The 56,193-nt window shown below is 44.4% G+C and overlaps 2 protein-coding genes across 4 annotated transcripts; both read left to right on the top strand.

The window, feature by feature from the left end:
- The first annotated feature begins 8,287 nt into the window (after positions 1-8,287).
- On the top strand, positions 8,288-28,548 carry LOC124670154 (sacsin). 2 transcript variants are annotated; one of them, XM_047206656.1, is made up of 13 exons: positions 8,288-8,751; positions 10,006-10,735; positions 11,446-17,429; positions 17,670-19,165; positions 19,420-19,683; positions 20,606-20,823; positions 21,632-21,903; positions 22,065-25,083; positions 25,155-25,287; positions 26,185-26,705; positions 26,812-27,723; positions 27,800-27,973; positions 28,324-28,548. In XM_047206656.1, the coding sequence occupies exons 1-13, from the start codon at positions 8,405-8,407 to the stop codon at positions 28,519-28,521; spliced, it is 14,268 nt and encodes a 4,755-aa protein (XP_047062612.1). In that variant the 5' UTR covers positions 8,288-8,404; the 3' UTR covers positions 28,522-28,548. The 2 variants fall into 2 exon arrangements, with proteins under 2 accessions (XP_047062612.1, XP_047062613.1); XM_047206657.1 differs by lacking the exon at positions 8,288-8,751 and having other exon boundaries at positions 10,553-10,735; positions 11,451-17,429.
- A 412-nt stretch (positions 28,549-28,960) lies between these two features.
- On the top strand, positions 28,961-31,040 carry LOC124670155 (chaperone protein dnaJ C76, chloroplastic-like). Of its 2 annotated transcripts, XM_047206660.1 has the most exons (4): positions 28,961-29,361; positions 29,401-29,895; positions 29,981-30,158; positions 30,279-31,040. In XM_047206660.1, the coding sequence occupies exons 1-4, from the start codon at positions 29,261-29,263 to the stop codon at positions 30,918-30,920; spliced, it is 1,416 nt and encodes a 471-aa protein (XP_047062616.1). In that variant the 5' UTR covers positions 28,961-29,260; the 3' UTR covers positions 30,921-31,040. The 2 variants fall into 2 exon arrangements, with proteins under 2 accessions (XP_047062616.1, XP_047062615.1); XM_047206659.1 differs by having other exon boundaries at positions 28,961-29,895.
- Positions 31,041-56,193: the final 25,153 nt, after the last annotated feature.

The following is a 56,193-nucleotide window of genomic DNA, read 5'->3' on the forward strand; positions in this document are numbered from 1 at the left end:
AATGGTAGTGGAGCAAGAAATGGTAATACTTCAATTGAAAGTACTTTCAAAAAAATTATGCATGCTCAAATTGAACAAAATAGTGCCCTTACAAAGCTTACTGAAAATCATATCTCTATGTTAGGGAATTTATCTAACCAGACTGTTTCTCTTAAGATCGATGTTCAAGTTCTACAGGAAAGGACAAAGAACATTGAGACACAACTAGGGAAGATAGCTGAAAGCCAAACTATAATACTCGCAAGATTGCAGGTAACCAGAATCAAACCCCGATGATGATCTCAAGATGATGAGGATCGAAAGAGAAAGAGGATCACTTGAAGAATTGGACTATAGCAATGCTCCAACACCATAGTACTCCATAGAAGATCTAGTAAAGATGATCACGGTAAAACATCCTAGAGTCGATGAAGGTAATGGTGTAAAATATCATCAATTTATTCATGAAGTAGCATGCAAAGTTCGTGACATAGAACAACAATATAAGAAGGCAGCTAAAAAACTTCCAGCTAAGCTTGATGATATATTTGAGACCACTATTAAGATTCATATTGGAACAAATGAGGTGGGTGCACTTTGTAATCTTGGTGCAAACGTCTCCACAATTTCAAAAATCTTATTTGATAAGTTAGGAATGGGTCCATTTAAATCTCATGTTCACTTAGCTGATTCAAACTATAGATAAGCTGTAGAGATTAAAGATAATATTGTAGTAGAAATTAAAGGATGTCCTGCTCTTATTGATCTTGTTATTGTGGACATGCCTGAAGATCCTATAGCTCATATAATCCTAGCTAGGAAGCCCATTTCTTAGAACTATTAAAGCTCTAACCAATTTACATAAAGGAAATGAAAGAATTGGACTACCATCCAAAGACCCATTTGTAGGTTTAAACGCGAGAAAAAGTTGCGTATTTCACAGCCATGAATTGCCAAACCAGAAAACAACATAGAGGCCAAACCAAAACAAGAACATTCAGCCCAAAACATTTGTCGATGCAGGGTGCGTTGGGTTTGTTTCATATTTGGGCCCAACATCAATTTTACCACATGGGCCGGCATAGAGAATTCTCTATATACATCCCGTCTCAAAGATCTTTCATGTTTTCTTCTGCAAATTTGTCGCATCAAAGTTTTGTTGATCTTCTAGAACTTGACTTGTGCAAGCAAAAAATTGTGCAGCCATTGAATCTAAAAAAACACAAACTGAAGAACTAAAATTGAAACACAAATTCACATATTCTACGATTTCATTCAGTGAGCAATCAAGTTGGAATGCTTATTCAAATCCATCATTTTCTACAATTTCATTTAGGGACCAAACTAAACTTAGCACTAACAAACCCACTAACAATACCGCACAACTATTTCTGCCGCAAATAAAAGAAAAACATACAACGATATACAATAGTAAAATGCTCCAGCCATCATGTTGGACTACTTTTTCAAATCCATCATTTTCTTGAGCTGCTTATTTATCTTCCTCAATTCCCCTTTCAGTTCATCATCCCCAATCTGCTCAACGGCTCTGCCCAAACTATGCACTGCCCCCAAATCGGGTCCCAAATCTCTGCACATAATGACACCGGGCGTAAACATCCCCTCCTTTTCAAGCCTACGAATGTATGCATCAATCCACTCGAAATGGCCGCAATGATTCAGATTCTGCAAATTTCCCAAATTTTAACATGAACCCTAGATCCAAAATTAAAAGGGGAAAACACAATCGGAAAAAAAATCAGAGAAAAAGGTTGCGACAGATAAGAGATCTAACCTGCCCCGGCTGTGGTAAGCTCTCACATTTCACGAAATCGCACCCAGTGTTGCCATTTTTCTCCGTCACACACGGCAACCGCTTCATAGGCTCAACTCGTGGGCAGTCAGGACAGCGGGTCAGCGGCACTGCACCGTATCGAGGCCAGGGTGGGTGGGATGCTGCGTACGAGGTGGAGCTATGTATCTCTTGCCAGACGGTGACGTCGTTGAGTTGCCGGAAAAGAAGAAGAAAATGTAGGGGACGAGATGGCAAGCAATGGCACGGGCTCGCCGCTCGGGCTCCGTCTCCACCAAAGGTGAGTTGCACGAGTGGTGTGGGGTCCATGCTAAGTTAGATAAGTGGTCGGTCCCACGCTAAGTTGGATAAGTTGTAGGTCCCATATAAACTAATGGCCAGTTCTAAGCCTAACAAACGCATATCGTATGAGCTATTTTCACTAGCAAAAACATCGTATGAGAGATATTTGTGCCAACGACGTCGCATTCCGGACCATTCCTCTCAACTGTGTCGCACATGAGCTATTCACCCGTCTCTATCCCCTCGTCATGCAGATCGTACAATAGAAATATAATCATAACACGATACCAAGATTAATATAATCATGTAACAGAGATTGTAGATATACAGTAGAATGAATAACATATTTGTCATATAAGACTATAAGAGTTCTCGGTAACACAGATACAAGTAAAGCAGTAGGAAATAAGCTCGATGCATGTTTGCCTCCGTGCATGCATTTTTTTTTTTTTTTGGCTTAGCTACAATCTGCAAGGAGGACAAACGAGGTTTATTGTCATCCGACAACCAAATTAAGATACAATGCAAGCGCGGCAGCAACTTGCCGAGATTAATTAAAACGCATAATTGAAGTAAAAGAAAGAGATTAAAACGCATCATTGTGCTAGTAGTACCCAAATGAATCATCCGTAATGAGCTTCAGCGCCTCCTCGAGTTCTTTCACAACGCGCGATATGGACCGCCGGTTATCCCCGTCCCTGCACAAACAGCTTGCCGCCGTCTTCGCAACCAGCTCCAGCGCCTGGCGCTGTCCCTGAGTGGGCTTCGACGTGGGGCGCCTGTCAAGCACATCGTCCAGCTTCCCGGCCTGAATGCTCGGTAGCGCCCATGAAACCAGCGTCGCATTGTTAGCTCGCACCGGCGGCTGCCCCGTCAGCACCTCGAGCATCACCACGCCGAGGCTGTACACGTCGGTCGCCGGTTTGAGGCGGCGTGTTGTGTCGTACTCCGGGTCGCCGTACCCTTCCGTCTGGACAATGTCCACGGCCTCGGACGGCACGCCCAGCTCCTGGCGGACCGACGCGCCGAATCCGGCCACGCGCGGCGTCAAGCTCCGGTCAAGGAGGATATTGGCCGAAGTGACGTTGCCGTGGATGACATCCTCGCCGTGCAGGTATTCGATGGCGCGCGCCGCGCCGAGGAGCACCTTGACGCGCTTTATCCAGGACGGTGGCGCCTCGTTGTTGTTCAGGTGATATCTGAGCGTGCCCTTGTCGACGTGCTCGTAGACGAGGATGCGGTGTTCCCCCTCCGCGCACGAGCCCACGAGGCGGACGACGTGCTCATGGCTGAGCGGCTGGAGAAGGGCGAGCTCCACGCCGAAAGTGTCCTCCGCGCGTCGCAGCCCGTCCTCGAGGCGCTTGACGGCCACCTTACGGCCGTCGTCGAGCGTGCCCTCGTACACACTTCCGGAAACGCCTTGGCCGATCAGGCTGGCGAAGTTGTTGGTGGCCGCCCTGATCTGCGCCAGCGTGTACTGCTCAGCCTCCTCGTGATACCACGCGGCGCAGAGGTTGAGGAAGAAGTCGATAATCCTGGTGACCTCACTCAATATCATCTCAACATCCTCCCGATGCCTCGCGTAGAGGTTGTGGAAGAAGTCGATAATCCAGTGGACAACCCTCAAAATCGTCTGGACGTGGCCAGCCAGTTCCTGGCCATTCGCCATGATCCCGCGCGCTGCAGCCACAAGCTGGAAGAGCATGGAGATGACCGCCAAACACAGCGACAACCACGGCGCCAACTTCGCCGCGGCCGCTAGCCCCGTAATAATAACTAACACCACGCCGGCGAAAACTAACGCCGCCATGCCAGGCTAGGATTCTGCGCTGCGGCGGCGGAATGGCTTTGGGTTTGGATCACCTGAACGCTAGCTGCTGCTGCTGCTGCTGCTGCTGCATGCAAAATGCTATTCGAGACTTTCCCTTTTGTATAGTGTTGCGCCAAGTGCCAAGCCGTGTTTATTAGGCGGCAACCGTAGGTTCGCGGAGATCTGCGTCCGCACCGCCTAACCATTGACCGCAATCATTGCGTAGGTTTCAATTTAATACATACTCCTTAGATTTTAAAATAGGTACAACTTTATTAAAATTCGCCAACGAGCTCGAGTCCCTTTCCTCTCTATTCCCTTTTCGGATTGAAACGTTTTCTTCCTTTTCCCCGTTCAGTCATCCTTCTCCAACTACCGGACTCCGTGGCTGCTAACGCCATTTCCAAGTTCTGCAATCAGAAATTGTTGATGATGCTCTATCCTTTTGCCCCCTTTCTGCTTATTCTTGTCTATTTTAATCTTTGTGAAATTGTTAAAAACAATGTCAAAAAAGCATAAAAACAATGGAAAGTGCACTACTATGTTTGTTTGAAGAATGCTATTGACAAGCAGAAGTAGCTGAAGAAACTGCAGAGAATATGCCTATACATTTGTTTGAGAGTTGGGGTTTCACATCCTGAAGAATCTCGTGCATGGATCTCCTGAAACTAACAAAGGACTAGATGGTCTGAAACTATTTCAAAACATGTGGTATGTACATATTTTATGGATATTTACTACCTACTATTTTATGGATTTTTACTGCTCTGCTTAGTCTGAGTGAATTTCTCAAAATGCACCAAAGTACAAACAAATAATGTAAAATGCACTGCTATTTTTCTTTGAGGAATCTTATAGATAAGCAGAAATAACTGAATGTGATATTCTTGACTTATCTGAAGAAACTGTAGATAATATATGCCTAGCACTAGTAGCGCCATTTATTAGCTTGTTTATGTACGTCTGAACCTGCTGTGGGCTGTGGATGCGTATGATTTCTGCATTTAGAAAATTGTTGACAATACTCCCTTTTGCCCTTTTTCTGCCTATTCTTGTTGTTTTTTCCCTGAGTTAAATTGTTTAAAATGCAAAAAAAACTATCGAAAATTCAATTCCGCTCCCGGGTCATACGCTCCCTCTACCACAAAAATGTATTTCTAGTGTCAATTTTTTTTGAAAAATATTATACATGTACATCTCCATAATATATGTGTTCGTCAAGTTTCACGAAAAATCTATATTTTTTGTGGTCTATGTAAAAAAGAGAAAATTTGTTTTGTTAAAGGCATTATTTCTAGCACCGAATTTTATCTTTTTTACACACGCCACGAGACAAGTCGAATTTTCATGAAACAGTTTTGTTGGCGCGCAACACGTGAAGATATACGTGTGGATTTTTAGTTTCAGTTTTTTTACATTTCAAAATATGTGTATGGTGCATTTCAAAATAAAGGGAGCATATGCTCCCATGAGCGAAAATACCACTCCCCAAAACTATACAAAATAATGTGAAATGTGTGATATGTTTCCTTGCAGAAGTTAGAGGTCTCAAGAATGTAAAATAGCAGAACTAACTAAATGTCATATTTCTCTTTGACTTATCTGATGAAACTGTCGTGAATATATAAGGGCCGTGAGCGAGTCCAAAGGGACTCGGAGACGAGCGTGTTATGCCCGGGAAAGCAGTGGCCTCTTAAGGTTGGCGAATCAGAGACAAGACGTGCGTCTGAGGGAAAAAGCGGCCTCTTAGGGTAACTCGAGTCGGGAGTGGACGTCATCGCGGCAGCGATGATGGACTCAAAGACGAGTCGTGAGCGAGCCGGAAGGGATGTAGGCGCGGGAGCGACGACGGACATGAGGACGAGCACATGCCGCCCGGGAAATCAGCCTAACAGGTGCTTCGGTCACATCGTGGCCCTCTATTTCCCCGAGACAGAAAGTTACCGTTTCGGCAAAATCATCTCCTTCCCGGCCTCCCGACACCGTTGGCCCCATGGTGGGCGCCAAGTGTCATTGCGTATTCGACGGTACTCCGGTGAGGGGAGCCTCATGGAGGAGAGAGATGGGGAGCGATTGGGCGAGGAGTCACCGGGACGGGGTCACACGAGTTACCCAGCTTCATACCTCGCAACGGCACAAGATACTACGTGCTACTAGTGTGCAGTTGCAATGAGAGGTGTTGTTCTGCCCTAGGGGCTCACATGATCCATCCTATAAAGGTTTCAGGGTTACAAAGGTAAAGATCCTACGGATACGACTAAGCCTAGACTACGTTAAGCATTCTTTGTCGTGCACGTCACGGATCTGACCGAGATTTTCCATGGGCCGAATCCGACAACTCATCTCTGGACCGGATCCCTCCTTCGCTAGTTTCCGGCAAGTGCCTCCCGGTCGGGCCATGGGCCTCACCACCATCTTTCGGCCATCCGGGCTTACCAGAATCAAGAGCCTATCGTGGTATACCTAGTTAGCATATCCACAACAATTTGCATGGCAGGGCCAGTATAGCGGCCATGCCGATGGATGTACAGGAAGTGGCATCGCAAAATTTGTGAATTTGGCACTCTTTCTTTGGTATGGCCGATTCCCACAGTGACATCAATGTGCTCAATTGCTCTCGGGTGTTCAACCGGCTTATGGAAGGCACTGCTCCAAAGGTGAGCTATGCGATCAATGGCAATGCATATGATAAGCCATATTATCTTGTTGATGACATTTATCCTGACTAAGCCACACTAGTAAAGACAATCCGTATCCCCAAACAGAAAAAGGAAAGAGATTTACCAAGGTGCAAGAGGCTTGCAAGAAAGATATGGAGCATGCATTTTAGTGTGCTCCAAGCTCGGTGGGCTACAGTTCGTCACCTAACTAGAACATGGTCTCTTCAGACCATGCATGAAACGATGACCTGTTGTGTGATCATGCACAACATGATTGTCGAGATAGAGCGTCCCAATGCCCGCAATGAAAATAGATGGGAGTTTCAGGGTGAGTTTGTTGAGCCAAACCATGTGACATGTACCTATGACAGGTACCTGGGAGGAGTTTCTACATCTGAACATTAAAGTCTCTGATCGAGAGGGGATATTCCGCAACTAGTTGCGCCCGTACCCCATTTTTGTTGTGACACTTCTAAGTTTCCAAAAAATGCAAACTAAAATTCTAGACATACATTGTGTTGTATCTTGTGCATCTGTGAAGTTCCATCCAAAAATATGTCAAAATGTGTTCTACACAAAAAGAACAAATGATCTATAAATAGTACGTGACACTATTTACGTACGTCTTCTCTTTTTTACACATGTCACATTTTGACATATTTTTGGATGAAACTTCACAGATGCACAAGACACAACACAATGTATGTCTAGAATTTTAGTTTGCATTTTTTGGAAACTTAGAAGTGTCACAACAAAAAATGGGGTGCGGGCGCAACTAGTTGCAAATGAGAGTTTCTCGTCTCTGATAGCAACATTCTGAAACGTCTATGGAAGAATTTGACTAGCTATTAGTGGGCATTATACCTGGGCATAGTTCCGGCCGGCCAGGCCGGGCCTAACAAAGCCCGACGCAAAAAACCCAGGCCCAGGCCTGACCTGGCTCGACCGTCGGGCCTAGAATTTCGGCCCAAGCCTGGCCCATCACAACAAATACCCATCGGGCTTCAGGCTGGGCCTCTTCCTTATTTGGCACATTTCTCAAGGCCAGGCCTGGCCCAGCGCAACCATCAGGCCTAAATCTTCGTCCTAGGTCCATCCCACAGGCATGCTCGGGCTGGTCCAAGCCCAGAAATTTCGGGTCAGTCCGGGCCGGGCTTCCCATGGCCAGGTATAGTGGGCATTGATTGGACATTAATAGATTGATGAATAGCCAATCTCATCTACTTTTATTTGTTAAATTGTGAACTATGCTCTATACATTTTAATGCTTGATGCACGTAGATTTTCGTGTTTATTTGGTTGCGGTAATATAGTATTTTAAAACCTCTATTTTTGTTGTTTTCTATGGCTAAATTTGCTTGATATATTGTACATATTCGGTGCAAATAATCCTAAACCTGCAGTATCGTCGCACACAATGCGTCGGGTCGCTTGGAGCACCCGAGATGCAAACGGACAATGATGATCAATGACCATTTCCACATCCGCGATCCGTGGCTCGACGTAAATGCGGCGCTCTATTATTTTTACGTTCGAAATACGTCGAGCCGCTAGAGGCGTCCCTACGCCGGAGCGTGGGTCCTGCCGACCAGCCGGCAGCAGCTAGGCGGGCCGGCGGCGACCGGGCCACTGGCTTCCCCTCCAAGAAAAGAGAAGCAAATGCCGGCGACGAGTCACAAGTCAAAATCTCTCCAAGCAAGCCACCAAACCAACCAACCAACCAAGCAAACCTCACCACGGCGCAAACAAAACACAGGAGGAGCACGCCCAAATCGGCAAACCCAAATCCCCATCAATCCCATCCCCAAACCCTAGCCCCAATGCCCCGCTAGCTCCGTCCCGATCGCCGGACCGCGCGCCATGGATCCGGGCGGCGGCGGGGGCACGATGCTGCTCGAGGACTTCGGGCAGCGGGTGGACCTGACGCGCCGCATCCGCGAGGTGCTGGCCAACTACCCGGAGGGCACCACCGCGCTGCGCGAGCTCATCCAGAACGCGGACGACGCCGGCGCCTCCCGCGTCCGCCTCTGCCTCGACCGCCGCGCCCACGGCTCCCGCTCCCTGCTCGCCCCGGCGCTCGCCCAGTGGCAGGGCCCGGCGCTGCTGGCGCACAACGACGCCGTCTTCACCGACGACGACTTCGCCAGCATCTCGCGCATCGGGGACAGCAAGAAGGTCTCCCAGGCATGGAAGACCGGACGCTTCGGGTACGCTTCCTCCCCAACTCTCCCACTAGTTAGTCAATGCCAAGCTTGCGTCGAGCTGTAATTTGCAATCTAAGCTTCATGACTACTGAAATTGCACTGGCGTCTGTATTCCCTGTTCATTTCTGTTTTATGTTCCGATGCCATGATTTGTTTGCTGGGCATGATCGTTGATGGTTTATACAGGTACGTAGCAGCAGTCTCAGCAAGGATAGTTAGTTTGATTATGACCCTGCAGACCCTTACTTATTTAATGATCGAGTACAGCTTGAGTTCCGCTGTTGCCATTCCTTTCACAATGCTATGCGCATTTCTATACACATGAATGATAATGCCGTTACTTACTTGCTATTCTAGTAATTTGCAATCTGAGCTTCCCGACCACTGGAATTGCGCTGGCGTCTGTACCGTGTTCATTTTCAAAGTGGTGTGCCATCTGTGGTGCTGCTGGTTTGTGTTTTGATGCCATGACTGCTGCGATGTGTTTGATGGGCATGATCACGGATGATTTTAGAAGGGAATGCATTGATTTGCTTTATGAGGATAGCGACGTTTACCCTGCAGATGTTCCTTAATTGTATGACGGAGTTCAGTTTGAGTTCTGTCCGTTTCATCCATTTTTGCAATGTTTGCCTTTCTATCTGAGGGATGATATTGCTCATTATTCCAGGTCTAGAACTCAGGGCCACTCGTTTAGCAAGTTGTTACTATATCTGAAAAGTTCCCCAAGCATGTTATTGTATTCTAGGACTCGTGTTAATGTCCCCATGATTTATGCTTCTGGTACGCGTCCTCCCCAACTCTCTCCCACTAGTAGTCAATGCCAAGCTTGCTTCGAGCTGTAATTTGCAATCTAAGCTTCGTGACTACTGAAACTGCGCTGGCGTTCTGTGTTCCCTGTTCATTCCTGTTTTATGTTCCGATGCCATGATTGCTGCAGTGCTTTGTTTGCTGGGCAGGATCATTCATGATTTATATAGGAATGTAGCAGCAGTCTCAGCAAGGATAGTTCGTTCGATTATGACCCTGGAGACCTTCCTTATTTAATCATCGAGTACCGCCGTTGCATTTCTACTACACACATGGATGATAATGCTGTTACTAACTTACTATTCTAGTTCCACAACTCATTGCCATATGTTTACTAAGTCGGTACTATCTGGAAAGCTTAGGAAGCGAGTTATTTGTATTTTGCGACCTGTAGCTGTTTTCTCAATGTTTCACCCCTGTAACTCCCCATGGCTTACGTTTCTGCAGGGTTGGTTTCAACTCGGTGTACCACTTGACCGACTTGCCATCGTTCGTGAGCGGCAAGTACGTCGTCATGTTCGATCCCCAGGGCGCGTACCTTCCGAACGTGTCAGCGGCAAATCCTGGGAAGCGCATAGACTATGTCAGCTCTACAGCAGTTGCATTGTACAGTGATCAGCTCTCGCCCTATCGAGCATTCGGCTGCGACATGAAGGCGCCATTTCAAGGAACCTTGTTTCGTTTTCCTTTGAGGAATGCTGACCAAGCATCCTCCAGTCGGTTATCAAGACAGGTGTACACGGAAGACGACGTCTTGTTTCTCTTTGCTCAGCTGTACGAGGAAGCTGTATACAATTTGCTTTTTCTTAAGAATGTCCTCGCGCTTGAAATGTACGTGTGGGAGTCTGATATGATTGAGCCAAAGCTACTATACTCTTGCTCCTTACGGTCAAAGGATGATAATCTGTCGTGGCATCGCCAAGCTCTAATCAGGTTCTCTGGCACTTCTGATGAATCCCTTGAGCAAAACATAGATTCCTTTGCTATGGATTTTGTATCGGAGGCATTCCTGGGAGACAAGTTTGAGAAAAAGAGCCATACCTATTTTATTGTACAGGGAATGGCATCCGCATTAAGTAAAATAGGCATTTTCGCAACTGGTGCTGCCAAGGAATATGATCTTCATCTACTGCCTTGGGCTTCTGTTGCTGCTTGCATCTCCAAATTGGGGCCTGAGGTAATGGACGAATTCAGTTTCAGTTTGCTAACCTAGACTAGATATACATATACTCCCGTTACTATCTTGGATTTGTTCTTTGTTCAGTTTATGAACCACTGGCATTATTTTTTTACTTTTGGGCATGCTTTCTGCTTTTGGTTTGTGATTATAGTATCTGTCATTCATACATGTCAACAGTTATTTGTTTTGGTTGTTCATGGAATGGAACTCATGATCGGTTGTGTGGACTGTAAAGCTTGTTTGTTTTCATCTGATTTTGCACTTAAACTAGCGACATGGGTATGTGACTAGATCACACAGATTTGTAGGTAATTGTTTTGGTCTATTAGCTATGGCTAATGCAATGACCATTGTTTAATGGTTATTCTCTTTGGTGGCAACGGCTGGGCCCTGCCTGTTGTTTTCTGCTGTTGCTTAATTAAAAATCACATCAACAACAGTGCTCTTGTCTAAAAGAGGGGTTCTGTGTAGTGTCATTCCTTTTGGTTTAAGTTCACGGAATCCTTTTAGCTTAAAAACTTCAATGGTGAGTCATAGTTTCTAGAACTACAAATTATTTGTTTGATTTATGTTGCAGAATGAACATCATGGCCTGGCACAATAGCACTTTTTTTTTTCTATGACATGGCACATTATTTCAGTGTTTTGATTTTCGTTTGTTAGCGTTTGCTGTTTTTATGCTTTATGGTAATTACTGAATTTTACAGGATAGTCATCTCAGACAAGGTCATGCATTCTGTTTTCTTCCTTTGCCAGTAAGGACAGGGTTATCTGTGCATGTAAATGGTTATTTTGAAGTTTCGTCCAATCGGCGTGACATTTGGTACGGAGCTGACATGGACAGGGGTGGTAAGCTTCGCTCTGATTGGAACAGGCTATTGCTAGAAGATGTTCTTGCTCCATTGTTCAGAGAACTGTTGCTGGCGTTGCGGACACTTTCAGACTCCACAATATTGTATTATTCCTTATGGCCAACTGGTGTATACGAGGAACCCTGGAGTATTCTTGTGGAACAAATATACAAAGTTATCTACAGCTCTCCAGTTTTGCACTCAGAGATCAAAGGTGGGACATGGATATCACCGGCTGAGGCTTTGCTTCATGATGAGGGGTTCTTGAGAAGCAATGATCTTAGTGAAGCTCTTGTGTTGTTAGGCATGCCTGTTGTTCGTGTACCAAGTGAAATTGTTAATATGTTTTCGAAATTCTATGTGAAGTCTCTAAAACGGGTCACTCCTGCTACAGTGAGACATTACCTCCGAGATTTTGTAAAACTTGGTATGTTAGGAAAATCTCATAAGCTAATATTACTGGAATATTGCCTTAATGATCTGGATAGTGCTGATATTGGTAAATGCATGAATGGCCTCCCACTGATTCCACTAGCAAATAAGCAGTATGGGATGTTTTCTGATATTTCACAAGAGAACCACTATTATGTCTGCAGTAAGACAGAATATGAGCTTCTTTCTGCGCTTGGTGACAGAATAATTGACCGAAGTATCACCCCCGTGCTACTAGAAAAGTTGCATCAGATAGCCAAAAGTTCCCAGGTAAACATTTCACTGATTGATGGTCCAATCTTTCTTCAGTTCTTCCCCAGGCTATTTCCTCCTGGATGGAAGTGTAGAAACCAAGTTCCTTGGGGTCAATTATCGGGTGGATCATCTCCTACGGCAGACTGGTTTAAACTCTTTTGGCAGTATATTGGGGAACACTCGTATGATCTTGATTTGTTTACTGACTGGCCTATACTGCCTTCGACTTCTGGACACCTTTACAGAGCATCTACAGTATCAAAGTTAATTGAAACAGAGTCGCTATCTAGTTTGATGAAGGAACTCTTGGCCAAGTTAGGTTGCAAGATACTAGACACCAAGTATTTAAGTGCATATCAACAACTGGCTCATTACGTGTATAAAGGCGATGCTACTGGAGTTATCCATTCAATCTTTGGGATTGTTTCACTAGAGGGAGTAGATTTGCATGCGCTGTTTCAACACATCACACCTGGTGAGAAAAATGAGCTGTACCAGTTTCTTCTGGATCCAAAATGGTACTTAGGAGTCTGCCTTTCTGATACGAACATAAAGTTATGCAAAGAGTTGCCCATCTTCAGAGTATTTGATGGAGGATCTCCCAGTTCTTATGGCTTCTCCGATTTGTCCCATTCAAGAAAGTATATGCCACCTCTTGGTGTTCCTGAGCACCTACTCAACTCTGATTTCCTGTTCTGTATATCCCCAAGCAATGAAGATATCATAATGAGGTACTATGGTGTTGAGCGCATGTCAAAATCAATCTTCTACCAGAGGTATGTTCTGAACAAGTTAGATCAGTTGCAAACAGAGGTTCGTGATTCAGTTCTACTGACCATCTTACAAGATCTGCCCCAGCTGTCCTTGGAGGATCCAAGGTTTAAGGAAGGCTTGAAAGTCCTTAGATTCGTCCCAACTATTAATGGGACCTTGAGAAGTCCTCAATCTCTTTATGATCCTCGGGTGGAAGAACTCTATGCTCTTCTGCAGGAATCAGACTGCTTTCCCAGTGGCTTATTTGAAAACCCAGAAGTTCTTGATATGTTGCTCTGTTTGGGTCTTAGAACCTCTGTTTCTACTGATACTATAATAGAAAGTGCCCGACAAATTGATTCGCTTGTGCACAAAGATCAGGAGAAGGCTCATTCAAGGGGTAAAGTGCTTCTTTCATATCTTGAAATTCATGCTCAAAAGTGGCATGTACATAAGGCACTTGATGTCCGGAAGAGGTTAAATATGCTTGTGAAAGTTACTACTGCGCTGAGGCCTCGTGATACTTCTGGGGGATTTGATCTAGATAAGTTCTGGAGTGACTTGAGAATGATTTGTTGGTGTCCTGTGTTGGTCACTGCACCAAGCCCAACGCTGCCATGGCCTTCAGTATCCTCCATGATAGCTCCACCTAAGCAAGTAAGGCTGCAGGAGGATATGTGGATCGTTTCTGCCAGCTCGCGTATACTTGATGGTGAATGCACTTCCTCAGCTTTGTCTTACAGCTTAGGATGGTCATCTCCTCCTTCTGGAAGTGTAATCGCGGCTCAGTTGCTTGAGCTTGGTAAGAACAATGAAATTGTGACCGATCAAGTCCTTCGGCAAGAATTAGCTTTGGTGATGCCTAAGATTTATTCGTTACTGACTAATTTGATTGGTTCTGATGAAATGGATATTGTCAAAGTCGTTCTTGAGGGCTGCAGATGGATTTGGGTGGGTGATGGATTTGCGAAAGTTGAGGAAGTTGTTCTTAGTGGCCACCTCCACCTTGCACCATACATTCGTGTCATTCCAATTGATTTAGCAGTTTTCAAGGATTTGTTCTTGGATCTTGGCATAAAGGAGCACCTTAGCCCTGTGGATTATGCTAGTATTCTGACCAGAATGGCCACAAGGAAAGCCACAGCTTCCCTAGAAGCTGAAGAACTAAGAACAGCTGTCTTGGTGGTGCAGCATCTAGCTGAGTTCCGGTTTCAGGATCAGCAAACACAGATATATTTACCTGATTCTTCGGCTAGGCTCTGTCTATCTTCTGAACTAGTATTTAATGATGCCCCTTGGCTTCTTGACTCTGGTCATGACATCATTGGTAATGCATCGAGCATTGCTTTCAGCTCAAAGAAGTATGTTCACAACTTTGTGCATGGTAATATTTCTAATGATGTGGCAGAAAGGCTCGGTGTTCGCTCTCTTCGCCGTCTCTTGCTTGCTGAGAGTTCCGATTCAATGAATTTGAGTTTATCAGGGGTTGCAGAGGCTTTTGGACAACATGAAGATTTGACTACAAGACTCAAGCATATTGTGGAGATGTATGCAGATGGTCCTGGGATTCTCTTTGAGCTGGTACAGAATGCGGAAGATGCTAAAGCTTCTGAGGTTGTGTTTCTATTGGATAAAACCCAGTATGGTACTTCATCAATTCTTTCACCTGAAATGGCTGAATGGCAGGGGCCTGCTCTCTACTGCTTTAACGATTCAGTTTTTAGTCCACAAGATCTTTATTCCATTTCACGAATCGGTCAAGACAGCAAACTTGAGAAGCCTTTTGCTATAGGAAGGTTTGGTCTTGGCTTCAATTGTGTCTATCACTTCACTGACATGCCTGGATTTGTTTCTGGCGAGAATATTGTCATGTTTGATCCACATGCATGTTATTTACCAGGAATATCCCCTTCTCATCCAGGTTTAAGGATAAAATTTGTAGGACGGCGGATCTTAGAACAGTTCCCTGATCAGTTCACACCATTCTTACACTTTGGTTGTGACCTGGAACAGCCATTTCCAGGTACACTTTTCCGGTTTCCTCTCAGGAATGAAGCCGCTGCTTGTAGAAGTCAAATAAAGCGTGAACAATATGCAACCCATGATGTAGAGATGCTTTTCTCTTCATTCTCTGAAGTTGTATCTGAGGCTCTACTTTTTCTCCGCAATGTTAAAAAGATAACTTTGTATGTCAAGGAACATGACTCCCAGGAGATGCGACTTGTTCATTGTGCCTCGAAGCATAACAGTTGTGAGGTGTCCAAAGAGCCACATGCACTTAATACGATGCTTGCATATGTAAATGGAAATCAATCAGCAGGAATGGATAGAAATACTTTCTTCAATAAGTTGAATAAGACAAAAGACAGTGATTTACCCTGGAGTTGTCAAAAGGTTGCTATTCTTGAGCAAAGCCCTACTGCGCACTTTGTGCATTCATGGATCTTAACCGAGTGTATAGGTGGGGGTCATGCTAGAAAGTTGTCAACTGCCTCCGATAGTAAGTCTCATTTCTTTGTTCCCTGGGCATCTGTTGCTGCATATCTGCATTCTGTGAGTGTGGACGATACCAAAGAACTGTCTGGTGAAGCTGAAGTCAACCGTGACGATTTTGTTCTCAAGCATTTAGCTCTTCGATCTTCTCAGGGAAGGAATTTATTTGAGGGTCGGGCCTTTTGCTTTCTTCCTCTACCAATTAATACTAGCATACCAGTGCATGTAAATGCTTATTTTGAACTATCTTCAAATCGGAGGGATATCTGGATAGGAAATGACATGGCCGGAGGAGGAAGAGTGCGATCTGAATGGAATCTTGCACTGCTTGAAGATGTTGCTGCTCCTGCTTATGGGCACCTCCTTGCAGCCATGGCAGAAGAGCTTGGTCCCTCTGACCTGTTTCTCTCATTTTGGCCTACTGCTGTAAGTGTGGAGCCGTGGTCTTCCATGGTGAGGAAGCTGTATGTATCGATTGCAGAACTTGGACTTCATGTTTTGTATACAAAAGCTCGAGGTGGCCATTGGGTGTCAACAAGGCAAGCTATTTTCCCTGATTTCAGTTTCTCAAAGGCAACCGAGCTGGCGGAAGTTCTCTCGCAAGCTGGTTTGCCTTTGGTATCTGTATCCAAGCCAATAGTAGACAGTTTCAGGAATGCATATCCATCAGTTCATCTCCTGAATCCTCATTTGCTAAGGAATTTGTTGATCCGACGGAAGCGTGGGTTCAGAAGCAGAGAAGAGGCCATAGTTGCCCTGGAGTATTGCCTGAGTGATATCGATGATCCTTCCCTTTCTGATAAATTGCATGGATTGGCTCTTCTTCCTTTGGTAAATGGATCATTCACAACATTTAATAACCGAGGGGAGGGTGAAAGAGTATTCTTTACTTCACAAATGGAATTTGACTTTCTTAAGGATTCCATACCACATCTTGTTATTGATAACTCTTTACCAGATGGTGTTTTGAAGCAGTTGTTTGACATAGCTTCTTCTGCACGCTCAAACATTTACTTATTTACTTGCAGTATCCTCGTTGAGCTGTTGCCCAGAATTTTGCCGCCTGAATGGCAGCACGCCAAGCAGGTATCTTGGTTTCCTGAACAGCAAGGCCAGCCAAGCGTGGAATGGATGATGTCACTTTGGAATTTCTTGCTTCATTCATGTGAAGATCTTTCAATATTTGCAAAATGGCCCATACTACCGCTTGCAGATGGCAAGCTTATGCAACTTGGTAGTGCTTCAAATGTAATAAGAGATGATGGCTGGAGTGAAAATATGCACTCATTGCTTCAGAAACTGGGCTGTTTCTTTCTGAGACCTGATCTGCAGATAGAGCATCCACAGTTAGCTAATTATGTTCAGGAATCCACTGCAGCTGGTGTTCTTAATGCTCTGCATTCTGTTGCTTCTAATGTCCAGGATATTAAAGAACTGTTCCAGAATACTTCATTGGCAGAAACACATGAGCTCCGCAGTTTTATTTTCCAGTCAAAGTGGTTTTCAGGAAATCAGATAAATACATCACATATGAATACAATCAGGAACCTCCCTATATTTGAATCTTATAAATCTAGGGAGCTTGTTAGTTTGACAACTCCTAGAAAGTGGCTTAAACCTGATGGTGTACATGAAGATCTGTTGAATGGAAGCTTTATAAGAACCGAGTCTGAAAAGGAAAAGTCGATTTTAGTGTCATACTTTGGTATCAGGGAACCTGAAAAGGCTGAATTTTACAAGGACCATGTGCTTCCTCGGATGTCAGAGTTTCTATCACAGCCAGCTGTTCTTTCAGCAATTGTTCGTGATGTGAAGCTGTTGATAGAAAACAATAGTTCTGTGAGAGATCTATTGTCTGAAATCCCTTTTGTCTTAACAGCTAGTGGAGCATGGCTACATCCTTCCAGGTCTCTCTCTCTCTCTCTCTCTCTCTCTCATGTGAAAATGTTACTCCAATTGCTAGTGGAGCATTTAGGTTGGTAGACCTTATTTTTGATTTTCTTGTATGCTCCAATTGCTTTTTTTATTTGCGATTCCACTAGGATGAGGTGTCAATAACCTAAACATTGATTTTGATTTCTTCTCTTTTGTCCTTCATTTACTCTCTGGACTTCAGTATAAATAAGGTAACACTTGTAATTCTTCAGGCTTTATGATCCTGGTGTGCCAGAGTTCCATAAGTTACTGCACAAAGAAACCTTCTTTCCTTCAGAAAAGTTCATGGCAACTGAAATGATTGAATTATTGGCAAGTTTTGGACTGAAAAGAAAAATGGGATTTAGTACTTTGCTTGACATTGCAAGGTCAGTCTCACTGGTGCACAATTCAGGACAGGATGATGATGCATTTGTGCGTGGACAGATGCTACTTACATATCTTAATGTGCTTGAATGGAAGACGTCAAACATGGAGGACAAGGAGGACAAGGATACCTTCAATGAGGATGGTGCTGTGGAAGCTTCTAAAACTGATGGAAATTTGGAGGCAGAAAATAAAGAGGATAGGTGTGACCCAGACCTAACTATTATGTCTTTGTTCTCAAACTTTGATCTTGACCTACCAGAGCATGAGTTTTGGTCAGAGCTGAAAAACATTTCTTGGTGTCCTGTCCATGTTGCACCGTTACTCAAAGGAATTCCATGGTTCATATCCGAAGATAATGTAGCAACCCCAGTCATTACAAGGCCGAGATCACAAATGTGGCTTGTTTCATCAAAAATGCGGATACTGAGTGCTGATTCTTGTTCCATGTATCTGCAAAGAAAACTTGGTTGGTTAGACACACCAAATTTGAACATTTTGTTGTCACAATTAGTTGAGCTTTCCAAGTCTTATGATGAACTGAAGATGTTTTCTGAAGACACAGCCATTGATGCAGTCCTACAAAAGGAGATCAAACTAATCTACTCGAAATTACAAGATATTGTTGACAGTGGTGATGCCAACATTCTAAAAAAGAATCTGGATGGAATTCCATGGGTTTATATAGGGGACAGGTTTGTGCCTCCAGATGCACTTGCATTTGAATCACCTGTAAAATATCATCCTTATCTCTATGCAGTTCCGTCTGAACTGTCGGAATATAAAAGTTTACTCTTGAAGTTGGGTGTGAGGCAGACATTTGATGCAATAGATTATCTTAATGTGCTTCGTCGCTTACAAGGTGATGCCAAAGGAGAGCAATTGTCTGCAGAGCAACTGAGTTTTGTTCATTGTGTTTTAGAAGCATTTGTGGATTGTTATCCTGACAGTCAAGCAGCTGATGCTGTACTGAATTCGTTGGTGATTCCAGATTCATTTGGTGTCCTGACACCTTCGAGAAATCTTATCTATAATGATGCACCCTGGATGGATACGGATCCTAGTTCAAAGCATTTTGTGCATCATACTATTGGTAATGATCTGGCTAATAGATTAGGGGTACGATCTCTTCGCGGATCTTCGTTACTGGATGATGAGCTAATGAGGGATTTGCCATGCATGGAATATGCTAAAATAAGCGAGTTGCTGGCTCTGTATGGTGAGAGTGATTTCCTTTTGTTTGACCTTATAGAGCTTGCTGACTCTTGCAATGCAAAGAAAGTGCACCTAATATATGATAAACGAGATCATCCGAAGCAGTCCTTATTGCAGCAAAATCTAGGTATGCTAGAAACCGTCTCTCTGTCCATTTATTTCAATGATACTCCTGCCCTGAAAAGTATGTCTCAACTTTTTCTAAATCCAGATGTATCTATACATTAATCTGAGACATCCTTTTTGGGACGGAGGGAGTATTTTTCTTTACTCCAAAAAACAGTCTGCTATCAGTAGTTATTATTTTGTTTTTTCTGCTTACCTGAATGTTGACCCATTTAATGTATGCTTAATGATTGTTTTCCCCCCAAAAAACTGTAGGTGACCTTCAGGGTTCTTCATTGACAGTGGTCTTTGAAGGAACCATGATAAGCCGAGAAGAAGTTTGCAGCCTCCAACTTCCTCCTCCTTGGAAACTGAGGGGAAACATTCTTAACTATGGTTTGGGACTTCTTAGCAGCTATTTTGTATGTGATGCCTTGACTATTCTATCTGCTGGTTATTTCTACGTTTTCGATCCTTTGGGCTTGACTGGTGGTGCGACCTCCACTGCCACCTCATCTGCCAAATTCTTCTCTTTGATAGGTACAGTTATTACCTCAATTACATTCACTGAATTCATCTGTATAATTATTTTTCACATTCTCGTTGGTTAGGAATTGTTAGGGCATATTCAAATGTCCAAAGTAAGGTCTGAGCCAAGGCAAATGTGGCCTGCTTATATAAGATCCTTACAAAACCTTGGAGTCACTTTTTTTACCACAATGGATACACTTTTCTGCCAGTAGAAACTGTTAGGCTTTTTCATCACTTAATCACAGCTATAAGCAATATGGACTTTGTCGTGGAAATATCTTGTGACTTGAAAAGTATAATCACTGGCTTATGCTTCATTCAAAATGTTCAGGATTATTGGTCTAAACATAAGCATTGCACATTGAGAATAATTTGTGTCACAATTTGCTTAAAGTCTTCAAACTTGTGGTACTTTCCAACTGCTGAGTCTGATCAAGATGTTAATCATTAGATTGACCATTTTTTTCTATGTATACTTGCAAATTGCAGGGACCACCAGCTTAAATTTGGATAAAGATATACTATCCTAGGTTATATATTTGGTTTTTTTTACATGATCCAAAATTAGACAAGAAACGGAAAATAAGCTAAAAGAAATAAGTTTCACCATCTGATGATCTGCACCAAATTCCCTTTGGGCAGAGGGCTCTGTCGAGGGTCAAAACTTAATGAACTCATTAATCCATTAAATTTGTTTTGAATCCACATTGAGATGCATATTATTCCATGTCTGCTGGATGTATTATTTATGCCACTGCAATAGTTCATCAATTGAACTGTTGTATTACTGTTACCCAAATTGTATGCACATGTTAATTTCATTGTTTATTCGTTGTTGCCTATATTAGTATATTTTGGAGGAAGTCCTCGTTTAGTATCTGCTCATGTTTTTATAGTTTGGATGAAGCCCTTAACACTGCTGGCTTTTCAGGAAATGACTTGGTTGAGAGGTTTCGCGATCAATTCATCCCAATGCGTGTTACACAGGAGGCGTCATTATCTTCTGCAAACTCCACGGTTATTCGGATGCCTTTATCATCAAAATGCCTAAAAGAACTTGAGGCAGGTTGTAACAGAGTACAGCAGATTTTTGATCGATTTATACAGAATCCATCTAGTACTCTCCTGTCCCTGCGGTCAGTCATTCAGGTAAGGTTTATTCGTGGATAGCTTTCACATTAAATTAGAACCATAATACTTTCTGTACATTCCATTAAGTCTTTCCGCTGCATGTGTTACATCTTGCTCTACTATCGACTTCCATATCATGTGACCACATCAATTTACTTTAAACCGCAAATAAGACACTTTCATTTACATTACACTGTTCATTCCTTTAAGATGAAGTTTCACGTTGTTTGTAGTTTGTTTGATTAAGAGCCTATCTTATATTTCAATATCGACATTTATTTCTTCCAATATTATTAGCAAGTACTTCCTTTATTTGATTTTTGGCATATTGTTAATTGGTATTACCCTTCTCTTCTGTTTTATTAAATTCTGTTGGGATAATTTGGGTCTGCTATTCTATTTTACTAGATTTATTCAGTGTATAATGTGAACTTGTTACTCAGTGTATTCAGAGGGACACTATTTCTTATGGACTAAAACATTGGATATACTAGTATAATATTATTGGTAGAAATGCCAGAGCTCTTTCGATATCTGTTGATCTTTTTGATGTAGAATAATTTATCGAACAACATTTGTTACATGGTTATTTTTTTTATGAAGCTACTATTTTTATTTATACATGGCCAACCTGTATACTATTTTTATAGATAGTAGTCGCAACTAAAAAGGTTTACTGCATCCACTTGATAGTGACAATACAGTACATGACATCTATTCAGACACAGTGATGATAAAGTCTTAATGGATGATTTGAGAGCATAATTTATAGAACTCAAACATGATTCTCAGCATTTATTGTGTGCTGTCAATATGTTTTGATCAGGTATCTTTATCAACATGGGAGGATGGATCCTCTCAGCCAACCCTGAATTATTCCGTGCTTGTTGACCCATCAGTAGCTACTCTGAGGAACCCATTTTCGGAAAAGAAATGGAGAAAGTTTCAGCTATCCAGAATATTTTCAAGTACAAGTGCAGCTATCAAAATGCAAGCTATAGATGTGCATGTCATTGAGAGTGGCTGCAGTTATATTGATAAATGGTTTGTTGCCCTCTGCCTTGGATCAGGGCAAACACGGAATATGGCTCTTGACAGGTTTGTCTCTTTCAGCTCATACTATAGTTGTGAACCTTTTATATATTAAATATCCATTTGATTTACCTAGTTTGACCATTTCCCAATAAACTAAATTGAATTTTGTTAAATCTGTCTGCTGATGAAAACGTCTTTGTCATGCTGATTTATTTCTGTTTCAGGCGGTATCTTGCCTACAACTTAACCCCTGTCGCTGGAGTAGCAGCTCACATAGCTCGAAATGGAGTACCAACCAATATAAATGCATCCAGTTCTATCCTATCTCCTCTACCGCTATCTGGGTCAATAAGCATGCCAGTCACGACTCTAGGCCATTTCATTGTGAGGCATGATGGCGGGCGTTACATTTTTGGCAGCACACATGATAGATCTTTGCGAGAACTTGAAATGGACAGAAACAAATTGGTTGAAGCATGGAATGAGGAACTTATGCTATGTGTGCGTGATTCATATGTTGAGATGGTCTTAGAATTTCAAAAGCTTAGGAAGGACCCTCTATCTTCTGCTATTGAGTCAAGGTGTGCACACTCTGTGAGTATTATTTTACAGGCTTATGGTGATAGAGTATATTCTTTTTGGCCAAGATCAAGACAACCTACAGCTGCACTCACTGGCCATGGTTCTACTATAACCAATTTGAATTCACCAAGAACATCTAAAGCAGACTGGCAGTCCCTGATAGAGCAAGTTATAAGACCATTCTATTTACGGTTGGCTGATCTCCCTGTTTGGCAACTTTACCGGGGAAATCTTGTTAAAGTAGGTGAGGGTATGTTCTTGTCTCACTCAGGGAGCGGGGATGATGATAACCTTCCATCTGCTACGGTCTGTAGTTTCATCAAAGAGCACTATCCTGTTTTTTCTGTTCCATGGGAGTTGGTTAGTGAAATCCAAGCAGTTGGAGTTACTGTAAGAGAGATCAGGCCCAAGATGATTAGAAATCTACTGAAAGAGTCTTCAACCATTTTACTTCGATCTATTGAAACATATATAGATGTTCTTGCATATTGCTTCTCCGATATGGACCCATACCGGTTTTCTGATCTACATAGACCCGAGCAGTCGCACCTTAACAGTCAACTTGCCGAACCATTGAATTCTTCCATACCACATTTTATGCCATCTTCAAGCAGCTCCTTGTCTTACCACACAAGTACACAGAGGCCAGGTACTTCTGGGGGCGACGCACTTGAAATTATGACATACTTCGGGAAGGCCCTATACGACTTCGGTCGGGGGGTTGTGGAGGATATCAGCAATACTAATGGCCCAGCATCCCATAGGGCCCAAGCTGGTGAGAATAGTGTGTTGTCATCTATCATATCTGAACTCAAAGGTGTCCCATTTCCGACGTCAACAAAATGTCTAACAAGGCTGGGAGCTACTGAACTTTGGATTGCCAGTGAGGAGCAGCAGCTATTGATGCGCCCCTTGTTGGATTGCTTTATCCATCATCAATGTGTAGAAAAACCCTTCTTGGCGCTGCTGCTGTCCACTCAGGTTATTCATGTGCCTCTGAAGTTGAGGAGTTTTTCTCCTCACTTATTATCAGGCCATTTGAAGCACCTATTTGATGAGCATTGGGTACGTGCAGTCGAGAGGAAGCCACAATGGATTCCCTGGGTCAATAATGCTGATTCATCAACTACTGGGCCAACTCCTAAATGGATTAGAAGCTTCTGGAAAATATTTAGCTCCTTGAATGGTGACCTTTCACTTTTGTCTGATTGGCCCTTGATTCCTGCTTTTCTAAACAGGCCAGTTCTGTGCTCTGTGAAAGACTGTCATCTAATATTTGTACCTCCGATGGATGATTCAACTACTCGGACGTCACATGTTAGTGGGGTTGTTGATGATGCAGCTAGAGAGGTTGACACGTCTGGTCCACAAGGAGACGACACTGGTGAAGCTGTACAGAAGAGCGCACTTGATACTGCATTCGAGTCAATGAACTCAAAGTTTCCATGGTTGACTGCTCTGCTTAATCAGTTGAACATACCAATTTTCGATTTGTCTTTCCCAGAGTGTGCTGCCATATGCAATTTGTTTCCTTCACGTGATCGAGCTCTTGGACAGATGATTGCTTCTAAGTTAGTTTCATCAAAAAATGCTGCTCATTTACCTTCATCACTTAGTCTATCAAGTGAAGACTGTGATAGACTGTTCATGTTATTTGTCTCAGAGTTCAGATTATCTAGCAGGCACCTTTATCAGAGAGAAGAACTGGAGGTCTTGAGAGAACTTCCAATATATAAAACAGTTACAGGAACATACACTAGTCTGTTAGGGTCCGATCATTGGATTATTTCTCCTACAGCGTTCTTTCACCCCAGTGATTCCCGGTGTCTTTCTAGCTCAGATGATGGAAATTTGTTTCTTCAGGCTTTGGGGGTTGAACAATTAAATGATCAAGAAATACTAATGAGGTTTGCTTTGCCTGGCTTTGGGAGTAAAACAGTTCAAGAGCAGGAAGAAATTTTAGCTTACTTGTATGCTAACTGGAAAGATCTGCAACTGAATCCAGCTACAGTAAATACATTGAGGGAGACTAATTTTGTGACAAATGCAGATGAGTTTTCTACAGAGCTATTCAAACCAAAGGAACTACTTGACCCTTCGGATGCTTTGCTGGCTTCAGTATTTTCTGGGGAGAGAAATAAGTTCCCTGGCGAAAGGTTCATGGCAGATGGTTGGCTTGCTATACTCAGAAAAGCGGGTCTTCGAACATCCACAGAGGCTGATATGATAGTACAGTGTGCGATGAAAATAGAAACAATGGGACATGATGTGATGTCATCTTCAGAAAATCATGATGACTTCAATGAAGACTTGTCAGACAGAAAAAACGAAATTCCGTTTGAGTTATGGTCTTTGGCAGAATCTGTTGTAAATGTGATTTTGGCAAATTTCGCTACTTTGTATAATAGTGATTTTTGCCAAAAGATCGGAAAGATTGTATTTGTGCCTGCAGAAAAAGGCTTTCCATGTATTGGTGGCAAGAAAGGGGGTAAAAGGGTACTAGCCTCTTATAGTGAAGCTATCTTATCAAAAGACTGGCCATTAGCATGGAGTTCTGCTCCAATTCTTGCCAAACAAGCAATTATCCCCCCTGATTATTCTTGGGGAGCATTTCGGCTTCGGAGTCCTCCTGCCTTCTCTACAGTTCTGAAGCATTTGCAGGTCAATGTCGTTAAATACTTACATCTTATTATCAAAATGTTTCTTCCTTAACTTTTGGTTGATCTAAACAGACTGTTGGGAGAGGCAATGGTGAGGACACGCTGGCGCACTGGCCATCTTCATCAGGGATAATGACAGTAGAAGACGCCTTTCTTATGATCTTGCGGTACTTGGATAAAGTATGGGGGACAATATCATCTTCAGGTAGCTCAGAGACACAACTAATTACTTCTACTTCACTGAATATGCCATAGATTCGTTTGCCATTTGTGATAACATATTTAGTTCCTCACCTTTGCACTGTCTTCGATTCCAATTACTTGTGGTGAAGTGTGCTCTCTCTTTTGTTTTTTTACTATAAGACACCTAATGCTATGCTTAACATTGCAACCAGTCCCGATTCTATTCAGTGAGGATTAATACTTGAGTGTAATCTTGCATATTTTTGTGTGGCCTTTATGGCGACATCATTCTTGAACCTGAAATGGATGTGCGAGTCTCCTAAACTCTAGATTTTTTCAAAGTTTCTTTTTCACCCAAAACTTCGGGGGCAAGCTCTGTAGATACTCCGTATTTCTATATAGGATGTAGTGAAATATTGCAAACGGCTTGTTTTCTGCACCCACTCAATATCTTCATTTATTTCTGCCAGAGTCATTCTGTTACTGAGTGAGATTTACTTCTTGCCGATAATATGAAGAAGTGAACACCTGCATGATCATGTTTCAGTATGCCTATCCATGTTGCTTGATAAGGGCATTAAGAAGTCATAACTCATAACTGTAATGAACTTAGAAGTCATCACTCATAATAAAGCGAAATTTCTAATAATGAACTTACTAAGACATTCCTTTGAGCCAGCTCTTCTTTGCTATGCTATATAAAGAGAAACACATAAGGGACAGGTGCAATGAGTTGTTGCTGCTTTGTGGAAAGAGATATGGCATTACTCTAAACTGATTTTTAAAATCCTGCTCTCCTTTGCTATGCTATATAAAGAGAAACACATAAGGGAAAGGTGCAATGAGTTATTGCTGCTTTGTGAAAAGAGATATGCCATTACTCTAAACTGATTTTTTTAATTGCTTGGTCTTTTTGCAGAAAAAACAGAATTGCAGAAACTGGCATTTATACCAGTTGCAAATGGTACTCGCTTAATAGCAGCAAAATCACTCTTTGCTCGTCTGACTATCAACATGTCACCTTTTGCTTTCGAGCTTCCAAGTCTGTATCTTCCATCTGTCTCCATTCTTAGAGAAATTGGGATGCAGGAAAGTCTTACAAACTCCTACGCAAAGGAGCTTCTTCTAGATATCCAAAAGGCATGTGGTTACCAGCGCCTGAACCCAAATGAACTCCGCGCAGTGATGGAAATCTTGGACTACATGTCTTCAGGAGTCAACCAGGCTATCTCAGATGGTTCAGAAGGGCTTTTTGATTCTGTAATACCAGATGATGGCTGCAGGCTTGTCTCGGCTACATCATGTGTGTATATTGACCCATATGGTTCTCATTTGCTGAGTAATATAAATACATCCAGGATAAGGTTTGCTCACCCAGATCTTCCTCAGAACATTTGCAAGGCCTTGGGCATAAAGAAACTCTCGGATGTCATTACAGAGGTACACTTCTCTAATGGGTTCTAAAACTTTGTTGCCAGTTAGATTATTGTGGAAGCAATTTTAATTGATTTTCTATTTCAAATTAACTTAAATTTTCCCTTGTCAGGAACTTGATGGAAAAGAAGCACTTCAGGTTCTGGACAGCATTGGCTCAGTTACCTTGGATATAATAAAAGCGAAGCTACTCAGTAAATCTTTGCATGATGCATTAAGGATTGTGATGATCGGTATAACCAATCATTTCCCTTCTTTTGAAGCCCTCAATATAGTGCAGATAGAAACTATACTGAAGGATATATCACAGAATCTGCAGCTTGTTAAACATGTCCATACTCGCTTTCTTATGCTTCCCAATCTTCAAGATGTTACAAGGACTGCTCAGCATCCTTCTATTCCAGAATGGTCAAGCAACGGAAAGCACCGAAGCATTTATTTTGCCAACAAATCCACGGGTCATATTCTAATTGCAGAGCCCCCAAGTTTTTTGACAATACATGACGTTGTTGGAATTGTCGTGAGCCATAGATTAGGGGCACCAGTAATCTTGCCTATTGCTTCGATATTTGCATGCCCAGATGGTTCAGAGAAAGAAGTGCTTGAAATACTCCATCTAGGCACTGACATTGGAGTTTCGAAGCGCGAAGGAAGGTATGCTGGTTCCCTGGGAGCAGAGTTATTATCACAAGATGCTCGTCAGGTACAGTTCCTTCCTTTAAGACCATTCTATAGCGGAGAAGTTGTGGCATGGAAGACAGGAAAAGAGGGGGAAAAGCTTAGGTACGGTAGGGTCCCTGAAGATGTAAGGCCATCAGCCGGCCAAGCACTTTACAGGTTTCCAGTGGAGACAGCTCCCGGCGAGACTCGCATGCTACTCTCCAGTCAGGTTTACTCGTTTAAGAGCGTTTCAATGGCTGACCTCTCTTCTGCACCTTTCCAACTGGATGGTGGTAGAGTGGAAGAAGCTGGACCACCGGGCCAGTCGTCCATCAGTGGTAGAACTGAGGTCGCAGGCGATATGGTTAGTTTCCTTTGTTGTGCAGTCTCTACTCTTTGCAAGCTGAATTGTTGCCATAAAGTAGATTTACTGTTTACAGGCTGCTGGGCTTGAATACGGCAAAGTATCTTCCACTGAGCTGGTGCAGGCAGTCCACGATATGCTTTCAGCTGCAGGGGTAAGGATGGATGCCGAGAAGGAAACACTGCTACAGACTACTCTTACCTTGCAAGACCAACTTAAAGAATCTCAAGTGGCTCTATTGATGGAGCAGGTTTGTTCACTTCAATATCTCTTGATGCATTTCTTACTGGTAGCGTCTGTCAGTCATCTCTATAAGACACGGCCTTTGTTCTTGTGTACCATGTTTTTACGAGATTTTCACCAGGATTTTTATCACACAATATTTTCATTGGGATGTCATCTCACTGACCGGGAAATTCATCATTTCATAATGTGATAAATATAGTAGTACTCTAGGTAGAAAAACTTCACTGTTGCGCTGCATAGCATATTGTAAGCTGCCTAGCTGGCATTATAGAGTCACTCTTATGAATTCCAACTGAATGCACTTCTGCATATGCTTGCATATGACACTGAAAACTGTTTGAACTACCACTGTAGGAGAAAGCTGAGTCGGCAGTCAAAGAAGCTGATGTTGCCAAGTCTGCATGGTCATGCCGTGTCTGCCTGAATTCCGAGGTCAATATGACTCTAATACCATGCGGCCATGTCCTGTGTAATAGATGCTCGAGCTCGGTGTCACGGTGTCCATTTTGCCGGACACAAGTATCCAGAACGATGAAAATATTCAGGCCATGAAAATAGGTTAGGGACATCTGTTTGACGTTACGGGTTGTGTCATCATATCATACCGGGCATGATTGCCGTGCCATTTGCTTTCCATGATTTGCTAGGGTGGAAAACAATGGGCCTCTGTGTAAATATTATAACTCTAGCTCTTGTATAGCCACAGTGCATTTTAGTGCAGATTCGTTGCAAAGTCTCTTGTCACTCCAACTTGTCTAGCAATGCTCGGTTCCTGACATGATACGAACTAGTAGTATATTGTTTAGTCTTTATGAGAGAAGATGCAAGCCCCAAGCTGGCCTGGTTCATGACCGTAGGCTTGTAGAAATACAGCTGCCAGGATGCTTGCATGACATATCAGGTATTCCTTCTTTTCAGGCTCGTTCTCTAGCCGCTGAAACCGTTTGGTTTTTCCTTCCAAGTAGTACTGAACATCTCATTTTCTTGCTGACGAAATCATGGACATGGAGCTGTCACCTCTTGGGTTTATTTCTCATTCTGATTACAGGAAGTCGTCCTTTTTTTTCTGGATCCTAGCCACGGTGGCCCAAAATATCAGTAGCGCCCAGGCGGTGCTATCTACCTACGTGGGCAGAAGTAAAAGGCAGAGCAAAAAGTTCCAAAGCTGCAGCGAAAAAATCTCGCTCCACAACGTCGTGTACGCATCGCCTTGCTGAAGCTTCTCCCACCATTCGGGAGGCAGCGGCAAATCCAAGCCAGCAAAGCAGAGCAGAGCATACCAGGAGCAGCCATGCCCGCGCTCCTCCTCAACACCGCCGTCTCCCTCGGCAACCCCAAGCCGTCCTTCAGCTCCAGGCCTTCGTCCCGCCACCACCACCGATGCCAGGCCGCGTCCACCAGCACCGGCGGGTCGTCGTCGTCGTCATCAAGCTCTAGCGGCGGCGCGGGGCGCGGGTCGTCGTGGGCGACGGAGTACGACCTGTACTCGCTTCTGGGGGTGGAGCCGTCGTCGCCGCACTCGGAGATCAAGGCCGCGTACCGGGCGCTCCAGAAGCGGTGCCACCCGGACGTGGCCGGCACGGCGGGCGGCTCCCACGACATGGCGGTGGTGCTGAACGAGGTGTACGCGCTGCTGTCGGACCCGGCGCAGCGGCAGGCCTACGACCGGGAGCAGGCGAAGCGGTCCGAGTTCCAGGGGTACACGGGGCGCCCCCTCTACTCGTCGTGGCGCGGCGCGGAGGCCGAGAGCCGCGCCGTGTTCGTCGACGAGGTGGCCTGCGTGGGCTGCCTCAAGTGCGCGCTCCACGCCGGCCGCACCTTCGCCATCGAGTCCGTCCACGGCCGCGCCCGCGTCGTCGCGCAGTGGGCTGACCCTGAGGACCGCATCGCCGACGCCATCCAGACGTGCCCCGTCGACTGCATCTCGTATGCTTCCATTCGAGCCTTGATTTTACTTTCTGATGATTTATCAGTCTCCACCTGATTGATTTGATCGCTCTGTGTCGATTAGGATGGTTGAGAGGTCGGACCTGGCGGCGCTGGAGTTCCTCATGTCCAAGCTGCCGCGGCGCAGAGTCCGGGTCTCGGAGGCCAACGCGGCGGGGTCGCCGGACATCTTCGCCGAGGTCAGAAAGTTCAAGGCGAGGTTCCAGGAGATGGAGCAGAGGTCCACCACGAGGCAATCCGAGGTACTGATTTCACCCAGTCCTAGCTGCCTTGTGTCGTGCCTGATCCACTACTGACATAGTGCCAAGTGCCACTGCTCTGCACACGTTCAGCTGAGCTAATTTCGTCGATGGTGAGTGCAGGAGTCAGAGGTAGCCCGGCAGTCGAGGACATCGGCGGTCCAGACCATCATGTCCCTGTCCAACTGGTGGTACTGGCGGCCCTTCAGAGCTCCGGCCGGCGCCGCCGCCGCAGCCGTCCCTGCTCCTCTCCGCCTGTTGCCGCCACCACGGTCGCCCCCGCCTTCTTCAGCCGCCGCCGACGACCCCGTGACGGAGAGGCTCAAGGAGGCAGCCGCCCGGCGCAAAGCGGAAGGCACGACGGCGTCGGCGGTGCACGCCCGCCGCCGGGACGAGTACTGGACCCCGCAGCTGAACCTGCCGTCTTCGGCCTCGTTCCCGTCGCCGGATGCACAGACCGCCGCGCCGTCGAAGAGCCGCCCGCGTAGACCAGCCAGCGGCGAGAGGGTGCCCACGAGGCGTGCAAGGATCGACCTGACGGCGCCGCTGCTGATGGGGATCGTTGCCGCGGGGATTGTCGGGTACAACAGGGAGGACATGGCCGGAGGCTTGATCGAGGACCACATCGGTGGCGCGGCTGCTGTGGAAGTGGTCAACAGCTTCGAGCTCCAGGTCGTCCTGGCCGGCGTGACCTGGTTCGTCATCGGGGCCGCCGTGGCCGGCTTTGTTCAGGTTCTTGTAAGAAGAAACGACTTCAGAGAATGAATGTGCGTGCAACACACAGAGGATAGAGCAAACGTGTAAACTTAGTAACTACGCATAGGAAGGTTTTGTCCACTGAAACAAACGGAGTGTATATACAGTAGTAATGTTCAGATCATGTCACATGTATTATTTATACAACACAGAAAGCAGAATAAGCAGCGAGGCCACTGCAAACACAGATTAGGTGGACATGGGCGTATGTGCACCTGTTTTTAAAAATTCAAAAAAAAACCATTTAAGTATAAAAAACTAAATTAATTTTTTTGCATGTGCATATTATCTTGATCCTTACTTGTGCCAATAATGAAGTGAAAATAGGACCATATGAGGCCTACACAAAAACGAGAAAATTGAAATTTGTATCTCTTTTAGCAGTACAAATTCAATCATTATAGTGTCATTTGCTCATTTTTTCATTTTTATGTATGTCGCATACAATCGCGTTTTCTTTTAGAGTTGCCACATGAGTAAGTATCAAGATAATATGTACATGCAAAACTTTATTTCAATTGTTTTTAAAACTTTTAAATGGCATTTTTCAAATTTTGAATAAACGGGTGCGCTAGGTATTTCCGGAGGCCACCGACCATAGGGAAAAGAAAAGGTGGAATAAGGGAATTCACACCATCTACTCATTCGTGCGTTTTTTTAAAGGTAAACGACAAGCTTTGTCGAATTATGATTGAACCCACTATAACCCAGGAAACACACCGGACCACAAACACCCCGGTAGACAGTCAAGCAAACATCCAAATTTATAATCTAGAAGTTTCTATACATTTTCTTACTTAAGGGTACACTCAAAATATACATATTAAGATATTTATTAGGACATACCTAGTAGCTATATCTAGCACACATTATTAGATATATTTATATAAAAAATTATGTAGATGCAAAAAATCAAGGATGGTATAATTTAATTTGCCAATTTATGTACAACAGAAACTAACAAACTTTTCATAGAAAATACATATATTTAGCCCAGTGCAAGTAGAATAATTAATGTACATTGCAACAAAAAGAAAATAAGTTGAAAGTAATTGTGCAAAATTGGATATATCTATACATGTTTTAGTATGTAGATACATTCATTTTTTGGTAATTAGTTTGATCTGGAGGGAGTAATATTTATATTTAATTAATTATGGTAACTATATAATGAGTTAGCTGGATTATTAAGACTGTAATACTACAATAACTTATAGAGAAGTATAAAAATTAATGTAAATTATATTTATTGAACACATCGCGGGTCCAAATTTAATATGGACCGGCCCTGCTGACCCTATCAGCGAGGAAGTAGAGTTGGAAGGCCGCCACACGTGGACTTGCCGGACAGAATTAGTCGTGTTGTTTAAATAAAAAATAATGTAGAGGCAAGAAGCAAGATGGCAAGTAAGGCAGCGATCTAGCTCCGGGCGCGCGTTAGCAACTAAATAGGCGATGTGGCGTCGTTGGCACATGGGAGGGAGGCGGCCGTCGCGCTCGTACCCGCGCGCTCTGCCGTTGCCACTGCCCGTCGCTAGCTTGGCAAAGGTTGCTGCTACCTGCTAGTGCGCGGGCTCTGCCGCTGCCGCTGACAAGGGATTAACTTGTCAATGCCTATGGATTGTAGGCTAGGGTTTAGTTAGAAGTAGAGGGTAAGTAGATCTCGAAGGTTTCAGCCGAAAAGTACTCGACGATTGTGAAAACTAGGGTTTGCAGACAATGATTCGGTTGATTCTTTGTCCCTCGACTCCCCTTATATATGAGGTGAAGCCGAGGAATTCGTGCTATACAAGTTTACGGAGTCCGGGACGGTTTCTAACTCATCCCGCCAGATTACAAACAACACTTCCTATTACAACTCTATCTTTCCTTAGTAAATCTTGGGCTCCCGAATCTTCTTATTCTTCGGGTATTGGGCCTCCAAGAAACCCCGGGTACCATCTTCGGCAGGCCCATTTGGGATGCCTATGTCGAGTAGCCCCGAGATTTTGCTTGAATCGTAGAGTCAGGGAAAATCTCCATTGTTTATTTTTACTCGAAAGCTTTAACCTTTTATATTTCTTCACATAAAATTCTATATTGTACAGGGATACTGGTAATTGGGGCTAGTTCATCTGACGGATCAGGTACTAGTTAACCGCTCTAGTGGCAATCCGCAAAAACCTACTTCAAAATCACGTCCCCGGACATGATCTCGGGATACTCGGTGTAAACGTCGACAGGTGCCGCTTAAGGTCTTACCATTCGTCGAGTCCCAGTCAAATTTATCGGGTACCTAACGCGTCCGTTAGGATTTTTCTTCGTATCTGTTGATACGGATAAAAGTAGCAGAGCGCAGTCTTTGGCGATGCCACGCCCAGCAGAACGGATCTGGGGTCTTACCTTCGCAAATTTGCGGCATTCGAAATTGATCGCAACTTCGGCGTTCTGAGAATATATTGTCGAGTGCTTTTCCGGCTGTTGGAATGGCACATTTTATCGAGTCATATATGACTTATATTGTTCTCCCGATGGGAGTATATGTAGAGTTAATTATAACTCGAAATATACTCTCTTGTTTTTCTATTTTTGTTAATTTCATCGGGCACGCGAACAGCGTTCCCGATGGGAGTAGCCTCCGAGGCTACAACCAAGAACTTGTGCTTGGTTGTAGGCTCAACATTTTAGTCCACCTTGTCGCTATATTTTCATTACTTCCCAATATGATCTCTTTCTTCTTCTCTCTTTTTTTATCTCTCGGGTGCGCGAACAGCGTTCTCGATGGGAGTAGCCCCCGAGGCTACAGCCAAGGACTTGTGCTTGGTTGTAGGCTCCCGCAATTTCTATATTTATCATACTCGAAAATTTACTTTTTTCTGAAGTAGCCCCCGAGCATTTGGGCAAAAACTTGTATTTGACCAAAGGTTCCCGAGGTATTGAATAATTCTTTCTGTCGCCGTTTTTCTTGTCGACATACTTCCCTTAATCAAATTTACTTCATCCTCCTCGAATAGTCGTGATTTTTCTGCCCTGTGGGTCCATTGCTTCGACTACGTTGACACGTCGTGCAAGTAGTGGACACACGTCCTCCGCTTTCCTCGGCGCACGTACGGTAACGCCTATTTCAGTAAAAATACTCTTTTGCCCTTGTGTCTAGAAGATCCATCCTCACCACACGATTTCTTCATCCAACGGCACACTCGCTTCACCCGAATCTTATATAAACCCTTCTTCAACCTTCGTTCATCCCTCGCTTGCGCCGCTCACCTGTTCCTCTTCGCAAAACTTCCCCTGCGCCCAACTTTCTCCAATCTTCCGTACGCACATACATTGCTCTGCCCACCGCCGTTGATGCCACCGCGCACGCGTCTGACTCGCCACAGCACGCCGGAATCCAAGATGGCCGCCGAGGATCTTGAGTGGGAGAGATCCAAAATCTCCAATCAAGACATCAACACGCTGAAGAGGCTCGGCCTCATGACGAAGGAGGACGCCATCCGCTTTCCTAGCGAAGAAAGCTACCCCAAGCCTCCAATGGAGTATCGGGTTAGTTTTGTTGATCACCCGATCCGCGGCCTTTCAACCCCAATCCACGATTTCCTCCGCGGCCTTCTTTTTGTTTATGGGATTCAACCGCACCCGCTTGACTCCCAATTCCATCCTTCACATTTCTATTTTTATCACACTTTGCGAATGCTTCCTCGGAATCACTCCCAATTGGGCTCTGTGGAAGCGCATTTTCTGCCTCCGCCGTAATGGCTCCCACAACGTCACTTATAACATAGGTGGCGTTGTTATCTGTGTTCGGACTGATGTCGATTATTTCGACGTCAAGTTTCCTGATTCTGTCCAAGGATGGCGCAAAAAGTGGCTCTACATCCACGAAGAAAGCGCCAATTCTGTGGAGCACAACATAGTTCCTTTCGACGGAAGTGCCAGGATTCAGCGTCGCCGTTCTCGGGATGCCGAAGCTTCGAAGAAGAGAAAAAGCGACAGAGGCGCTCATGGCTCGTATCCGTCATCTTCAAAACACTCGAGGCAAAGAGCTATCTGGTGTTCAAATTACTGCCTACTTCCTTAGGATTAGAGTGCAGCCTCTTCAGGCTCGCAAAAATCCCCTTTGGACGTATTCCGGTGAAAATGACGCCAACAGAATCTCCGAGTGATCTTTCTGTAAAGGACTTGGAAAAATTGGTTCGAAGAATTTCTCGATTAGGCAAGAAGGATCCTATTCCCTCCTCCTGTCGAGTGGAACCATACAGTGCTTCCAATCCTCTTCCCGAGGTATTTTGTCTTCTCGAAGTTTTATCTTGTTTTGAACTGTTCCTCGTATCTTATTTGCAGTGGTATCTCACTTATTCTCTTTTGTCACTATTTCTTTGTAGAATCATCCTACTATGGCTTCCCTTCCTCCTCTTCCTGAGGATGGAGAGGTCGAAGAAAGAGCCGTTGTCGATGATGTCAACCAGGAGACCCCCTCTTTTGTGAATGAACCCGCAGATTCTCGAAAATCTGCGGGATCTACCGAGAAGGATGCTGCCTCCGAAGATACAACATCAGCGCAATCTCCTCCTCCTGCTGTTTCTCCGAAGAGCAAAAGGAAAAGGAGCAATGCCGAAGATTCCGGGACCTCGAAACCCGAAGAAACTGCTCCTGCACCTCGAAAAGCAGCTTATGATCCATACATCGAGAGTATCATCAGCTCGTAGGTTCCTTGCTCTTTTCCTTTTTTATTTGAAGAATTTTATTTTGCCTTGCTTTTATGCTGCCACTACTTTGTCACAGTGATGATGAAGAAACACCAACTTTAGATGTGGCTGCTCGAACGAGCACGTCACATACTTTAGTTATTTCGAAAAACCGAGTTGAAGGGGAGGAATCGTCGCCTCCTCAACAAAATGTTGATACATCTACTCCTTCGAGCCCCCGTGCCCCTTCACCAAAAAGGGCACGGGTTGAAAAGATTGTTGATCCTGCCCCTCAGTTGGGCAGTTCGTCGCCCCCGCTCCTAGATGATGTAAGTTTGTCGACATCTATATTTTCTTTATTTTGTTTCTTCACATCTTTTTTTTTTTTTTTTTTTTTTTTTTTTTATGCCGATGTTTCTCTTATCGTGTTCACGTTGAACAGCCTATGATCAAGGATCTTCTCCGCATCGGTTCCCAATTTATTGGGTACCGTGAATATGCTAATAGAGCCGAAGGTAACGACTTTCATACTTGTCGTTTTTCCTTAATTTGTCACTCCTGTTACTTGCCGCGATTTTTTGATCTTTCTTCTCTCTTTTTTCCATATCTCGACAGAGAAACTTGCGGAGGCTAACGAACGCGCCGACGCACCGGCTCAAAAACTTGAGCAAAGTGAGGCGGCTCGCAAGAAAGCCGAACTCGCCGCTAGCAAAGCCAAGGTCGAAGCCGATGAAGCTAAGGCGAAAGCTGCCGGTGTCGAGGAACTGCGGAAGAAACTTGAGGATGCGACAGCTGCCTTGGATGAGCACAAAGCTGCACAAGCTTCTCGTGACGAAGGAATCCTCAAGCGTTTGAAGTCGCAAAGTCGACGTACTCCGAGTAATATTATCAATCCCTTTTATTTTACTCGCACTTCCTGTTTCTTGGTTGTTGACCGATGTCTTGTCTCGTGTGGCAGCCCAAACAAACCAGGATTTTGATCTCGGATAATCCTGTCAACGATCCTCTCCTTGACGCACTTTCTCTTCTGGAGTTTCACGGGCGCGAAATTCGTGAAGGCGTGGCAAATGCTAATGCAGGATTGTCAGCGTTGTTCCCTTATTTCTTCCCGAAGAAAGAGGAACCCGCAACTTTCCTTAACCTCGCCAAGATGTTTAATGCTTCGGAAGACCCGGGATTGAAGATGCGTCGAGGAGAATATGAAGGTTGCTTGTCGAGAGTACTTGTTGCCCTGGTTGCTGATAGCCAACGGACGCTTGATTGGATGAAGGTTGGCGACACCCGGTCGGATAGAGCGAGTCAAGATGGAGGTCGCCGATCAAGGCGGCCAAGCCCAACACGAAGAAGATCTTGGCGTATCTGGGGATCAAGCCAGCTTCAACTCCTAGCTCCTCGAGGCCGGAGGTCTAGTTGCATGCCTCTGTTTTTCTTTCTGTTTCTTTTGCTTCTGTCGCCAAAGTAGTCATTTGGCGACACGTACTTTCTTAACTCCGCTGTAATGCCCTTGTAATTATTCCAAGAGATTAATGAAGACTTCTATCTTTGCTTGTTATTTGATGTTGTCTTGTTTATTTTTCAGTTGATATTTGATAACTATACTCCATCTTCTGCTCCTTCCAATGTTTCGCCTTCTTCTTCCCGCGAGGAAAGCTTTTGGTGATACCGCTCCTGTCGACGATACCTTGTCGCAAGAACTGGATGAACTTCGGCAACAACTTCAGTATGCGAAGAAGCAAACACTTGTGATGATGGAGCAATCTCGTAAGTCATCTGAAGCCGAAAAAATTGCTCTTCAACAAGCTCGCGAGGCCGTAGCTGCTAAGGAAATTGCTGCTTCCGAGGCTGAAAAGGCGACTATTCGAGAAAATTTCATGCTCGAATTAATGAATGAAGCCAGTGCAGATATGTCGGGTATGCCTGTTTCATCCGCTGATATCCTTTATCTGCATACTATTGTTTCTTTGAAGGTTTCCGCTTTTTTGTTTTGATAGGTGCCTTTACTGATGCTGCTGCCGAGGAAGAAAGGGTGAATGCTAGGACAACCCTCCTTGTTAATCTCTCCTTGGACCATGGTTCTTTGTTTTGGGCTACCCCGGAAAGGACCCGCCAAATTGTCAGATTTCAAGATCGCGCCTCTCAAACTCGCGATTTCCTCGACTTCTGTACCAAGACCTTGTCCATGGTTTACAACTCCATGTTTCCTCGCAACGTCCAACCAAAAACTCTTCCTGAATTGATGGAAAGGTTCAAGGATGCTCGCAAGTATCCATGATTTTGTCAAAGCTCAACTAGTAGCTGGCGCCAGATTTGCTCTTATCATGCTCCAAATCTGCCACTCGAAGCTTGACCTTACCCAGGTTGTCGAGAAGGTTCACCAAAAAGTAAAACGGCGGAGAGTTGGTGTTGACAGGATTAACACGAAGGTTACGCCTATAGCCGAAGAAATGATTGAGGACCTACTTCGGATGGATGCCGACTTTTTTGCCGATGGCCATTATGCCGATTTTCTTGGTGCTGCTCCTGAGGAAAACGGGGTTACTCTTGATGACATATTGAATCAAGACTAGTTAGTTTCTTCTTGTAGATATTTCTTCTTTGTAATCCATGACTATATTGTAAAGCAATCATTATATTTCTCTGTTTGTTTAGCCCCCGAGTGTTTCGGTGACTCTTTACTATATTTGTATACTTGCGAGGTTTTGAACCAGGGCATTTATATATTTAAGGCGAATATGAGCCCCCTAAGCTTTTTATTGAGCACTATTTTGTATTTTTGTTGACTCACGAGGTATTTGAATACCAAGGCAAGTTTTTCCTTTTGTCGATGAACTATATTGAAATTCGTCGGAGCGAAGACTTTGGTCATGTCGATAAAGAAGAAAAGTTATATTGTCACTATCTTTATTATATTGCAGCACCGCGAGCCCGCCTCATTAAAAACCTTCTCCGGCCCCACTCGGTGCCCCGAAAAAGGAAAAGAGTGCGTCTGAAAACTCGCGGGCGTTTCAGTATATTGAAGCTTTACAAAGACTATATTTTGACTCTAGGCGTAAAAACGCCTAAGTTGTGCCACGTTCCAGGGGTTTGGCTCCTCCACCCCTGTCTTCTTGTCCTTTATTCTGTATGCTCCTCCTCCAATTACTTCCGTGACAATGTAAGGGCCAAGCCATGGTGACTCGAGTTTTTCATGACTTTTTTGCGTGAGCCGAAGAACTAGGTCTCCCACCTGAAAAGATCTTGGCCGCAAACGTCGACTGTGGTAATTCTTCAAGTCCTGTTGATATTTGGTTACCCGAGATAATACTTCATCTCGAGCTTCATCAAGTGCGTCGACGTCGTCTTCTAGCACTCTTCTCGACGTTTCTTCATCATATTCAGCGACACGTGGAGAGTTGTGCTCTATCTCGATTGGTAGTACTGCTTCTGCTCCATGAACCAGGAAAAACGGAGTTTCCTGCGTTGCTGTGTTTGGTGTTGTTCGGATGCTCCACAACACGCTTGGTAGTTCTTCTGGCCAGGTATGTCGAGCTTTTTCCAGTGGTCCTAACAAGCGCTTCTTGATACCATTGCAGATGATGCCATTGGCTTTCTCGACTTGCCCATTGGTTTGAGGATGTGCAACGCGACGCAAAGTTCAGCTTAATACCCACCTCTTCGCAATAATCTTTGAATTCATGGGATGTGAAGTTTCTGCCGTTGTCTGTGACGATGCTGTGGGGCACTCCAAATCTGAAGACGAGGCCTTTTACAAATTTTACTGCGGATGCTCCATCTGGTGAATTTATCGGCTTCGCTTCTATCCACTTTGTAAACTTATCGACAGCTACTAGCATGTACTCCTTTCCTCCTGGCCAGGATTTGTGTAACTTACCTACCATGTCAAGTCCCCATTGAGCAAAGGGCCAAGACAATGGTATTGGTGCTAGCTCTGCTGCTGGAGAGTGAGGTTTTGCGGCGAACCTTTGACATGCGTCGCAAGTTCTTACTATGTCCTTGGCGTCCTCGATTGCTGTCAACCAGTAGAATCCTGCCCGAAAAACCTTGGCTGCGATAGCTCGACTACTTGCGTGGTGGCCACATATTCCTTCGTGTACATCCTTCAGGATTATTCTTCCTTCTTCGGGTGTAACGCACCTTTGCAAAACGCCTGAAATACTTCGCTTATACAATTCTCCCTTGACCACCGTAAAAGCTTTGGAGCGTCGAATTACTCGCCTTGCTTCAACTGGATCATCGGGTATTTCTTTCCTCATGATGTATGATATGTACGGCTGCATCCACGGTGATCCGTATCACCATGACCAAGTCCTGATCCTTTTCTTCGTCCTCTTGCTTTTCCTTGGCAGCTCCCGAGGGTTTCTTCTCCTTCTTTTTTGACTTTGTTGGCTTAGTGGATCTCTCTGTTATCTCTTCCCGGAATACACTCGGCGGGACTCGGAAGGCACTGTGACCCGATGTTTGCAAGAACGTCGGCTTCGTCGTTGCTCAACCTGCTAATATGATTTACTTCGCATCCATCGAATAACTTCTCAAGCTCGTTGTACACCTCCTTGTATGCCATCATGCTATCATTGATTGCATCACATTGGTTCATAACTTGCTGAGCCACCAACTGTGAGTCGCCAAAGATTTTTAATCGAGTTGCTCCGTGAGCTTTTGCCATCTTCATCCCGTGTATGAGAGCCTCATATTCTGCTTCATTGTTAGATGCGTTAAGGAACGTCATCCGGAGGATGTACTTCAATTTGTCGCCTTCGAGGTGATATGAGTACTACTCCTGCGCCAGCTCCTTCTAGTCTCTTGGACCCATCAAAGTTCATGGTCCAAGTTCTCGATAAATCTGGAGGTCCTCGTATTTTGCAACTCCATCCATTCTGCGATGAAGTCTGGCAGTATTTGCGACTTTATTGCTTTTCTTTTTTCATACGTGATGTCCCGAGGGGAAAGTTCTATTCCCCAAAGGGAGACACGACCCGTAGCTTCTGGGTTATTCAGTATATTTGATAAGGGAGCTTCATTGACCACTATGATCGGGTGTGCCGAAAAATAGTGGCGCAATTTTCGTGCTTGTCGTGAACACTCCATATGCTAGTTTTTGGTACGAGGGTACCTTTGTTTTGAAGGTGACAAGACTTCGCTCACGAAGTATACCGGCCGCTGCACTCCATGGATTTTCCCTTCTTCTTCTCTTTCGACAACTAATACCGTGCTAACCACTTGGGGCGTGGCTGCAATATATAGCGAGGAGAGGTTCCTTTTCCTTTGGAGCCACCAGGATTGGTGGTGTCGAGATTTTTCGCTTCAGATCCTCGAAAGCTCTGTCGGCCTCTTCGTTCCACTCGGAATTTATCTCCTTGTTTTATCGGCGCATAAAATGGTAACGCTTTTCTCCTAACCTGGCGACGAACCTGCTCAAAGCTGCGACTCGCCCGGTTAGCTGCTGTATTTCTTTCAACTTTGTTGGCTTTCTCATTGTTACTATGGCTTGTATTTTGTCGGGATTTGCTTCAATTCCTCTTGCCGAAACTAGAAACCCCAGAAGTTCTCCTGCTTGGGACGCCAAAAGAACACTTCGTCGGGTTCAGTTTGAGGCAGAATTTGTCGAGGTTGTCAAAAGTTTCTTTGAGATCCTCGATCAATGTTGTCCCCCTTTTTGATGTTATGACGACATCATCGATGTATACTTGCACGTTTTTCCCGATCTGTGTTGCTAAACACTTCTGCATCATCCTCTCGATATGTTGCTCCCGCATTTTTAGACCAAAGGGCATTGTCTTGTAGCAAAACACGCCGTAAGGTGTAATAAACGCTGTCTTGGCTTCATCATCTTCTTTTAATCTGATCTGGTTATAACCGGAGTATGCATCCAAGAAGGAAAGACGTTCGCAACCTGCCGTGGAGTCGATAATTTGATCGATCCTTGGGAGGGGAAAGTGATCCTTAGGACAATGTTTATTGAGACACGTAAAGTCGACGCACATGCGAAGGACTGTCGTGTTTTCTTCGGCACCATCACTCGGGTTAGCTACCCATGTGGCTTCGTAGATATTTCTCCGATAAAACCAGCTTCTTCGAGTCGATTTATTTCTGAAAGCATGGCTTTGCGGTTTGGTTCCGAAAACGCCGCAAAGGTTGTCCGATTGGTTTCAGTTGTTGGATCCAAATTTAGGTGGTGCTCGGCAAGTTCCCTGGGTACTCCTGGCATGTCAGCTGGACACCATGCAAAGATTTTCCAGTTCTCACGGAGGAACTTGACGAGCGCGCTTTCCTATGCGATATCCATATCGTTTGCGATAGATGTCGTCTTTTTTGGATCTGTCGGGTGAATCTGCACCTCCTTAGAATTTTTCTCTGTGTTGAAAGTTGATTCTTTATTTGCCCTTCCAGCGTCTGGCAGTACGTCGTAATCAGTCATGCTTTTTGACGCCAAGTACTCGGCTTGCATCCCGAAAGTTTCTGCCAACCTGTGAAAATCCTTGTCGCACTTATCGGCTAAGGCAAAGCTTCCCTTGACTGTGATTGGTCCTCTTGGTCCGGGCAACCTCCACAACAGGTATGTATAGTGTGGTACTGCCATAAATCTAGCATATGCTGGTCGTCCCAACAGAGCGTGGTATTGTGATGGAAAATCCACGACTTCAAATTCGAGCTTCTCGATTCTATAATTTTCTCGGGTCCCAAATTGAACATCGAGATTGATTTTTCCCAATGGATAACTTGGTTTCTCTGGTGTGATGCCGTGGAATCTTGTGTCTGTTGGTTTCAAATTTGCTAAGGATATGTTCATCTTCCTCAATGTATCTGCATACATGAGGTTCAAGCTGCTGCCGCCGTCTATGAACACTCGAGAGACATCAAATCCTGCGATAACTGCTGGCAGAATAAGTGCTGACTGCCCTGGTCGAGGAACTTGCTGCGGATGATCCGCTATTGTGAAGCCGATATCTTGTCCAGACCAATTAAGGTACTCAACTGTTGGTGGAGGCATTTTCTCTGCCATAAACACCTGTCGTGAGATTACTTTTTGAGCTCTATTGGACGGCCTTCCCTTCTGAATCATCAACACTGCTCCGTTGGAGTTAGGATCAACATAGGGTGGTGGTGCAGGTGCTGCCGCTATTCTTAGCTGGTGTCGATTGTCCTCTGTAATCGCGGGAGGTGGCGGTAGATGAACCTCGCTCCTAGGCTCCCGAGGGTTTCTCTCGTGCTGCTCGAGCGTGAGCATTTTCTGCGTATCTGAACATTGCCTGAAAATTTCGACAGTCTTTCTGCAGTGCCCTGACTGTCTTTTCCCGTTGCTGTCGAGGAAGAAATGCGTCTGGCACGGTCCGTTCAGCATTTCCTCGGGGACACGAAAGGTCTTGGAAACCTCGGCCCACTATTTTGCCTGTTGCGTGAATCATCCCTATTATCACCTCGCTGTTCACTGCTTCTCTGGTAATCATCTCTGTTGCCTCCTGTATTTGTCCGAAAACCTGCCGAAATTTGTCCTGGGGCGTCGTAGTTCTGGTACGTCCGAGGAAATCTTCGCCTCGGTTGATAGTTTCGACCACGGTCCTCCTCTGGCGACCTGTGTCGTTTGTTGTGGACAGCGTCTTCTCCATCTGCCCATTTATTTGCTATCTCCATTAACGCGGATACTGGTCCTTGGATTGCTCCTTCCCAAATCCTCGACAAAGTCTCCACGCCCGACTCCTGCGACAAACGCATCTATTGCTCTCTCGTCGGATATGTTTTCTCGCCGAGTTTTTGATGATATTCCACCTCTCGGATGTACTTTCTCATTGGCTCATCTGGCTTTTGTCGACACGCTCTCAACTCCTCTAACGATGCGGGTTTTTTGCACGTGGATCCGAAGTTCTTGACGAACACGTCCTCGAAACTTTCCCGAGCTGTCGATGGATCCTGGAGCGAGTTTCTTTATCCATGATCGTGCGGCACCACTCGGGTGCACCTGGATGCTTTGCATGGCTGTTGCCCTAGTTCCTCCCGTCAGCTTCACCGTCTCCAGATAGTCGACTAGCCAATCCTCTGGATCTTGAAGGCCGTCGAATTTCTTGAAATTATCGGGTAACTTGAATCCTGAGGGGACTCGCGTTTTTCGGACTCTCCTCGTGAAGCATGGTAAGCCGCACATATCTTCGTCGTTAAGTTCTGGGGATTGCCGATGATCCCTTCGCTTTGCCGCGCTCCGTCGACTCTTGCTTGTGCTCGCTGTGTCTCTTGCTCCACTTGGCCCTTCGAGTGCCGCCGCTGTTGCTGCTGCGGGTCGCGGACTGTTTTGCCTTGCCACTCCTTCGGGAAGCGTTGATATAAACGCTGTCCCCATAGCTCCAACTCCTGCTACCGCCATATTGTACAGTGTTTCCCTTGGGTCACCCGGAGGTGGTTTAGATGCAAGGATAAAAGCATGTGTCGCCATATACCCAGCCTCTGGTGTCTTAGGGATGATGTTTCCTCTTGTATCTATCGACATAAAGGACATGTCGAGGTTTTGAACCAAGTGTTCTCTTTCTGCCTCGGGTATGTGTTGCAGCCTTGATCTTGCTCTGTTCCGCGCCTCCCGATGGCTATCACCCGTAGTTCTAGATTGTCGACTTAAATCTGCCCTTCTCCTGCTGGATGCAGAAGCTGCCTCCTTTCTCCTGTTCAACTCAGCTGTCTGTTTTTCCAATTCCCTGGCAGCTCGTGCGAGCCTATATTGATATGCTTGCAATTCTTCTGGTGTGGCTGTGGTAGCCATTGGTTCCGTGCCGTTCATAGCTCTCGCAGCCTCTGTCCCACGCTGCTTGTGAAAGTTGAACTCTATCTCGCGGCTCGGCCCGACGTATTTGTTGCCCAAGCCTTGTCGCAGATTGGAGGGATCGACGTATGGATTTCCCAAACCTGTCGAAAGCCTCGGATGTCTCCTCTTGACCTTCAATGGCGTAAATCGATGATACCTTGTACTCGGATCTATGTTGGGTTTGGTGACATCATCGTTGAGATTGATGAAGACCTTGCCCACTGTGAGAGATTTGTCGATGAAGTCATGATTGTCGACATCGCTTGAGCCATCGCTTATATACGAGTCCGCAGATGACTCAAACGATATGTCGTTGAAGATCTTGGCGAGTTTCTCTCTTGCTCTGATACTGACGTAGCGTGTCGCCGAGGTTTCTTCTTCTCCTGACTCGTTTGACGATGCATAGCTTGAAAAATCGGAATCGGCCACTGATGATCCCGACGAAATCGGAATCTCGACACGATACGATCCTTCCTTCTCGACGCGAAAGTGGAACCTTCCGAACGTCATCTCCATGGGCTCCGCCAGATACGCATATGCATCCAAACGGGAGGGTGGGTGAGGAACAAAATCGACAAGACCAGTAGCGATCTGTTTACCTCGATCCATTGTGTTGCTTGCGGTTGACGATGTCGAAGATCTTGAGCGTGCCATCGAGATCAGCTCCTTACGCCTCTAATTCCCACAGACGGCGCCAATTGACAAGGGATTAACTTGTCAATGCCTATGGATTGTAGGCTAGGGTTTAGTTAGAAGTAGAGGGTAAGTAGATCTCGAAGGTTTCAGCCGAAAAGTACTCGACGATTGTGAAAACTAGGGTTTGCAGACAATGATTCGGTTGATTCTTTGTCCCTCGACTCCCCCTTATATATGAGGTGAAGCCGAGGAATTCGTGCTATACAAGTTTACGGAGTCCGGGACGGTTTCTAACTCATCCCGCCAGATTACAAACAACACTTCCTATTACAACTCTATCTTTCCTTAGTAAATCTTGGGCTCCCGAATCTTCTTATTCTTCGGGTATTGGGCCTCCAGTAAACCCCGGGTACCATCTTCGGCAGGCCCATTTGGGATGCCTATGTCAGCCGCTCTCCACGTTGAACAACCTACCACGCTGCATGCATGTTGACCGCCTCGATCTGCGGCAATGCGAAATCATTTCACTACGGATCGCGCGTCTCTTGCATATTTTTGGAAATATGGCAATGAGAAGAGCCAAGCAAAAAAGATGAAGCAAGACAATAATCAGAAATTCAACTCGGCACATGGGTCTTAGATTAGTAACTGGGATGAAAAGGCGAGATTTTCTTTGTTTGCAGGTAAAAGCAAGTTGAACAATGATTCCGATGTGCGTACGTTATCTTGGCTAGCTCAAAGAAAAAGCAAGTACAATATACTCCCTCTCCATTCTAAACTACTCTACATTCTACATCTAAAATTTATTCTGAAATATTCTACATTTTAGTTTTTAGTCAACAACAACACTGGAAATAAAGTGGTTTTGTTCTCTTCATTGGATGGTGTTACTTTCAACGTGCTTGAACTGGTTGTTCACATATCCACTAGTAGTACTAGTTTGATTATTATCAAAGAGAAACCAAATGATGGCACACTGATGGCAAAATGTTTCATCAACTTATTGTTTGATTATTATCAAAGGGAAACCAGATGAGCGGCGGATGGGATAGGTGTTGTGTTTACCATGCATGCCTATTTTGTTCCACAAAATTTAGTTGCTACCCTACATGCACAAGTATTTTGGCCCCTTGGGCCGTCCGCCTAGGGAGACTCGGGAGAACCTTACCACCCGAGCCGCCGCCACACTTCCCGACATCCCTTCTCCATGCCGCCACCAGAGGAGGTTGTCCGATGATGGACGGTGGAGGCAAGGATACTTTGCCCGCTTTTTTCCTTCAGCCTTGGTAGTCTTCCCTCCCCAACCCGATCGACCTGTCTCCTAGGTCACCAATAAGAAGCGGCTCGTCCGCCTCGCTCGCTGTGTCGTGCCCAGGGGAAGATATATGGAGGCCGGACATCTTCAGCTGCTCGCAAAAACGGACATGATCTTCGGGACTTGGGTGGCACAATACATGGCAAGATTGCTTGGTGGGGTCAGCACAGCTCATTTCCTTAACCAGCTCTTCGCGTCGGCAATTGGATCGTCGGCTTTCATAGCAGTCATCCATGTCCAAACGTGGAGCTGCCATCAGGGTGTCAGGTGGTGCTGACAATGCTGAGCAAGATCAAGTTGGTTGCGCCAGATGACCAGTGGACCTTAATGGCTATTGTCTAATTCGAGATCACAAGGAATGGCAGGGGCAAGTTTGGATGTGGGGAAGCATGTGAGCTGGATGATCAGTGTTTCACATCAGTCTTCGTATCTCGGGGGGGGGGGACAACATAGGGGGCTTTGTTCTTGGTGGTGCTCATTGAGCACCAGGTCCCGATTTCTGGGGAGAAACCCCTTGGTCTGACTTTCAAGGGTTGTACCTTGCAAGGCAGATGCTTATGTCTCCTTGTTGAAGGCGTTGTATGGAGTACGGTCGGACTTTCTTCGGGGTTAAAACCCACGATCTATGATCCGGCGATGAAGGTGTTGTGCAGTGTTCCCTTTTTAGATGCGTAGTATTTGGAGAACATTTTTTTGCGGTACGTGTGTGGCCTTTTTGGTGGTGGTATAGTTTCGGTTGCTTTGCTGGTCATTTCGTTAGGTTTTTCTTTATTTTTCTTTTGAATGTGTGCATCCTTGATGTCTCCAAAATAATACTATAGATTTCTGTTTCCAAAAATATCAATATCCATAATAGCAAATATATATAATATGAAACTATATTTTATAACAATTTTAATAATATAGATATTATGTTGTAGATGTTAATATTTTCCTGTACTTGTGAACAGAGAGAGTACTTGGGGAATACAAAATAACCAGACAAAAAGTCATGTTTAGCCATGCATGCATATATTTTGTTCCACGAAATTTATTTGCTAGCCTACATGGTCAAGTTTTCACGATCGAGCGTACATGCATGAGCGCAAAGGAAAGGATTACACGTACACGCACGTACGCTAGGAATGACTAGTCTAACGTGCCAAAGTTAAGTTGTACATTGCCAACTTCATATGCATGTAGATGCATGCTAGGTGATCAACTTATACACCCTGTATAATAAGTAGGGAAAGATCTTGTTAACGCGTATTTTTGGCTCTCAGGTGTGCGCACATTCTATGGTGAAAGCACGTCAGAAATTTAGTAAAAAAATATTTCGTAAATTGAATGGGTACGGAATGTATGTAGACATGTGTACGATCAAATTGGAAACTAAAATATTAAGTTATGTAGCCTACACAAAAATAACAAGATGTAGTGTTCACAATATAGTAGCAGATACGTACTATTCACAATATAGCGAAAATTCATCTTCTCTTTTCTGTGTAGGTCACATAGTTTTCCTTGAAAATTGACACGAGTAAGTAGCATGGTGACATGTACATGCGTGAATTATTTCAAAAAAATCGACACATCTAAATAGGATTATTTGAATGTTTTGAATATCAGGGTATGGTACCCGAGTGCACCACGCTATATTCGAAGATCTTGTGTTGTAAGTTGTATGCATTGGCGCATGCAATAGCTTTAAAATTTAAGTTAAAATATTATTTCCAATTTTGCAAAAAGAGAATGTTATTTCCAACGAGAGAATTTCGTGGGGGTCAAGATGTACCTGCAGGATAGCTATAATTGTCGGTCTACGGGGAGCAGATAATATGGTGGGAGGGAGCCAGGAAGAGGAAGGGAGGGGTGGGCGGTGACTAGCTAGTGTCATGGGTGAGCGCAGCGCGTGACTAGCTAGGAATCTGCTGGTTAGTTAGCGCTATCTGAGGGCATCTCCAGCGGCGCGACGCATTTTGGACGCTTAAATTGTCCGTTGGTGTCTGTTTGCGTCGCCTGGCGGACGCGGAAATGGTCGTGCGTCCGTTTGCGTCTGGGGTTGGCTCCAGTGGGGCGACGCATTTTCGACGCAGGCCCGAATTCAAAAAAGATGAAATAGCGTCGACTTTGCATGAAATTACAGTCGCAAATTGAGGGCTGAAACAAGTTCATCACACTTTGCAGCTGGTACAGCGCAAAGTGGAGCAAAAGGGGCACAATCATCGCGAACGAAGCTGCCGCCGAAGATAATTTTCTGGATGTCTGAATCATGGCGGTCCTTCCAATAGTCCTATGAACGACCGGACATCAGACGCATGATACACGGCACTCGCACACATTGACAGAGCTCACGTACCGGGTCGTCCATCGTCGGGGCAGGCGGCGCCATTTCGTCGAACAGGATGCGGGGCTGCGGCATGCTCTCCTCCGGCACCTGGCGCGTCTTCTGTGTCGCGCCCGGGCAGGAGTCACCGCTTCTAGGCGTCCGGTTGAGGTCGGGAACCGCCACGTGGCCCTACGGCAGGCCGGAGGCGAACCGCGACGCCGCGTGACCCTGCAAGGGAGCGGGAGTTCCAGGGCGTAGCTGGGAACTTACCGAGCTCACCGATGAGGCCGGAGGCGCGACGCCGGCCATCCCCTCTTTCTTGACGAGCATGTAGCCCTCCGCTAAGCTCGGATGGAGGGCTACTTGCGTGACGCCGGCTTTGATCTGCATCTGCCAGGCCTGCTGGTTGGCGGCCGCGGCAGTCTTGATCTTCTGGTTCTTGTGGCGTCGCGGCCTCGATGATTTTCTCCTCCGAGGAGAGCACCTTCTTCCCGACAAGCTAAGACTTATTTTAAGAACTTGAGCAAGCTCTTATGAAAAACTTGCAATATGGAGCTGCGCCCCGGTACACGAACTTGTTTTCACCATTTGCATTTTTTATACAAAAGAGTCCGAACAGTTCCATGTAGGATTTGTCCTTTCGCAAAAAACCCCGAGAGATAAGAAATAGCATGCTTTCGTGTCACCCCTCCCCCTTTGAAATTTTCATATAAAAGAGCCCGAATAGTTCCACGTAGGATTTGTCCTTTCGCAAAAAACCCTCTAAGAGATGAGAAATAGCAGGCTTTCGTGTCACCCCTCCCCACCATCCTCGTATTATCCGAATTGATGCGTAGCCACCTAGTCGGTTGCCTTAATCCTTTTTGGGCGGGCACCTCGTCCGTGCCTTTAAAACCACACTTGCCTTCCTCGCCACCTCTCCTCGGCTGCTCCTTGTCGACCAAAGTGGAGCCCGTTCGACGTGTTTTCCTCGTGTTGAAGCTAGAGTTGCCTTACGTGCAACTGTTGCCAACTCGCCAACCTCACGCTTGCAGTGGAAAATTACAAGAGCCATTCGTCTCACGCTTGCAGTGGCAAATTACAAGAGCCATTCTTCTCGACAAGCTGGAGGTAAATCGCGGATGATACATGCTTACGAGCTACTCCCTTCGATCGGTTTTAATTAACGCAGCACACCCCGATGGCTATATCTGGCCATCTACGGTTAAAAGATAAGGCATTGTAGTACGGGTATTTGGAGAACACCCCGATGGCTACATGCACACATCTACTACAAATGAACATCCAACTTCTTAGAGGCATTGTATTTGGAGAACATTTTTGTAGTACGGGTGTGGCCTTTGGTGGTTTGTTGTTCATTTCGATAGTTTATTTTTTTCTTTTCTTTTGGATGTGTGCATCCTTGATGTATCCAAAATAATATAGATTTGTGTCTCCATTTTTTTAATATGCATAATACCAAATATATATAATATAAAACTATACTTTATGAAATTTTTAATAATATAGATTTATGTCTCCATTTTTTTAATATGCATAATACCAAATATATATAATATAAAACTATACTTTATGAAAATTTTAATAATATAGATATTATGTTGTAGATGTTAATATTTTCTCGTAACGCAAAGTATTTGTGAATAGAGAGAGTACTTATGGAATACCAAACAACCAAGCAAAAAGTCATATTTAGCCATGCATGCATATATTTTGTTCCACGCAATTTATTTGCTAGCCTACATGCTCAAGTTTTCTCTATACGATCAAGTGTACATGCATGAGCGCAAAGGAAAGGGTTACACGTGTACGTACGTACGTAGGGATGACTAGTCTAACTTACCAACTTCCTATGCATGTAGATGCATGCTAGGTGATCAACTTAAATATATATACCCTGTATAGTAATAAAGTAGGGAAAGATCTTGTGTTCTAAGTTGTATGCATTGGTGCATGCAATAGCTTTAAACTTTAAGTTAAAATGTTATTTCCATGAGGGAATTTCGTGGCGGTCAAGATGTGCCTGCAGGATGGCTATAATTGTCGGTCTACGGGGAGCAGATAATATGGTGGGAGGGAGCCAGGGAGGGGAAGAGGGGCTGTGCTACATCGAGGTCGACCTCGATTCCTGCTAAAATAAGGTCAGTCCGACCAGGTGAAAACTTTCCTTTTCTGGCCCACCGTGGGGACCACGCACTTTCCTTTTTCGGCCAACCGTGGGGACCCCGTAGCATACGATCATATCCCACGTGAAAGCCACTTTTTTTTGGGGACCACAGCATAAAAGCTACATCTACATCGGATCCCATCTTCTTCTTACCTGCTACATGTGCGCTGGATCCCCATCTTCTTCTCCAGCACGCCAATAACAAGGACGAAACCAGGCAAGAACAGTCACATCCAGATTCTTCTCTCCTCTCGTCCAGTTCCAGCCACCAGTTAAACCTGCTACATCGAGGTTTTCTGCTGAATACATCGAGGTCGGCCTACCTGACGAATAGATCTGCATACTTGCTTGTTTCAGATCTGCTACATCTGAGAAGAGGGATCTGCTACATTGAGAGGAGGGATCTGCTACATCTGACGACTAGAAGGTCCAGGGAAATCACCTCCAACCCATCCCCTTCTACATCGTCTAACCCTCTGCAAATTCAGTTGCCTGGAGGTACTATCTTGCCCAGATTCAGTTACATGCACCTTTCCCTTGCTACATCTAGTGAAAAAATATGGCAGCATCAAGTCTTTAGACAGCTACAACTGCCACTGAATGTATGTTACATGTAACTACTTTTGTCTGAAATAAATTACTGCTATGTTACATGTGCCACTAATGTAACTGTAGGACAAACAACAAGTAACAAGTCTAAAGAAAAGAGCATAGAACACAAAGATAGCATGTAGAACACAGGATATAACACAAACAGATGGAACACAAAAAAAGTAGATAGCATGTAACTGGTAGAACACAAAAGGTAGGACAACCATGTAGAACACAAGAAAAAAGCATGTAACTGGTAGAACAACTAGGTAGAACACAAAGTTAGGGCAGAGCTACAAAGAAAACTAGACTTCAGCTGGTATGTTACATGCTCATACTGGTTATCAGTTCATACTGGTTTGCCATTAGTAAAAGTAGTACTGCATGAAATTTGCCCATACTGGTTGCCATGTCAGTCACATGATCTTTCCTGCTATTGCCTTGGTTTTCTGCGGAACATATTTACAACTTGCACCTGTAAAACAGGGAAAAAATAAAAAAAGGAGAATGTTATTTAACTGAAGATGGTAAAAAACAGATGTAAATTTACTTTAAAAAATGTTGTGCAACCAAAAAATCTTAATGATTCATGTCATTGATTCCATGCAGATATTTGTTTTTGAAGAAGAATGCCAAGGGCTCGCGGATTTGAATACTGGTTTGGTGGCATTGATCTCAATGCAACTCCTGAAGCTAGTACATCAACTGATCAACATGCTGGGCAGCCGCCAGAAGTCGGAGGCCATCGTGTCGATCCCCAAGGAGATGAGGCAGGTCTTTCAAACAATGACCAGCAAGCTGATTCGCGTGCACGGACTGGTGTTACACTTTCCAGTGAGGAAAGCGATGGTGAAGCTGAGGTTGAGTCAACGCCTGAAGGATATGTTCCAAAGGTTCCATTTGTTGGCATGATGTTTGACACACCTGAACTAGCTTTGCAGCACTACAACAGATATGCTCACCACATTGGTTTTTCAGTGAAGATAGAATCATCTAGGAGATGTGCTAAAGATGGTGAGCTAGATAAATTTGTTTATGTCTGCAACAAATCTGGGAAGCCTAGAGAAGAAGAAGCAGTCCCAGTTAAGCAGAGGAACCGTAAGCTAACTGTGCTGACCGACTGCAAAGCAAAGCTTCGAGTAAAACGTGATGGTGCTAGATGGAAAGTTACTCAGTTTGTCGAGGTGCATACACATGAGGTGATTGACAAGTTTGCGCTTAAGAAGTACTTGAGATCACACAACAAGATCCCTGCAGAAGAGAAAAAGTTCATTGACTTGTTGCATGAAGTCAACCTTACTTCAGGAAGAATCATGGAAATCATGGGGGAGCTATATGGGAGCAAGCAGAATGTCCCATACAACAGCAAAACAGTTAGTAACTACACTGCAAAACTAGGGAACTATGACAGGATTAAAGATATCCCAGAGCTGCTAGAGTACTTTGAAGAAATCAAGAAAGATGATCCCAGATTTTTCTACAGGTTCAAGCTAGATGCAGAAAATAAAGTGGAGAACCTGTTCTGGGTGGATAGCAAAGCAAGAGATGTCTACCCCCTGTACAATGATTGTATTTCTTTTGATACAACATTCATGACAAACCAGTACAGCATGCCATGTGCTCCTTTCATTGGAATAAATAGATATGGTCAATCTATCCAGCTTGGTTGTGGTTTTGTGAGGAATGAATCTTCTGTGAACTTTGTGTGGTTGTTTGAGCGGTTTTTAGAGGCAATGGATGGACTACATCCATTGAACATCATTACAGATCAAGATGCAGCTATCAGAACTGCTATCTTCATTGTGTTCATTGGCATCATACACAGGTTCTGGAGTGGCATATAATGCAAAAAGTACAGGAAAAACTTGGTACTTTTGTTGCTCAGAGAGAAGACTTGCGTTTAGAGTTCAATGATGTGATTGACTGCAGCATGACACCGGAAGAGTTTGAACAGCGGTGGGCAAATATGGTGGAAACGCATGGGGTTGCAGATAACACACATTTTCTTGACCTCTATGATTTGCGTGAGTATTTTGTGCCAGCATATTTCCGCCACCGGTTTTTCCCATTCCTTCAAACTACATCTAGAAGTGAAGGGTTTAATGCTGTTCTTAAGCAGTATGTTCATCCACATGATAGCCTTGTTCGTTTCTTCAAGCAGTACATGAAACTACAGGAAAGAATTGATGTAACAGAAGATGCTCATGAGTTTGATGGTGATGAGAAGACAGTCAGGCTTTGGGGGGACTTTCCCATGGAGAAGCAGATCCTTCAGACATACACCATGCCCATCTACCACCGCTTTCAGCTTGAGCTTCGGAAGATTACATCCTATAATGTTCGTGACATTGGTGTTACTGAACAAGGGAGCATTCATGAGGTTTTCCCAATACAAGGATCCGTGCGCGGGTACGGTAGGAGGAGTTATCGTGTCGATGCTGATGTAGCTAATGGAATCTACAATTGTGAATGTTGCAAAATTAACAGGGATGGTATCCTGTGCTGCCATGCATTGAAAGTTATGACACATCTAGGGATGGTTACAAAATACCCAGAGCACTACATCCTACCCAGGTGGTGTCTACCCCCTCCCGACATAGTTGCACCGCGGGATGAGAGACAAGAAAAGCCTGTTGGCCAGAAGCTATCTAGAAAAGATATGAGATTGCTTAGATATGGTAACCTCTCGCAGTTGATTTTGCTAAGCTTGCCGTTGGTTTAGCGGCCTCGGAGAAAACTAATGAAATAGCTGAACGGCACATGAGAGCAATGGAGAAAGAGATGGCAGATTTGAAAAAGGCTAATGCTGATGCACTCAAAAAAGGAAGAGCGCCAAGCATGCAAGTAAACACCAACACCGCTAATGATTCACAAGAAAGTGTACCTATGGAAGAAGATGCTGCTACTGTGGAGAATCGGAAAGCTAGGAACCCACCAATGTCGGCGACAAAAGGGCGCCCAGTGTTCAAAAAGAAAGAAAGGTGGTCTACGATTACAGAAACCAAAACAAGGTCTCTGTGGTGTGTGCAAGCAACCAGGTCACGATGCTCGTACGTGCGAGGTGCGACTAGCAAACCCAGAGAAGTACAGTTTGTTGGGCCTTTTTCATTGATTTGAAAAAAAAGAAGGAAAAAAATATAAGAAGTGAAGGACGTTGTGTTTGATTTAAAAATTATGTGGCTCATGTTACCTTGTCGAACAAATTTGTACGAGACCTTTTTGCGAATATTTAAATGATTTTTGAGACAGTATGTTTTCTGATGCGAAAAAATGTATCTTATGATTGTCAACTTATACTTTATTGCATTTGCTGAATTCTTTTCGATAGAGTAATAATAAAGTAACTATGTAAAGTCAGTATTGAAACATATGTAACATTAAAAAATGAAAAAAAAAGCATGGTTGGAGATATGAATTACCACTTGACACATTTGCTAGACAAATAACTGCCAATTTGCTTTCTTCGTGAAACGTAACCATTTGTCTGTGTACAACTTCCTTATGTTTGGAATGTCTTTCTGCGAGTACGTTGCTGGGGTCCTGCTTGGGCATGCTTCAAGATTCTTCAGTGTGAAAAAACCACAGTCATACCTGGGAGATGAAAACACAGATAGTGTGTTCAGTCAGAATGTTAGAAAACAAGCAGAAATGAAAAACCTACGATAGAAAATGAAGTTACATTGTTCCAAAAAAATATATAAAATGCGTTATACACTTGAATTTAAAAGAATTATGAAGCTTACCCATTGTTTTGGCGCGGGCTATCAATTATCTCTATAGGCCAGTCCATGATCTTTATCTTTGAGTTGGAGTACTGTCTCGGTCCAAGTTAGTCTTTATGCCGACAATTAGCAAGTGGCAAGCATGCATGTTTACCGGCTCGGAATTGTTTCCTAGTGAATCATATATCTCGAACCTCTGAGCTTTGATGTTCAGGTTAACAAGCCAGTAATGGCCTGATGCATCCTTTGGTGTTCCAGGAAAAGCTTGAAGTGTAGGGAAACAAACCTGTAATGTAACAAAAAATAGATGTGTAATTGTGATGAGGAATCAGAAAAGATAGAAAAAAATATTCTAGTAATAAAAATGTTTGATCAGGAAAATGATTAGTAATAAAAAAATCAGGTTAGCACTTACAATGTCTTTGTGATCCAATCTGTTTAATGGACTGTTTTCGAAACATCGGGTTACTTCCTTGAGATTATCACGTCCCTCAATTAGGTATGACTGTTTGAACAGATAAAAAGTAAAACCAATTACTATTGACTTGACAAAAAGAGAAAGAACAATTAGGTGCACATGTGTTCCACTAATTTCAAGTTCTATCTGATTATCCAAAAAAAGAGAAAGAGAACAAATTGGACATAACTTACAGCTATACGCAGAGGCATAATGACCTTTTTGGGGTTTTGATTTTCCCTTTTGATGATGTTGATTCCAATTTCTGCAACAGTGTTGTACAACTTGTTCCTTGGCCTAACAGATTCAAGCAAGGTCACCGAGACTAACATATATGTCATCCGGGTCTATAACTATTTCCTTGTTGAAAGGGTCCCTTGGTGCATGTTTCCATCCATGCTCGTGCGACCATGCTATACAACTCGTCAACGGACTTGTTGACATAAAATGTTCTACTAGTTTGTGAGTTGACAAAAGGCGATTTCGCATACCGTCCCGGCTTGGAAATCCTCTTTTCATACTCATGAGCCACCGGTGTAATGCTAGATGCTGGTTGTTTCGATTTTGGATTCATGCGATCTTGAGCTACCTCTTCCTTCCTAGCTTCAGCTCCATCAAGATTTTTCTCGTTCGT

The sequence above is a fragment of the Lolium rigidum genome, chromosome 7 (assembly GCF_022539505.1).
Source record: "Lolium rigidum isolate FL_2022 chromosome 7, APGP_CSIRO_Lrig_0.1, whole genome shotgun sequence".
Lineage (NCBI taxonomy): Eukaryota > Viridiplantae > Streptophyta > Magnoliopsida > Poales > Poaceae > Lolium > Lolium rigidum.

Coding starts and splice junctions, on each gene's coding strand:
- LOC124670154 (XM_047206656.1), top strand. CDS start 8,405: ATGGATCCGGGCGGCGGCGGGGGCACGATGCTGCTCGAGGACTTCGGG. Junction 19,166..19,419: donor CTTATTGCAGCAAAATCTAG/GTATGCTAGAAA, acceptor AAAAAACTGTAG/GTGACCTTCAGGGTTCTTCA. Junction 20,824..21,631: donor CCCTGCGGTCAGTCATTCAG/GTAAGGTTTATT, acceptor TGTTTTGATCAG/GTATCTTTATCAACATGGGA.
- LOC124670155 (XM_047206659.1), top strand. CDS start 29,261: ATGCCCGCGCTCCTCCTCAACACCGCCGTCTCCCTCGGCAACCCCAAG. Junction 29,896..29,980: donor TGCCCCGTCGACTGCATCTC/GTATGCTTCCAT, acceptor TGTGTCGATTAG/GATGGTTGAGAGGTCGGACC. Junction 30,159..30,278: donor CCACCACGAGGCAATCCGAG/GTACTGATTTCA, acceptor TGGTGAGTGCAG/GAGTCAGAGGTAGCCCGGCA.